This window comes from Nicotiana sylvestris, chromosome 6, assembly GCF_000393655.2.
Source record: "Nicotiana sylvestris chromosome 6, ASM39365v2, whole genome shotgun sequence".
Classification (NCBI taxonomy): Eukaryota; Viridiplantae; Streptophyta; class Magnoliopsida; order Solanales; family Solanaceae; genus Nicotiana; species Nicotiana sylvestris.
In genome coordinates this window covers 181,714,372-181,785,823 of record NC_091062.1, presented here as the reverse complement: position 1 = coordinate 181,785,823, position 71,452 = coordinate 181,714,372, and the positions used below count along the sequence as shown (strand labels likewise).

Here is a 71,452-nt window from a genome sequence, read left to right as displayed (position 1 = left end):
TAAGAGAAATAAAACGATAGAGTCTTATCGGTGAAAACCTTCACAGACACCATAAGGCGACGGGAGCTGAGATAAAGGAGAGAGTCTTATTAGTGAAACCCCTCGAAGGGCACTATAAGGCGACAAGATAGATTGGCAAAAAGGATCCGCATTTGCGAAGAGGTGGGCACCTATTTATCCCCAGCAAGTGAGGCCATCAGGAAGATTGATTGATACAAATAGACTGGGCCGATTAATCCGTAATGCACGACATTATCGTTGGGACCAGTCATACCGTCCAGATAAGTTCTTTCCTTTTCTTCTCCCCCAGCATTTGTTCAGAAAGATTTTTCTCTTTTCTATCTTTTTCATTTCCTTGGCTAAAAAGACTTTTTCCAGAAATTTGTTTTGAGAAGGATTTTTCGAAGTTTACTACCAGGGGCCAAAATGGTACAAAGAAAAATGCGAAGGGGACAGGCCAAAGCCGAGGCAATAAGACAAAAGGCGTTTGTTGCAAAACCAAATGACAAACTGGCCTACAAAGTTAAGGGGAACATGAAGAAAAGCGGAAAACGACGGTTGATGGACTTATGGACCAAGTTCCAAGAAGATCCCCAGCAGAACTTCGATAGATCACGGACCAAGGTCTAAGGTGGTCAGACACCACAGAAAGGAGGAAGAGAGAATTGATCCGCAGCAAGATAACCTCAACAGTCCTATCCTCAATAACATTATCCCAGGTGATAACATTTTATGCCCTGCAGTGCTGGGAGAAAATAAACTTTTAAGGGAGTAGTTTTGGAGTTGAAAAGGACTCCCGCAACATGTTTTGAAACAAAAGAGCGGGGAAGGGATAAATGGAAAACCATCCCTAGCAGAAATACCATCCCCAGCAGACATATCATCCCCAGCAAGCAACTTTACCCCCAACCAGTTTTGGGAGCACAGAGCAAGGGAAAGGGAAAAGGAAAGGAAAAAATCATTCCCCAGCAGGAGTGACACGATCACTCACCATGTTAAAACTAACAAAATTTTCTTTGATTTCTACAAGAAAATAAAGGTTGATGATGGCAGAAAGACACGCCACAAGGAAGGTCACCAAAACCGGGGCAGAAAATTTTCTGCCGTTGTCAAAAATTTTCTCGGAGGAACGAGGAAACAAATTCAAATATTTTTATGTCTTAGTTGAATAGGCGCCCACCTATATAACGAGAGGAATACTTTTCAGTCTTTATATTTCATGTCCTAGGCGCCTACCAGTATAACGAGGGAATACATTTTTATTTTTTATTTCATGTCCTAGGCGCCCACCAGTATAACGAGGGAATACAATTCAGTTTTTTCATTTCATGTCCTAGGCGCCCACCAGTATAACGAGGGAATACATTTCTGTTTTTTCATTTCATATCCTAGGTCGCCCACCAGTATAACGAGGGAATACATTTCTGTTTTTCATTTCATGTCTTAGGTCGCCCACCAGTATAACGAGGGAATACATTTCTGTTTTTCATTTCATGTCCTAGGTCGCCCACTAGTATAATGAGTCCTAGGTCGCCCACTAGTATAACGAGGGAATACATTTCTGTTTTTTCATTTCATGTCCTAGGCGCCCACCAGTATAATGAGAGAATACATTTCTGTTTTTTCATTTCATGTCCTAGGTCGCCCACCAGTATAACGAGGGAATACATTTCTATTTTTTCATTTCATGTCCTAGGCGCCCACCAGTATAACGAGGGAATACATTTCTATTTTTTTTCATTTCATGTCCTAGGTCGCCCACCAGTATAACGAGGGAATACATTTCATATTTTTGCATTCAGGCGCCCACCTGTATAACGAGAGGAATGTTTTTCAGTCTTATACTTCAGGTCTTGAAATCAGTAACCCACCGGAAGGCAGAAGGTTACAACAACAAAAAATCCCCGGCATAACAAATTTTGATGAAGAGAGTCGTATCCCCAGAGGAACCACTGAAAAGCTTAATGAAGGAAGCCATATCCCCAGCGGACCGAACTAGACAGTGAGAATTGGTATTCAGAGTAGCAAAAGGTTGGTGTCACCCCATCAGTGTTCTGAAGAAAGCAGCACCGGAATAAACGTAGGCCGACAAGAAAGCAAGGCGTCCAGAACAAATGGAAGATAGATGGGATCTTGTAATCCGTTATCTAGCCTAGCTTCTTAATTTTTCTTTTAAGCACTATGTAATAAGGAGATCGGTAGGCAGTAGTAACAACATGCAGCAGCAGTAACAGCAAATCACAGTCCCATGGTAGTCCCAGCTACCAAAACTTCCCGAACTACATTAACCTGATTCCCTTCTAGCCAAGGATATGTAGGAAACCTTTGAAGCAAGGTTCGGTTAAATCTTTTTAAAAAAAAATGCTTCACACGGAGTACTCGGATGGGCAAAAATCGCTCACTTTATCTTTGCACGAAAACCCTTCGATTTTCGGACAAAGAGGGGCAGCTGTAAGCACGTGATTTTTGCCCTATATAAGAATTACTCCTAAAATTCCAAAAAAATAAGACAATTTTAGTTTGTTTGCAATTGTTGTGAGTTTTGTGTTATTTTTCGTGTATTGTTCGCATTTTTGTCTGCGCATGTTTATTTTATAAATTAGTTAAAAATACAAAAAAATACATGTTGCAGGCATCTAGGAATTAATGGTACATTTAGGAATTAATTAACCAGAATTTGGTTTTTAAAAGCGAAAATCACAAAAATAGGCAGTTTATTCTATTTTGTTATCATGGTAATTTTATTAAATGTTTTAATTCGTGTGATAACTGTTGTTAAGTGTTAATTAATATTTGTGTAGTTTAATTTTGGTTTTTAGGAATTTTTGTTTAATTATAAGAAGGAAAATATCGGATTTTGGCCAAAAATTCAACTGAAATCAGGCCCAAACCAATACAATGACCCAGTCCAAAACCAGGCCTTCCAGGGACGCCCCCAAACGATGACACATAGGGCGTTTTATCTGAGCCGTTCATCCATACTTATCCAACGGTCCACGATCGCGCCCGTAACCCGACCTGCTTACCCGGGTCGACCCAGCCCCTTATTAAAATCAAACGACCCCGTTTCTACACCAAACGACCATGTCCTGTCCCTCACCAATTAATCCAAGCCGTTGAGATTATTTGATCTAACGGCTCAAGTTAATTGCCACGTCCCATATATAAACCCCTCATCACACCCCGCGCCCCCTATCCGAACACCCCCTTCCATCGTCTCTCTCAGACACTAACCTAACACCCCTTACCAAACCCTAGTGCTGCCCTTCCATCCCCTCACCATAAACCCGGCGACAACGATGCCGGTGACCACCAAATTAACACCCCTAGTGCACCTCGACCCCCTGGACACGGATCTGCAAACCGTTGGGTTCGAATCAACCTACACTGTCTCGAATCTTCTTCTGAAGATTCGAGCAAACCCTGATCTACACCAACCCACCCCAGATTCACACCAGTCATTACCCTGCCCTCACTCGTGACCAAACCAAGTTTGGTTTGGTCCGAATCTACCCACAAATCCTCAAGCCCAAATCGGACTGTTCGAACCCTAGAACACAAGAACTTTGGGAATCCAACCAGTTTAAACGGAGGGTTCGGGTCTAATAGACCTTAATCGAAGTGTTCTCGGTTGAGAACACCTCGATTAAAGTCTGTTCGACCTCAAATGGTCAAATCCAGTTCAGGCCTGGGTCGTTCGTTGTTGAGCTTCCACAGTGAGTTTTCCTTTTTCTTTTCTATTTTGTTTGAATGTTGTTTGAGTTTGTTAACATGTTTAGTTAGTTTGTTGGTATTTCTGATGTGTTCTTTCAATTTCCTCCGTCTTCGTAAGACCTTTTTTTTTGGTCGACTATTCTTCTGTTTATGGTTGAATACGTATGGTAATATACATACTCGATTTGATCAGTGTCGTCAAGTGTTCCATTCATGTTGTTCCTCTGTTTTGTGCAAAGTTGTCTGAAGACATTTGGGACCCTGTTCATATTATTTGTTTAATCGACTGATTGTTCTACATTATAATTAGTATAGTCGATTAGATAAACGCCGTCGATTAGTTTATAGGACTGAATGTTCAAATATCCTGATTCTGATAAGCTTCATATGATTGATCGAACCATTGTCGTTTAGCTGATTGTTTGAAACTATCTGTGAATGGTTTGTACCTGCAGTACAATAGCTGGAACTCAGTTTAGGATAGTTTGAGTTTGAACTTTCAGAAGTTCAAATTTTAGGCTGCTGAAGCTTAGGTTAAAACAGTAATAGCAGGGGTTAAAAGGGGTAGTTTGGGGTTTGAAAAGATCAGAAAATGGTTAGTTTAAGTTGGGCTGACAGTAGGGTACTGAAGTATGATTAAACTAATACAATAGTGGGGAACAAAACTTGATAGCATGGGATGTTAGTTGAGTATTATAATAGGCCCATAACATTTGAGTAATAATAAAATGAATTGATGGGGGATTAGTTGGTTGTTGTCAGCTGCCCATACCACTTTGGGCACAAAACACCTGATAATGGGAAATTAAGGGGTATGGGCAGAGTTGAGGTCTGAAGGGAACGAGGCAGCCTGGGGCTTGCCTATATTTTGCCTATAAATAGGCTCATTTAGAAGAGAGGAGGGGGTTGGACATCAGAAATTGAGAGAAATAGAGTGTTAAAGCTGAAACTCCACATTAAGGAGTTTGAGGCTGTTTTTCTGGGGTGTTTGACAAAATCAGAAATTACTGCTTTCGTGCACCAGTCTACTGTGTTGGGACACTGTTGGATTTTAGTTTAGCTTTCCTGGTTTCTTTACTTGTTGAACATTGTTTCAGTTGAGTGTCTTGGTTTTCTGTTGGTTTGAAAGTTCACTGGTTTTCTGTTTGGTTTAAACCTGTCGCTGGTTCCTCCTACTTGTTATTATTGGATTTTCCGGCTGGGTTTGTTTGGGTCTCAAAAATCTGACTGCTGGGTTGTTTGCTGCTGAGTGCTGCTTTTCTTGTTGCTGCTGTTGTTGTGTATGCTACTATTCCACTGATCATTCCTCTTCTTCTTTTGCTTTCCTATACCAGGTACACCGCTGATACATTATCAATGTAAGCTGAAAGTTGAAATATGAATACAAAAATGAAGAGTTGAAGCTGTTTTTTTGCTGAGTTTTTCGAATCTGTTTCAGTCTGTATATTGAACATTAAAGTTGTATATATAATAGTTCATATCTTCTATTTAGGATAATGAAGGCAGTCACCATGTATAATTAAACCTCGCGTATGGTTTCTTGGTATCACCTTATGCATGTATGTTGGTAGATAGAAAAGAAGTGAGAATGTAGTAAGCGATATCTGGAATTTTAGCTGTGTTTGTGATTAGCATATCTTCTAACGCACGTTAAGTGTTAAATGGTCCATTGCTAGTTAATCTTACTCCATTTAGCAGGCTGTCTCGCTATAACTTGCAACAGTACCATTAGAATAAAATAACAACAGTTTCCATTTCAACCTTATAAATGTTGGGCCTGAGTCGAATGAACTAACATGCCCTTATAGAAAAAAGAATGGCCCAGGTCCAGTCCATACACTGTGTGTTGGGCCTGGGCCCATGATATCTAAACGACTGCCCAGGCACGCGGTCATGTTTCGAATTTGGCAAATCATATTCGGAACCCGACTATAACTAACTTGTAAGCATGTAAATAAAGTTGGACCATTCTTCTTCTTTCATTATTAGAGACAAACTCAATAGAAAACATAGTCACTATAGGACGACCTTTTAAATAAAACGAGACGAGCCTCACCAAATAAAAATGCAAATTGTGGGGCCTTCAATAATTGGTCATAATAAATACTTAGAATTTGGGATGGGCTGTTTAGTGAATTTCACTGTCTTCCCCAAAGATAATAACGTGTTAGATTCTTTAGGCGCGATTTAATTACTCTTACCTTCTTAAACTCGGGTGTGCATTTCATGCAACCCAAATCCAAATCCCAAAACATTGAATAAAATATGTTCCGGATTGCAGGTGCATTTCATGTGACGCAATCCAAAGACATGTTTTTAAACGATGTTCACATTCCTTAAAAATATAATGAAAGCGATAAAGAGTTAAAATTTGCATATGAGCTCATAATTGTATAAAATCAGATAAACAAGCCGAATGTGACAGTTGAGCGACCGTGCTAGAACCACGGAACTCGGGAATGTCTAACACCTTCTCCCGGGTTAACAGAATTCCTTATCCGGATTTTTGGTTCGGGGACTGTAATACAGAGTCATTCTTTTCCTCGATACGGGATTAAATTAGTGACTTGGGACACCCTAAATCTCCCAAGTGGCGACTCTGAAATAAATAAACAAATTCTGTTTCGATTGTCCTTTAATTGAAAAAAAACTCCTTCACCCCTCGCGGAGGCGGAAAAAGAAGGTGTGACACATACGTGTTGTCACGTTCGCGAAGCACAACTGGGAAGCCTTCATTTTTCTTCTTCACGAACACGATACTTCCTCCGCGTTCGCGATGCTTTAAGACCTGGGCAGAATAAATAGTACTTTATTCTGAGGGTTTGCCATTTTCACTATTTTGGAGTTTTAAAGCTCGGTTTTGGGCGATTCTTTGTGGGTTTTTCAAGCAAAACGATTGGGTAAGTGTTCTTCACTTAGAATTGATTATATTCCATGAATTTGCCTTTGTTTTTATCATTTAATTTGTGATTTGGGTTGAGTAAAATGTTGATTTTTGAAGAAAATTCCTAAAATGAAAAATCGTAATTTGAGGGGCCAAATGGTATTGGAATTTAATAAATTTTGTATGGTTGAGCTCATATTGGAATGGGTATTCGTATTTTGTAAAATTTATCGGGTTTCGAGGCGTGGTCCCAGGGGTCAACCTTGGACCAATTTTTGGATTTTGTTAAAGATTGAGACTTTATGATCCGGGATAGTTTTTTATGTGTTTTATTTGTGCTTTGAAGTTAATTTGGTTAGATTTGAGTCGTCCGGATGTCTTTTCACCTGAGAAGTACATTTTAGAGTATCGGTTTGTCGTCTTTGAGGTAAGTATCTTGCCTAACCTTGTGTGGGGGACTTCCCCTTAGAAATTGAGTCGTCTATGCTAATTGTAGTCTGTGCATGCGAGGTGACGAGTGTGTGCTCGGGCTTATTTGTGTGAAATATGCTCTAGGGTTCTTAGGTCCTTATGTTCAATATGTGGAGAGTATTCCGTTATGATTGAGTTTAATAATTGCTTAAATTGTCTCTATGTGCTTCATATGATGTTGCTAGCTTTCCTCGAATTCCTACTTGTTGCATTGACCCTAAATTGCCTTAATTGAAGTGACCGCCTTCCTTATTGTTTTGATACTTCTGAATTATGAGTTCCTCTGTGACTTCGTACAAATATGTTACATGCCCAATTGTTGTGATTACCGGTATAGTTATCACGTGTTTGTTATGTCTTGTTGTTTAGTTGAGGTTTCATTGTAAAGTTAATTATCGATACAAGTTTGGTTATAGCTGATTCTCTTACCGGGACATATTTAATCCTTACTGTTGGTTCCCTTGCCGGGATGTGTTTACTCTTGTTGTTGACTCCCTTGCCGGGATATGGTTGTTCCCTTATTGTTCTTTTGCCGGGATTCTTTTGTGATTAGTGTTGATTTGTATATTAAATGGATCGGGTTGTACGTCGCAACAATATTATATGGATCGGGTTGCACGCCGCAACAATATTATATGAATCGGGTTACATGCCGCAACAATATTATATGGATCGGGTTGCACGTCACAACAATATTATGTGGATCGGGTTGCACACCGCAACAATATTAAATGGACCGGGTTGCACGCCACAACATATCATATGATTTGGATCGGGTTACGCGCCACAACAATATCATATGATTTGGATCGGGTTGTACGTCGCAACAGTACTATATGATTGGGGTCGGGTTGCACGCCGCAACAAGAAAGAATAAAAGTGAATATTGACTCTTATGGTAAGAACGAGAGTAAAAGCACGAAGGGTGGTGTCGTGCACTTTCTGCTACTGTGTTTATTTGTTGTTATTAATTCAAGTGTTTAAACTGTTTAAATTCCTTTATTGTTGTGATCCTTTGTGTTAGAACCTACAATGTTTTCAATACCCCGCCGTATTTATATATATATATATATATATATACTCCAATACTTCAAATTTCAATAATTGTTGCAACCGTAACTCAATTAGTTCCTCAATTATACCCCTTAAACAGTTTGAGGTCGTATTTTACTTAAGAAGGAATTTCTACTAAGTTTTAAGTTATTAAATCTTATGTTAAGGGTAATAATCCATTCAATGTTGTATTTTTAAATTAAAAGGGGTACTTTCTTTACTCAAATGATTTTAAAAGAAACAAATTTCACCTTTTCTCGCTGGCTTTCCCAATTAGTTTAGGAATTGTAATTTTACTGATATTAGGTAAATGGGACTTCTTGGACATATTGAGTGTATTGTACGGACATTATGTATTGTATAGCATGTGGATTCTGTTGTTAAAAGTGAAATGGAAAAGATGGGGGCACAAGGTGCCATGTGTGCGGAAGATTCAGAAGTTAAGATTATGGTATGAGAAATCAAGAATTGAGATGGTCGATATTATGTATTAGACATGATGTGATTGATTGAGTGGGATATTCCTTCTTTAATTGAATACACTCTTACTTGTCCCTGATCCTGTTACGTCAGTGTTGATTTACTTGGTTATGTGATTTACTTGGTTATCGTTTGTTACTACCTGCGTTCTCCTTTATTGTTCTTACTATTATATTTTGATTTCTTTCCGCTGTTGATATTATCTTGTTATCTTTATCGCGATATTTTATTATCATATCTTGTTCATTTCATTTGACTAGTGGGTGTCTTGACTATCCTCGTCACTACCCCACCGAGGTTAGTCTTGATACTTACTAGGCACCGCCGTGGTGTGCTCATACTACACTTTTGTACATTTTTGTGTATAGATCCATGTATTGATCGATAGTAGCTGTGCGGGTCATCGCGGTGGAGACTTACGGTAACCTGTTGCTGCGTTCGCAGGCCTCGGAGTCACCTTCATTTGTATTTACGTTCCATTAATTCCTTCTCGTTCTGGAATCGTGTTGTATTTATTTTGTATAATTACTCTTAGAAAGGCTTATGAATTTTACCACCGGTTTTGGGAATTGTAATTTATTGAGAGTTATTTAATTTGAAATTAGTAAATATAAATGTTATTTCTGTAAATGTTAGGCTTACCTAGTTTAGAGACTAGGTGTCATCACGACTCCTTCGGAGGAATTTTGAGTTGTGACATTATATTGCTTTGAATCCAACTACAGCTCATCCTATGAGATCTGGTAGGACCACTAAGCCCTCTATTTGGCTGACAGACTATGTCTATCCTCCCCTACCATCAACCATTGTTCCTACTACCTCTTATCCTTTTCAAAACTTTGTATCCTATTCCCATCTTCCCACTTAGTTTTAGTCTTTCCTTGATTCCTTTTCTTATGATATAGAACTATCCTCTTACTCTCAAGCCATTAGGGATGATAGATGGATCAATGCTATGAAGCTTGAGATTAAAGCTCTAAAAGATAACTATACTTGGGAAGTAGTTGACTTACCTAAAGGGAAGGTTCCTATAGGTTGCAAATGGGTGTATAAAATAAAGTACAATGCAAATGGATCTGTGGAAAGGTTCAAAGCTAGACTTGTTGCTAAGGGGTACACTCAACAAGAAGGTTTAGACTTTCATGATACCTTCTTCCCTGTAGCTAAGCTTACTACTGTTAAAACTATAGTTGCAACTGCTGCTCTTCAGAATTGGCCAGTTTTTCAAATGGATGTTCATAATGCCTTTTTAAATGGGAATCTTGATGAGGATGTATATATGAATCTACCCCAAGGATTTAGTAGCCAGGGGGGAGACTAAATTATGCAGACTACTTAAATCCCTATATGGGTTGAAACAAGCATTCAGACAATGGAATTTGAAATTGACCCAAGCTTTGTTGAAAACTGATTTTAAGCAAAACAAATATGATTATTCTCTCTTTACCAAAACCGTGAATGACAAATTTGTGTTGATACTTGTATGTGTAAATAACTTGGGAATGATTTGGAGCAAATTCAAAGAGCAAATCTGCAGTGCACCAGAATTTTAAGTTGAAAGATTTGGGAGACGTAAGATATTTCTTGGGGATAGAATTTTCTAGATCAACCGAGGGCATTCTTATGTCCCAAAGAAAATATGCTTTAGAAATGATTTCAGATGCATGATTGGTAAGTTCAAAGCCAAAAGAGACACTCGTGGAGCAAAACCTCAAACTGACAAGTACTAAGTTTGATGAATGTCTGAAGACTAATAACAATGATGAACCTTTAGAGGACAAGGGGAGCTTTCAAAGACTGATTGGCAAGCTATTGTACCTAACAATAACAAGGCCAGACCATATGCAGTTCAATGTCTAAGCCAATTTATGCATTCACCTAAGAAGTCACATTATGAGACAGTACTACATGTGGTTAGATACATAAAGAATCAGCCAGGACTTGGGTTGCTAATGTCAAGCAGAAGTGAGCAGAAAATAGAAGCATATTGTGACTCAGATTGGGCTTCTTGTCCCACGTCCAGAAAGTCAGTCACTGGCTACGACATTAAGCTTGGGAGTTCGATCATTTCTTGGAAAGCAAAGAGAAAGAATACCATCTATAGAAACTCAGCAGAGGCCGAGTATAGGAACATGGCACATACAGTTGCAGAGCTGGTTTGGTTAAGTGATTTGTTAAAGGAGTTGAAAGTAAGTGTAAAATTTCCTATGGAACTATTCTGTGGCAACAATGCTGCCTTTCAGATTGCTGTAAATTCAATTTACCATGAGAGAACAAAGCATATAGAAATAGACTGTCATTTCATAAGGGATAAGATTCAAAAAGGATTAATCAAAACCTCACACATTCCCAACCAAGAGCAACTTGCAAATATCTTGACTAAGACTTTGGGACACTAGCAACATGCTGTACTACTATCCAAGTTGGGAATGAAAAACATTTTCTCATTTTCAACTTGAGGGGAGTGTTGAGATGTATAGCTTGTAATGATTGTACATTGCGCTATTTAAGTAGCAGTGTTCTAGAATATTAGTTAAGTGAACTATGTGACAACTGTACTGTTAGTTAGTCGGTCATATTAGAGCTAGTGGAGGTGTTACAACCCATATCCACATGTGTTAGTTCATGCCATATATTAGTTAACATAAATCCAAGAAGGAATTATCTTTGAGATGATAAGAAGTCAATCCTATTGGTCTTAAGTGATACAAGAGTGTATAAGGGTGATTAACCAGTATTAGAAGTTAAACGAATCAAGGATGTTGTAACTCGTATTTTCAGGTAATCTAGCGGTGCTTAATACACTCAAGAGGTCATTTATTAAGGTATTTTAATCATATAATATCCGTATCATAATTCTTGAAGTCAAACGAGTTATGAAACAAAAGTCGACAAAAGTTGTCGCAACTTAGGTTCATAATTTTACTTAAACATTAGGTCAAATGTTTCTAATCTTTTCTCATAATTTACAAGGAATTACGGGGTGATGTACCAACAAAATTAAATATCTATGAGTCTAGTTTCTAACGCATTAAACCGTTCATCGATACGATCTCGGAGTAGAGAGATATTCGCATTTTCGCGAGACTGCGCCAAGCACCTCTCTATGGGGCCCACTAAGTCGGTTTAAGATATTTGGACCTATATAGGATGCCTCCAACCCGTTTTAAGTCATTTCTTTTCACTATTTTCAGACCTTAGAACCCTAGGAACATCCTCTCAAGGTTCTCTCAAGATTCAAGACCCAAAAAAAGGGCAAACAACACAAATCAAGTGTCGGGAATTCCGTGGCGCTAGTAAGTCTCTTGTTCTTCTTGTTGTTGCTCATTTTTGTGTCGTTTCAGCTCGTGTGGGAGGTTGTTTTAAAGGGTTTATGTTCTGTAAATACTCCCTCATGTTCTTAATATCAATCCTAGGTGATTTCAAGCCTTCTAAAGTGATTCTAGTGCCGAAAAACACTAATTGATCGCTAGTTTCGCTTTTTTGTTGTTGTGGCAGCATTGGAGGGATATTTCATGGAAATTTAAGGTCAAATTGGAGTTGTTCTTTCTGTATAAAGGTAAGGAACCTCTTACTCTATATGTATTTAAGATTATCCAAGTTGCGGCTAAGCCATTGAAGCTAGAACTTGTGAGATATATATCGAAAGGCTTGGTAGTAATGTTATTGTTTTGTGGACTGTTTTGCGTTGTTGTTGGGCTGCGTATTTTACTACTATCTTGTGGAGTTTTGGAGGAGGAAGGGTGTGGAGAAACACCATATATATGTAGGGTTATGGGCTGATAGTTATTCGTAACATTTCCAGGTTGTTTGACACGACTACGGTGGTCGTCGTATGTATGGAGTGATTAGGCTGTGTGTGGACTATATTGGGAGGCTCAATATGTTTATTATTGATGTTGTTTGGGCTGTTTGGTGACTATTTTGAATGGTGTGAGGTCATATATATAGGGGAGGTGCTGTCCGTTTCATCGTAAAATAGGTTGTGGTCGATACATAATAGTTATGACGCTTAAATGATAACGATAGTATCGTTTCTCTTATTGTAGACTAAGGAGTTTTGACAATTGCATAGCTTGAGATTGGGGCAGTATATACAAGGTATGTGAGACTATCCCTTTCCTTCTTTTGCACGACTCCGATTGTACATAATGTAATGAACGAGCTTCCAAGATACTCTACTCTTAGAAGCTAGCAGTACTTACATTGTTTTCCCTCTTATGGAACGATTGATGTTAATGTTACTTCTCTTATTCTTATGTTATCAATGTTGTTCGTACTTCCTAAATCTTATAAGGTTCATAGTGAAGAGTTAGTCCTAATAACGTGTATAGAGGATACCGACCTTACGTCACTCCGAAAGGTTTAGAATGTGATTCCATGAGTCGAGCATGCATTATATATATGTATCTATTTTACTCTACCGAGCCACGCTATAGTTGGCCGGGTACGACACCTATTGTGCAACCACTGATCAGTTGGGTTTTACCGAGCTCCACGTGGCCGGGTACGATTCTACCGAGCCTATTATGGCCGGGTACGATATGATGATGATGATGCCCACAGAGGCGAATGCTTTAAAGGTTTATGTATTTATACATATGTATCATGCATTTCATGTAAGTAGCCCTCAGAGGTACTAAGATGTTACAGGTTGTATATTCTCTATCCTTGCTTACATTACTGATCGCATTTATGGTTCCTTGCCTTACATACTCAGTACTTTATTCGTACTGACGTCCTTTTATTTGTGGACGCTGCATGTCGTGCTGCAGGTCCTGATAGACAGGCAGGTGCAGCTCCCCCACCACAGTAGACTGTCCAGTTCAGCGGTGATTGGCGAGATCCCTTCTCCGGACTTGCCTTGGTCTTGGTATGCAATTTTTGTTATAGACATTATGGGTATGTCGGGGCCCTGTTCCGGCTATGTTGCAACACTTATGTTCTTTTAGAGGCTCATAGACAGGTGTCGTCTCATGTATAGTTTGGTATGCCTTGTCGGCTAGTTTTTGTTGTATAGTCTTTCATAGTAGCGAGGTAGCTCATACCTTATACGTAGTTTCTTGATTGTCTGGTCATCCCCTGCTATGTATGTTCATGCCGTCATATTTTATTGCTGGTTGTCCATGATCTAGGTCTACCATTTATATTGATCTCGTCAGCCTTAAAAGATAATAATGAAGGTTAGATGAAATGTACGTTGGTGCTCGGCAAGTGTGGTCGGGTGCTAGTCATGGCCCTTCAGTTTGGGTCGTGACAAACTTGGTATCAGAGCAAGTCTGTCCTAGGGGTTGTCTATGAGCCGTGTCTAGTAGAGTCTTGATTATGGATGTGTAGCGCGCCACATTTATAATCAGGAGGCTACATGACATCTAGGGTTGTTACCTTCTTCCTGAATCTAGATCGTGCGTAGAGTTGAGTCGTAAGTGTTCGTCTCTAATATTCACCTTGTTTTTTCAGTGATGCCTTCGACTAGGAAGCAAACGATTAGTAGACGGCTTGATACAGCAGCGGGAGAGGGTACCAGTCAGGTGCCCCAAGTCAGAGCAGGACAAAGTGAGGCTCAAAGTGAGATGCCCTCTCATACCTCATCTACTCCATCTCCTCCAGAGGATATTAGAAGGCACCCAGCGCCTCCAGTTCCTCCGTCTGGCACTCCAGACCAGGATATGCGGAGTGCTTTGCAGTTATTGACTAGCTTGGTAGCTGCTCAGGCTCAGAGGCAGAATACAGGTGCTGCTGAGAAACCAGTTAGTACAAGAGTTCGTGATTTTATTAATTTAGACCCTCCAGTGTTTACCGGATCAGACCCCAAGGAGGACCCACAGACTTTTATTGACCAGGTTCATCGTACACTTCGGGTTATGCATGTTAGTGATACAGAGGCAGTAGAGTTGGCTTCTTATCGGCTACGGGATTTAGCGGTTCTCTGGTATGATAGTTGGGAGAGATCCAGGGGTCCGAACCCTCCTCCAGCTGTGTGGAAGGAATTTTCTGAGGCCTTTCTTCGTCACTACTTGCCAGTTGAGATATGACGAGCTAGAGCTGATAAGTTCTTGAACCTTAGACAAGGTAATATGAGTGTGCGAGAGTACAGTATGCAGTTTGATTCTTTGGCAAGGTATGCTCCCCATATGGTGGCCGAGATGAGTGATAGGGTGCATATGTTCGTGAATGGGTTGGGACCACATCTAATAAATGAGTGTACGACAGCCTCCTTGGTGGAGGGCATGGATATTTCCCGTATTCAAGCTTATGCCCAGACCCTAGAGGATCGTAAGCGCCAGCAGAGGGCAGTTAGGGAGCAGGATAGAGGCCAGCATAAGAGGGCGAGATTTGCAGGGTATTCTGATGACTTCAGAGGCCGCATCAGGCCACAGTTTTCGAGGAGTTCGGCGCCACCTGTAGCTAGTGCTCCTCCACAGTTTCAGAGGCCTCGATATGATCGATCCTATTCTGGTCCAGGTCAGAGTTCGCGGGCATCTGGCTCGCAACATCACAGGGATACTAGTCAGATGAGACCCCCAACACCACATTGTGATCAGTGCGGCAAGGCCCACTTTGGACTGTGTCGTCGAGGTTCTGATGCATGCTATTCGTGCGGGCAGCCTGGCCATATGATGCGGGATTGTCCTAATAGAGGAGGTGATGGTATGGCTCAGCCGACTGGATCTGTGTCTGGTTCTTCCTCATCAGTTCGACCTCCAGCACGGGGTTTTCAGCAGTCGACAGGTCGTGGTAGGGGTAGAGGTGCAGTGCCGAGTTCGAGTGGTGCTCAAAATCGAACCTATGCTCTAGTAGGTCGACAGGATCTCGAGTCGTCTCCAGATGTTGTTACAGGTATTATATCTGTGTTTTCTTATGATGTATATGCGCTGATTGATCCGGGATCTACATTATCATATGTTACACCCTTTGTGGCTAATAAGTTTGGCATTGAACCTGAATTGATAAGTAAACCCCTCGCGGTATCTACTCCGATAGGAGATTCTGTGATTGCTAGAAGGGTATATAGAGGTTGCACTGTGATGATTTGTAGTCGTCAAACCTCGGCAAATTTATTTGAGTTAGAAATGGTTGATTTTGATGTGATAATGGGAATGGACTGGTTGGCCTCATGCTATGCAAATGTTGACTGTCGTACGAAGATGGTTAGGTTCCAATTTCCGGGTGAACCCGTCATTGAATGGAAAGGGAACATTGCTACACCGAAAGGTAGGTTTATTTCCTATCTTAAGGCAAGGAAAATGATCTCAAAAGGTTACATTTATCATCTCGTTCGCGTTAGGGATGCGGAGGCGAAACCGCCTACTTTACAATCAATCCCTGTGGTCAACGAATTCCCAGATGTTTTCCCAGATGAACTCCCAGGCCTTCCTCCTGAAAGGGAGATTGAGTTTAGCATTGATGTGTTGCCTGACACTCAACCGATCTCTATTCCTCCATACAGAATGGCCCCGGCAGAGTTGCGAGAGTTGAAGGTGCAGTTGAAGGACTTGCTGGATAAGGGCTTTATTAGGCCTAGCACTTCACCTTGGGGTGCACCAGTCCTATTCGTGCGGAAGAAAGACGGGTCGTTACGGATGTGTATCGACTATCGATAGTTGAATAAGTCTACTATAAAGAACAAGTATCCACTTCCAAGAATTGATGACCTGTTTGACCAACTCCAGGGTGCCAAGTATTTCTCTAAGATTGATTTACGTTCAGGGTATCATCAGGTGAGGGTTAGGGAGAAGGATATTCCAAAGACGGCCTTCCGGACAAGATATGGGCACTTTGAGTTCTTGGTGATGTCGTTCGGGCTAACAAATGCCCCAGCAGCTTTTATGGATCTCATGAATACTATATTCAGGCCCTATCTTGATGTGTTCGTGATTGTATTCATTGATGACATTCTAGTATATTCTCGTTCGGAGGCGGAACATGCGGGCCACTTGCGGATAGTATTACAGACGCTTCAGGATCGTAAGTTATATGCTAAGCTCTCCAAATGTGAATTCTGGCTGAACTCAGTAGCATTCCTTGGCCATGTGATATCTGATGAGGGTATTAGTGTCGACACTCAGAAGATCGATGCAGTAAAGAATTGGCCGAGACCTACAACACCATCAGAAGTCCGCAGCTTCCTAGGGCTAGCAGGATATTATAGGCGGTTTGTAGAAGGATTTTCCTCTATATCATCACCATTGACTAAGTTAACACAAAAAGCTACCAAATTCCAGTGGTCTGACACTTGTGAACGTAGTTTTCAGGAGTTGAAGAATCGATTGACATCTGCACCAGTGCTCACTCTTCCTGAAGGAACAGAAGGTTATGTGGTATATTGTGATGCCTCAGGTATAGGTTTGGGGTGCGTATTGATGCAGCGTGGGAATGTGATTGCTTATGCATCAAGACAATTGAAGAAGCATGAAAAGAATTATCCAACCCATGATTTGGAATTGGCTGCAGTAATATATGCTTTGAAGATATGGCGGCACTACTTATACGGCGTCCATGTTGACATCTACACAGATCACAAGAGTTTACAATACATCTTCAAGCAGAAAGAGTTGAATTTGAGGCAGCGTAGGTGGCTTGAATTATTGAAAGACTACGACGTCGAGATATTGTATCATCCCGGTAAAGCCAATGTTGTGGCAGACGCTCTCAGCCGTAAATCAATGGGAAGCTTAGTACATATTGAGGCAGGTAGATGGGGGTTGATTAAAGAGCTTCATCAGCTAGCCAATATGAGAATCAGATTGTTAGACTCTGATGACGGAGGTGTTACTGTACAGAATACATCAGAATCATCTTTGGTAGCCGAGGTAAAAGCACGACAATATGAAGATCCTATCTTAGTACGATTAAGAGAAAGCATTCAACAGTGTAAAAGTATGGCTTTTGGGATCGGAAAAGATGGGGCACTGAGATACCAGAGCCGATTGTGTGTGCCTAATGTGGCAGGGTTGCGAGAGAAGATTATGAATGAGATTCATCAATCCCGATATTCCATCCATCCCGGCTCGACAAAGATGTATCATGATGTCAAGGAGCAATATTGGTGGGATAATATGAAGAAGTCTATTGCAGAATTTGTAGCCCAGTGTCCCAATTGTCAACAAGTAAAGATAGAACATCAGAAACCCGGTGGATTGCTTCAAAATATAGAGATTCCGACCTGGAAGTGGGAGGTGATTAATATGGACTTCATTATTGGATTACCTCGCTCTTATCATAAGTTTGACTCCATCTGGGTGATAATTGATCGACTTACAAAATGTGCCCATTTTCTGCCAGTGAAGACAACTTACACGGCTGAAGATTATGCAAAGTTGTATATCAAGGAGATTGTTAGGCTTCATGGTGTGCCCATATCTATTATATCAGACCGAGGAGCTCAATTTACGGCTAACTTTTGGAGGTCTTTCCAGAAGGGTTTAGGCACACAGGTAAATCTCAGCACTGCATTTCATCCGCAGACTGATGGACAGGCTGAACGTACCATTCAGACACTGGAAGATATGCTACGAGCATGTGTTCTAGATTTTAAGGGGAATTGGGATGATCATCTTCCACTCATAGAATTCGCCTATAACAATAGCTACCATTCCAGTATTAAAATGGCCCCATATGAGGCACTATACGGGAGGAGATGTAGATCACCAGTTGGATGGTTCGAAGTCGGTGAAACAGAATTATATGGGCCAGATTTGATTCACCAAGCTATTGAGAAGGTGAAAGTGATACAAGAGCGATTGAGGACGGCACAAAGCAGGCAAAAATCTTATTCTGATGTCCGACGTCGTGATCTAGAGTTTGAGGTTGGTGATTGGGTTTTCCTGAGGATCTCACCAATGAAGGGTATTATGCGTTTTGGGAAGAAAGGTAAGCTGAGTCCAAGGTATATCGGGCCGTATAAAATTCTTCGACGGATTGGACAGGTTGCTTATGAGTTAGAATTGCCATCCGAATTGGAATTTGTCCACCCGGTATTCCATGTATCTATGTTGAGAAAATGTATTGGAGACCCTTCTCGAGTCATCCCTATCAAAGATGTACAAGTTACAGAGGACCTATCATATGAAGAAGTGCCAGTGGCGATATTAGATCGGCAAGTCCGCAAGCTGAGAACAAAAGATGTAGCTTCCGTCAAAGTATTGTGGAGGAACAAAAATATGGAAGAAATGACATGGGAAGCAGAAGAGGAGATGAAGTCTAAATACCCTTACTTATTCCAGAATGAAGATAACAAGGATGCTGGTGGAAGACAGGATACATTGGAAGAAGAAACGGCTCTATGAGGTAAGCAATAATTTGAGAATACTCCTCCTTAATACAAAATGGTGATATGTAGATAATGTAAATACGCATAATGCTTTGTGTAGCCTTGTGAAGCCATATGTTGGGCTTAATTACTTGCAAGTTTTGCTAGTGACCATTTTATAGGGGAAAATTGATCGGAAATTTCCATTGGAATCCACGATGATTTAAACTCCCCATAAACCCTTACATTCGAGGACGAATGTTCCTAAGGGGGGGAGGGTGTTACAACCCATATCCACATGTGTTAGTTCATGCCATATATTAGTTAACATAAATCCAAGAAGGAATTATCTTTGAGATGATAAGAAGTCAATCCTATTGGTCTTAAGTGATACAAGAGTGTATAAGGGCGATTAACCAGTATTAGAAGTTAAACGAATCAAGGATGTTGTAACTCGTATTTTCAGGTAATCTAGCGGTGCTTAATACACTCAAGAGGTCATTTATTAAGGTATTTTAATCATATAATATCCGTATCATAATTCTTGAAGTCAAACGAGTTATGAAACAAAAGTCGACAAAAGTTGTCGCAACTTAGGTTCATAATTTTACTTAAACATTAGGTCAAATGTTTCTAATCTTTTCTCATAATTTACAAGGAATTACGGGGTGATCTACCCACCAAATTAAATATCTATGAGTCTAGTTTCCAACGCATTAAACCGTTCATCGATACGATCTCGGAGTAGAGAGATATTCGCGTTTTCGCGAGACTGCGCCAAGCACCTCTCTATGGGGCCCACTAAGTCGGTTTAAGATATTTGGACCTATATAGGATGCCTCCAACCCGTTTTAAGTCATTTATTTTCACTATTTTCAGACCTTAGAACCCTAGGAACATCCTCTCAAGGTTCTCTCAAGATTCAAGACCCAAAAAAGGGCAAACAACACAAATCAAGTGTCGGGAATTCCGTGGCGCTAGTAAGTCTCTTGTTCTTCTTGTTGTTGCTCATTTTTGTGTCGTTTCAGCTCGTGTGGGAGGTTGTTTTAAAGGGTTTATGTTCTGTAAATACTCCCTCATGTTCTTAATATCAATCCTAGGTGATTTCAAGCCTTCTAAAGTGATTCTAGTGCCGAAAAACACTAATTGATCGCTAGTTTCGCTTTTTTGTTGTTGTGGCAGCATTGGAGGGATATTTCATGGAAATTTAAGGTCAAATTGGAGTTGTTCTTTCTGTATAAAGGTAAGGAACCTCTTACTCTATATGTATTTAAGATTATCCAAGTTGCGGCTAAGCCATTGAAGCTAGAACTTGTGAGATATATATCGAAAGGCTTGGTAGTAATGTTATTGTTTTGTGGACTGTTTTGCGTTGTTGTTGGGCTGCGTATTTTACTACTATCTTGTGGAGTTTTGGAGGAGGAAGGGTGTGGAGAAACACCATATATATGTAGGGTTATGGGCTGATAGTTATTCGTAACATTTCCAGGTTGTTTGACACGACTACGGTGGTCGTCGTATGTATGGAGTGATTAGGCTATGTGTGGACTATTTTGGGAGGCTCAATATGTTTATTATTGATGTTGTTTGGGCTGTTTGGTGACTGTTTTGAATGGTGTGAGGTCATATATATAGGGGAGGTGCTGTCCGTTTCATCGTAAAATAGGTTGTGGTCGATACATAATAGTTATGACGCTTAAATGATAACGATAGTATCGTTTCTCTTATTGTAGACTAAGGAGTTTTGACAATTGCATAGCTTGAGATTGGGGCAGTATATACAAGGTATGTGAGACTATCCCTTTCCTTCTTTTGCACGACTCCGATTGTACATAATGTAATGAACGAGCTTCCAAGATACTCTACTCTTAGAAGCTAGCAGTACTTACATTGTTTTCCCTCTTATGGAACGATTGATGTTAATGTTACTTCTCTTATTCTTATGTTATCAATGTTGTTCGTACTTCCTAAATCTTATAAGGTTCATAGTGAAGAGTTAGTCCTAATAACGTGTATAGAGGATACCGACCTTACGTCACTCCGAAAGGTTTAGAATGTGATTCCATGAGTCGAGCATGCATTATATATATGTATCTATTTTACTCTACCGAGCCACGCTATAGTTGGCCGGGTACGACACCTATTGTGCAACCACTGATCAGTTGGGTTTTACCGAGCTCCACGTGGCCGGGTACGATTCTACCGAGCCTATTATGGCCGGGTACGATATGATGATGATGATGCCCACAGAGGCGAATGCTTTAAAGGTTTATGTATTTATACATATGTATCATGCATTTCATGTAAGTAGCCCTCAGAGGTACTAAGATGTTACAGGTTGTATATTCTCTATCCTTGCTTACATTACTGATCGCATTTATGGTTCCTTGCCTTACATACTCAGTACTTTATTCGTACTGACGTCCTTTTATTTGTGGACGCTGCATGTCGTGCTGCAGGTCCTGATAGACAGGCAGGTGCAGCTCCCCCACCACAGTAGACTGTCCAGTTCAGCGGTGATTGGCGAGATCCCTTCTCCGGACTTGCCTTGGTCTTGGTATGCAATTTTTGTTATAGACATTATGGGTATGTCGGGGCCCTGTTCCGGCTATGTTGCAACACTTATGTTCTTTTAGAGGCTCATAGACAGGTGTCGTCTCATGTATAGTTTGGTATGCCTTGTCGGCTAGTTTTTGTTGTATAGTCTTTCATAGTAGCGAGGTAGCTCATACCTTATACGTAGTTTCTTGATTGTCTGGTCATCCCCTGCTATGTATGTTCATGCCGTCATATTTTATTGCTGGTTGTCCATGATCTAGGTCTACCATTTATATTGATCTCGTCAGCCTTAAAAGATAATAATGAAGGTTAGATGAAATGTACGTTGGTGCTCGGCAAGTGTGGTCGGGTGCTAGTCATGGCCCTTCAGTTTGGGTCGTGACAGGAGGTTAGAATTAACAAGTTTATAAACAGGCTTGTCCAAGCCATTTCTGTAGAGTTTTTCGTTAATAAGAAGAAGAAAAAATTCCTCTCAGTTCTTTTTCTCTCTATCTAGAAGGTTCTTTTTAGTGAGTTTCGATCACTCATAAATGACAGAGGCACATTAATCTTATCATCAAATATAGAATGTAAACTTACTATAACACATGGGTAGCCAAACGATGCAAAGTTAGTTGGAAATGATAAGCACTCTGCTATTGCAGGGTGATCAAAGGGAAATATGGATTAATTCAGTTAAAAAATTTTACTCCCCATTTTAGTTTATGTAAGCTAAATCTTTCTTTTTTTATTCGTCCAAAAAGGATGATTTTCGTTTAAAATAATTTAATTTAATTTTTTATATTATTTTTGATGAGCAAGACACACAAATATTATACTAGTATATTTAACATATCAAATTTCAAAAATTATTCCTTTTTTAAACTTTTGTCAAGTCAAATACTTTATTTTAGTTTAAATGATACATTTTTCTTATTAGTTCGTTTAAAAAAGAATGACACATTTTTATATTTCGAACTCATTTAACTTTAAACCTTTTATTTTATCCACTTTACGTTTAATGAGAAACTTTTATAACCACAAAAATATTATGATCCCACAAAACTTTTTGCCCCTTAAACCTTTAGGACCATATATTTCAAAAATTTTCTTTTTACCCTTAAAATTTGTGCGAAATCAAACAACATCATCTAATTGAAACGGAGGAAATAATATTTATTTAAAATTAAAATTTAGTTTTAAACTTGTGAGAATTTCCCAGACAACTATATCCACAATAACACGTGACAGTTCCGGGACATGACAGTACTTGTCTCCCTACCGACAACTCAACTTAACCCTGATTAATGTTTGACTCAGATCTGAAAGCTCCTAACCCTGGTTAACTTTATTCGCCACACATCCTGACGTAATAAAATGCCCCTATCTTTCACTGCAGTACAAAACAACACTCCTTACAATTCTCCACACACAAAAAAGATTTGTTGCAAGCTACTCAGGCAGGGAAGAAAAAACCCATTTTTTGACCTCCGTTTCCGTACAGCAATGGCGTCCTCATCATTTCCAGAACAAGTGTTAAAGCACCTGTTCTCGTTCTTAACCTCCGACAAGGACCGGAACAGTATATCCTTAGTGTGCAAATCATGGTATGAGATTGAGAGGCGGTGCAGGAGGAAAGTATTCATAGGAAACTGCTACGCCGTTAGCCCTGAGATTATGATCAGACGGTTCCCTACTGAAGTTAGATCCGTGAAGCTGAAAGGAAAGCCACATTTTGCGGACTTTAACCTAGTACCTGAAGGTTGGGGCGCGCATGTACAACCTTGGATTGCTGCAATGTCGGGGACTTATACTATGCTTGAGGAGATTAGACTGAAGCGAATGGTTGTCAGTGATGAGTCTTTGGAGTTGATTTCTACTTCGTTTGAGCATTTTAAGGTATTGGTGTTGTTATCTTGTGAAGGGTTTACTACTGATGGACTTGCTGCTATTGCTGCTAACTGCAGGTTAGATTTCTGTGACGTGTCATTTTTTTGGTTTAGTACACGTCAGGTTACCTTTTTTGTTTAGTTACTGTTGAGTAAGTTAGTTCTTACCTGGAGAATAAAGTTTTAAACTTTGTGCTTCTGGTAGCTCTTTTGTGGTTGCATTGGCTTCAAATCTGAACCTTTTTTTTCTGGTCAATGCTGACTCTGGTGTGAGTCCAGGATTTGAACTTATTAGAGTTCAGGATTTGAACTTATAGGTTGGATACCATTTAGTGATTAAGGATAATTTCGGGCCAAAATTGTAACGAGGATATGGATGAACCAAAGTTAGACCTTTTGGCGAAGCACGAGGGCAAACTTGGACCTTTTCCCTTTTGTGATAGTTAACCTTTATCAATCAAGAAAATAACAAAGCTTAGTTTTTGTCTTTACTTTTTCATTTTACTGAGACTACACTGTAGATGAATTGATCTTTTTTTTTTAATAGGACAAGAACTTGTATTATACACTTTTCCCAAATTTATTATTTTGCTACAGAATGAATCATGTTTAAATGTTGCTTGCTCCGTGGCTAATATGGATCTGATTATCTTACCACGAAGTTCAAAATCTTTTGTTTGTTTGTTAGTATTAATTAGGTTCTATGTTTGTGCTGTTATGTGCCTGTGTTTAGTTGAGCAGAGAATCAAAAGGTTTTTCATTTGTTCTAGTCAAATTTTCCCTTTTGCATCCCAGTAGTCAGTGAAGCTTTATTATGAAAATGCCAGCTAGTTGATTTCGTAAAAGCATGTAATGATGTAATGCTGGACTTGCGACTTTGTATTTGTTGTTGCACACACCATGATTATGTATGCAGTTCATATTTAAAGAAAAATATCCTCCTTTAGTTAGTTTCTGTTACTTTATTTATGGTGCTTTGGTTGGAGCCACTGTGTTATATCTGGTTGGGGCTTGTAATGGAGTTCATCCGCGGTGCTTATGATACTACAAAAAGGGAAAAAATGGATGCCACTGTGGTTCAATGTAACATGCTTAATTGGAGAATTCAGGAAATGGGTTTCGATTAAATTCCATTACTGGAAATATACTTGTTCTGAAAGTTCAATTCGCCTGTGTCTTTTGACTTTTAGATTTTATTGTAGTCCCCTTTCTTGAAATCGGTATTCGGATTCTTTGGACGATAGTGCCTCTTTTTCCCTTCAGGGTAGGGGTAAGATCTGCGTACACTCTACCCTCCCCAGACCCCACTTATGGGATTCTACTGGGTGGTTGTTGTATTCTTTGGACGATAATCTCATGCTACTCACAATGTGCTGCAGGAAACTGAGAGAACTGGACTTGGGAGAAAGTGAAGTGGAGGACCTAAGTAGCGATTGGCTCAGTTATTTTTCTGATAGCTGTACTTCACTGGTTTCACTTAACATTTCTTGTTTGGGTTCTGAGGTCAGCTTCTCAGATCTGGAGCGTCTGATTGCTCGCTCTCCTAATTTGAGGACTCTTCGGCTCAATCATTCTGTTCCCCTTGAGAAGCTTCCTAACCTACTTCTTGGCGCTTCCCAGTTGGTTGAATTTGGTACAGGTGCCTTCTCTTCTGAGGTACAGTCTGATATTTTCTCAAACCTGGAAGAAGCTTTTTCAGGCTGCAAGAGACTTAAAGGCTTGTCTGGATTTTGGGATGTCGTGCCAGCTTACCTTCCAGCTATATATCCAGTTTGCTCCGGACTCACCTCTTTGAATTTAAGCTATGCTACTATTCAAAACCCTGATCTTAGCAAGCTCATAAGTCAGTGTCACAATTTGCAGAGATTGTGGGTATGTTCTAGCTTGCTTTTACTATTGTACTTGTCTTGCATTCTCGATATTGAAACCATAAACAACTTTTAATCCCGATAAAAGAGAGCACATTCTAATAACTCATGTCAATTCTGGTGACGGCAAGGGACAAACAGTTATATGAAAGGCATCTATCAATCTGAATTAGATGCTTAAATGCTAAAGATTTTTGTATCGGTTCTTTTCATGTGGTTTTGAAGTCTTTCCCGTCAAAGTGGTTCTTTAATTTTTCTTGCTACTAGTTTGGTATATCATTAACACTTCAATTTGAATGAATGTGATCGCAGGTACTAGACTACATTGAAGATACTGGTCTCCAGATGCTTGCCGCTTCCTGTAAGGACCTTCAAGAACTTAGGGTGTTTCCTTCTGATCCCTTTGCTCCAGAACCAGATGTTTTACTTACAGAGCAAGGCCTTGTGGCTGTCTCAGATGGCTGCCCTAAGCTCCAGTCGGTTTTATACTTCTGCCGCCAAATGACAAATGCCGCTTTGGTTACTATTGCAAGAAACCGTACTAACATGACTCGTTTCCGCTTGTGTATTATTGAACCTCGAACTCCTGATTACTTGACTCTTGAACCGCTTGATGTTGGTTTTGGGGCAATTGTGGAAGAATGCAAAGAGTTGCGGCGACTTTCTCTTTCTGGGCTCCTTACTGACCGTGTGTTTGAGTGCATTGGAACCCATGCTAAAAAGTTAGAGATGCTTTCCATTGCTTTTGCTGGGGATAGTGATCTGGGCCTCCACCAAGTTCTATCTGGTTGCGAGAGCCTCAGAAAACTAGAGATCAGAGACTGCCCATTTGGCGATGAGGCTCTTTTGGCTAATGCTGCAAAGCTGGAGAAGATGCGTTCCCTTTGGATGTCTTCTTGTTCAGTAAGTTTTGGAGCCTGTAAGCTGCTAGGCCAGAAGCTGCCTAAGCTTAATGTTGAAGTTATAGATGAGAGGGGTCCCTCAGATACGCGGCCAGATAGCTGCCCTGTTGATAAACTTTACATATACCGAACAGTGGCTGGACCAAGGCTTGACAGGCCTGATTATGTTTGGACAATGAATGATGATGCTGCACTGAGGAGTACTGAGCCATAAAGCAATGGAAACTTCACATTAGCTCCTTCAGGGGGAGATTGCAGGTATTACATTTATGTTGTTTAACCTCCCTTATTTGTTTAATCGGGAGTTATGTAGTTGCGCTGCTGGTTGAATTGTGAAACAGCAGCCAAAAAGTGTTAGGTTCAGGAGCTCACATGCCATCCACTTTTGCCTCTTGGCTGAGCTAATTTATAGCATCTACTTATAAGGAGTTTTAAACTCTTTACATGTTGCTGTGTATCATTGCGAGTAGGAATTATAGTATTCTTTTGAGGGGAAGGGAGCATGTTCACTGTGTACATTGTTATTCAGCAATCAGCTATTTTCATTCTCTTTCCTGGTAACTTGTTCTTCTAATGAGATGGTGCCATCATGTACTAGTTAAACTAGCCAACAGACTATTTAGTTTCCATATGTAAAATGTCCTTTAGAGAATAAACTTTTTTGAGCCATAAATTCGAGAACATTTCAAGCCTCCCATCCTATTTCAATGCAACATGATGCGGATTGAAATTCCAACTGGCTGGTTGTGTTCTTTTAGGTAGTTTTTTCATCTATAGCTCTGTTTTGTTCATGTTCCAGTAGTTTGTATTACATAGAACTTTTGATGTATAGCTCTGAAATTTGCAACTGGTTTGTTTTGTTCACAGGAGCATTAGCTTTTATGGATATGGAACAAAACATACAATGTTATGCTCAGAGTGTAGCATCTGAAAGATTCCAACTTGGGGGGATAGATAAGGAGATTATTGTGGGTATGTTCACTTTTTCAGCATCAAGCTCGGCTTCTTACAAACGCTTGATGACTGGTGAAAACGATGTATGGGGGGGGGGGGGGTTGGAGATGGAGTTCAATTGCCTAGGCCTCCTCTCGATAGTTGTACCGCTGGTGATAGGTACAACGTCGATTCCAACATTAAGTCAGCCAATACAGGGTAGTATTGTGGTCACTAATTTCTGTTTTGTAATAATGATTGTACCATTGGTGAGCATTTTATGGGATAGTTGTCACGTTCTTAGTTGTTAACTAAGTACACGTGCGACACTTGACAACTCGCTCACAATCTTGCACAACTTGCTTACGTTCTTGCTATGTCAAGTCAGTCTTACTACACTCAAGATCAGAACATAAGAGAATTGTTAAAGGAAGCTTTGTATTAGAGAGAACATGAATTGTTTGTTTGATAATTACAAATGAATGGCCCCCTTTATATACTAGTCTCCTAGGGGCTATTGGGTAAATATTAATTATTACACAAGTCCTTGATATTTACAAGATAAGGGTTTTTTCTAGAATTCTTTACAAGCCTAGAAGATTCCAAGGACTTTCCTAGCAAATTCATAATGATCTAGGTTTTTCCTAAGGAAATGTCTATATCTCTCTAGAATCTTTTCATAAATGAATGGTGCCTATGTGGCATGATGACATGATGGGTCATCACACTCTCCCCCACCCAATACTGCGACGACCGCGGCACAATGTTGTTGCATAAACTCTCGGATCTTATTTTTGAATTGCCACAAGTCTTCATATCGTTCCCACGTGGCCTCCTCCGGTGATTGCCCTTTCCAATGGATGAGGAACATAGCCGTGGCTTAAAGAATAGCTGGGTGGCCTCCTTGGCTGTGCAACATGGTAAGGCGGGCATGAAGGTGACATATTTGGAAAATCTATCCACGACCACCACAATAGTACCATAACCGTCGGACCTTGGTAGGCAAGTGATAAAGTCCATAGTCACGCTCTGCAATTGGTAGTGGCTCCAAAAGTCCTTCGGGCTGTTGTTGCTCAACCTTGTCCTGCGGACATACAAGACAAGTTTGCACATAACATTCTATATCATCTCGCATGTGTGGCCAATAGTAGACTGACTCAACCAAGGCCCTGGTGCGACGTTGGCCTGGATGACCAACCCACATTGTATCATGACTCTCCCTTATGATTCGCCGTCTAATGTCTCCAAACTTAGGCACGTAGACCCGCCGACCAGTGGTAAGCAATATGCCGTCTTCTACCCAAAAACGTCTTGTCTTGCCCTGGTTGGCTAACTTGATAAGTTGTTTGGCTGCTGGATCATGTTGCATGCCTTCTTTTATAGCCTCTCGAATATCCCATCTCGCTGAAGTGATTGCAGCAAGCTCGGCTTTTCGGCTTAAGGCATCGGCTATAACGTTACCTTTGTCCAGCTTATACTCCAGCGCATAATCAAACTCGACCAAGAAATCCTGCCACCTAGCCTGCTTTGGTGTGAAATTCTTCTGTGTCTAAAAGTAGCTAGTAGCCACATTATCAGTCTTGACCACGAACCTCGACCCAAGAAGATAATGTCTCTATGTATGAAGGCAATGCACAATGACAGTCATTTCTTTCTCTTGTACCGTGTAACGCCGCTCCGTCTCATTTAACTTGCGGCTCTCAAATGCTATGAGATGTGTCACACCTCCTTTTTCCGCACCCGAGGGGGCGCAAGGGAGTTTTTTCCAATTAAAGGACAATCGAAACGGGATTTGTTTATTTATTTCAGAGTCGCCACTTGGGAGATTTAGGGTGTCCCAAGTCACCGATTTTGATCCCGAATCGAGGAAACGAATGACTCTATATTATAGTCTGCGTACCAGAAATCCGGATAACGAATTCTGTTAACCCGGGAGAAGGTGTTAGGCATTCCCGAGTTCCGTGGTTCTAGCACGGTCGCTCAACTGTTATATTTGGCTTGATTATCTAATTTTAAATACAATTATGAACCAATGTGCCAATTTTAACTTTTAACCGCTTTATTATTATTGTTTTACTAGAATGTGAACATCGCTTAAAATATGTCTTTGGACTGCGTCACATGAAATGCACCCACAATCCAGAACACATTTTATTTGATGTTTTGGGATTTGGATTTGGGTCGCATGAAATGAACACCCATGTTCAAGAAAGTAAATTATTAAACACGCGCCTAAAGAGACTATCGTGTTATTATTCTGGGAAGACCGTGAAATTCGCTAAACGGCCCTCTTAAATTCTAAGTAATTTTAAAACAAGTATTTACTGAGGGCCCCGCAATTTGTATTTTTATTCGGCGAGGCTCGTCTCATTTATTTTAAAAGGGTAAGCTTAAAGTAACTACACTTTACTTTGTTTATTTAAAGAGTTAATTCAAGGTTATTAAAATATATTGTAAACCACGCTACATGAAATGCACCCGTGAGTCACGACAAGTTCTATTTAACCTTGTTCCGAATCGGAGCCGGGTCGCATGAGATGCACCCCAGGTTCCTTTAACCTAATTACATATAAACGACAATATTACCACAAATCGCTAACTTGATGCTATTTATAAACTATCACTCTCTTCTTCTTAATCTAGTTTAATGAAGTATAAGCTAATAACCTCCTAACCCTACAATAAATGGCAAGGCAACTAACAATCAGTGATAAACAGAAATATAAAAATCAACAACAGAACATCACATTAACAATCAGTAATAGACTAACATGACAATATAAATTTTAAGATACGACAAATACATTACTACTACTCAAATTTACCTAGACAAAACGCAAAAGCAAAGAACAATCGGGCCAACAACAGTAACACGAATACTCATGTTTAATAGCAGCGTCGAGCTTCAAATATCTCGAACTCGCCGGAAACTGGACAGCAACAACTTCGACGGAACTCATAACCCGAACGACAACCTCAAGAGTGGTTTCATGGCTGCTCTGGTGGTCGTTTATGGAGGTCTGGAAAGGAAGAGAGGTTGGTTTAGGTGGTCGTTGGAGATGCGACGCAGCAACGCAGCCACAACTGCTGCTCGAAAGGAGACGATGAAGCTACTATTTTTTCCGGGCAACGGCAGTCGAAGGGCAGCGACAACGGGGCTGGTGCGTTGGGGGGGGGCTTGCTGGAAGGGTCGCTTGGTGGTGGTCGCAGCGGACTGCTTGGGCAGTGACGACGTGAGGGAGTCGGTTGAAGCTGCGAGGAAGATGAAGCAGGAGGTCGTCGGAACAGGCGGTCGATGGGGGAGTTCCGCTGGTTCGGGTGGTGGTTATGGCGTGGAGGTGACGGGGTGGTTTGATGGTGGTGTTTTGGACTGGTGGTTTTCGGCGTTGGTGAAGGGAGGTCCGACTGGTTTGGGTGAGGGTTTTCGTTGGTTTGGGTGGTGGTTATGGCGGTTTCGGATGTGAGAGAGTTGGTGTCGTCGGAGCAGGTGGTCGACGAGCAGGTGCCGGACTGGTGGAGTAGGTTTTTGCTAGGGTTGTTTCCTAGGTTTTCTTGAGGAGGAAGGAGATGGGGTGGTCGTTGATGGTGGTTTGGGCCGTGGTTGACGATGGCTGCTGGGTTCTGACGTGAGGGGAGTGGAGGTTATGGCGTTGTGGGTGTTCGTCAAGCTGGTGGAGGGGGATTTCGTTTGTTTTCCGGCGTTCGTTCGGACAGTAGGGTATTTCTCGTTCTTCTCCTCTTGGAGAAGATGATGAATAGTCCCTCTTTCCAAAAATTTCCAAAAGTCCTCCTTCCCAAATGTTTCATCCGTGTATTTGACATGGCTTTGCCCAGAAAAATGAGCCCACGCGTGGTGGGGTTCAAGGTTTGTGTCCCCCACGCGTGGTGGGGTTCCCCATGTGTCCTGGACACGGTTTATTATGGGTTAGGTCCGAAATTAGGCCTAAAACCGGGTAGTTTGAACCCGAATATTATTCTTTTGCCCGGACCCGAGAAATAGGAACACATTGCTTAATTAGTCCTATGTAAGCAAAATAGCTACCAAAAATAAGACTAGTATTTAAACAAAACTATATCCTTTTAAATATTTTTCAAGATTTAAAATAGCTACAAAATATTAATAAAACTATTTTTTGTAATTTTCGTTTTTAAATATTAAGATAAAATGTGAGGTAATATTTTTGTATTTTTCAAAGTTAAAAATGACTATAAAACCTTAATAGAACTATATTTTTTGTAATTTTCGAAATTATATAAAGTACAAAAAATAAAGTGCAATTTTTGTATTTTTCAAGTTTATGAGAGATACATAAACTAAAATTTATATATATATTTTTTTGAAATTTTCTTTTTGCAATGAAATAAAGTAAAAATAGTTAAAATAGCTATACTAGACCCAATTTCACATATTCACGCTAAAAATGTGAAAATTCTCGGGGAGGGTCAAAAATCACGTGCTTACAGCTGCCCCTCTTTGACTGGAAACACGAAGAGTTTTCCGACAAAGAACGACTAGACGTGTTTTTGACCCGACCATTACTTGGACGGACTACACTTAAGGAAAGGGAGGGAATGTGACCGAGCCCTGGTATCTGAGCTGCCTACATATCCTTGGTTATACAGGAATCAGGCCACGTGTAGTTCGGGATGAGAGAGATAGTGAAGTGTACCGAGGTGAAGAGCCGATCGAGGTGCCGTTCCGTTGAGGTTCCGGTCCGCGGTCCTGTCATTACAACAAAAATGAAAACTGAAAAAGACTAACTAAGCCTATCAGCTACTAGTTACAAGGATTCCTATCTCCTAAGTCTTCTGAAACTTGGTCTTGAGTCTTGAATGGTGCTTCATACAGACTTTGGATCTGAACCTTGATACTTGCTAGTTGTAGGTGCTAGTTCTTGAGCAGACCACATTTGTTCTCCACTTCCGTAATTTGGGTTCTTTTTCTTTTTTCTTTTTTCTCTTTTTTTTCTTCTTGTTTTTTTTTTGTTTTTTGGTGACCAGCTTCTGTTGATCATCCCAGACTATTGATTCGCGTTCTTGAGGCGAGCTTCTAACTTGGATTGAATGCTGGGGATTTCTTTTGTAATCCTTCTGCTTTTCAGTGGGTCACTGCTTGATCTTTGACAGGCGGACTCGTGACTTCTTCGATCTTTGACATACCACAAACTCCGTTCTACAGGCGGGTCCCTGACAATCAAAACAAACAAAACAAACAAAATTTCCTAACCCAGTTTGCACTGGGGAGGTTTGTGAGTCGTTAGCAAAATCGTAGCCCACTGATACTACTGATGCAGTGCTGAGAGTGAACTAAACACTAGATTAGGATGTATTCCCTTGTTATACAGGTGGGCGCCTAACTTCAATACTTGAAAAGTAAAGACTGAAATGTATGCCTCTGTTATCTGGGCGGGCTCCCAACTTCAACACTTGAAAGTAAAAACTGAATGTATGCCTCTGTTATTATGGGCGGGCTCCCAATTTCAACACTTGAAAAGTAAAGACTGAAATGTATGCCTCTGTTATCTGGGCGGGCTCCCAACTTCAACACTTGAAAGTAAAAACTGAATGTATGCCTCTGTTATTTGGGCGGGCTCCCAACTTCAACACTTGAAAGTAAAAACTGAATGTATGCCTCTGTTATTACGGGCGGACTCCCAATTTCAACACTTGAAAGTAAAACTGAAATGTATTCCTCTCGTTATGCAGGTGGGTGCCTGGTTTTAGGAATGCAAATACTGAAATGTATTTCTCTCGTTATACAGGTGGGCGCCTGGTTTAGGAAAATGACTCTTTTATTTTTCAACCGTTTTTTTTTTTTTTTTTAATTTTTATTTTTATTGTTGTTTTTTTTTAGCATCTTAGGAGAAAGATTCATCAGACTAAGATTTTGATCTTTTTTTTTTTTTGGTATCTTAGGAGAAAGATTCATCAGACTAAGATTTTGATCATAGGAGAAGGTTCGTCAGACTAGGTCTCTATCTTAGGAGAAAAATTCGTCAGACTAAGATTTGGATCCTAGGAGAAGGTTCATCAAACTAGGTCTTTTCTTTTTGGTATCTTAGGAGAAAGATTCATCAGACTAAGATTTTGATCCTAGGAGAAGGTTCGTCAGACTAGGTCTCTATCTTAAGAGAAAAATTCGTCAGACTAAGATTTGGATCCTAGGAGAAGGTTCATCAGACTAGGTCTTTTCTTTTGGGTATCTTAGGAGAAAGATTCATCAGACTAAGATTTTGATCCTAGGAGAAGGTTCGTCAGACTAGGTCTCTATCTTAGGAGAAAAATTCGTCAGACTCAGATTTTGATCCTAGGAGAAGGTTCATCAGACTAGGTCTTTTCTTTTTGGTATCTTAGGAGAAAGATTCATCAGACTAAGATTTTGATCCTAGGAGAAGGTTCGTCAGACTAGGTCTCTATCTTAGGAGAAAAATTCGTCAGACTAAGATTTTGATCCTAGGAGAAGGTTCATCAGACTAGGTCTTATTTTTTTTTTCTTCAAAAACAACTTAGGAGGAAATGCATCTCCTATGGGTAAAACTTAACTTTGAGGAAGTGCATTTCCTGTGGGTACAATAAACTTAGGAAGTGCGTCTCCTATGGGTACAATAAACTTAGGAAGTGCGTCTCCTATTGGGGATAACTGTTCTTAGGAAGTGCGTCTCCTACTGGGTGAACTATTCTTAGGAAGTGCGTCTCCTATTGGTACAATGGATCTAGGAAGTGCGTCTCCTATTGGTAAAACTTAACTTAGGAAGTGCGTCTCCTATCGGTGAAACTTTTTAGGAAGTGCGTCTCCTATCGGTGAACTTAACTTAGGATGTGCGTCTCCTATCGGTGAAACTTTTTAGGAAGTGCGTCTCCTATCGGTGAACTTAACTTAGGAAGTGCGTCTCCTATTGGTGAAATCAACTTAGGAAGTGCGTCTCCTACTGGTGAAACTTGTCTTAGGAAGTGCGTCTCCTACTGGTAAAACTTGCTTAGGAAGTGCGTCTCCTCAGGAAGTGCGTCTCCTATGGTAAAACTGAACTTAGGAAGTGCGTCTCCTATGGTAAAACTTTTTAGGAAGTGCGTCTCCTACTGGTACAATGGATTTAGGAAGTGCGTCTCCTGTGGGTACAATAAACTTAGGAAGTGCGTCTCCTACTGGTGAAACTTGTCTTAGGAAGTGCGTCTCCTACTGGTAAAACTTATCTTAGGAAGTGCGTCTCCTATTGGTAAAATTTTTCTTAGGAAGTGCGTCTCCTATTGGTAAAATAAACTTAGGAAGGAAATGTATGCCTCTGTTATCTGGGCGGGCTCCCAATTTCAACACTTGAAATAAAAAGACTGAATGTAGCCTCTGTTATCTGGGCGGGCTCCCAACTTCAACACTTAAAAGTAAAGACTGGATGTATTCCTCTGTTATTATGGGCGGGCTCCCAATTTCAACACCTAAAAGTAAAAAGACTAAATGTATGCCTCTGTTATTATGGGCGGGCTCCCAACTCCAACACTTAAAAGTAAAGACTAAATGTATGCCTCTGTTATCTGGGCGGGCTCCCAACTTCAACTCTGGAAATATAAAGACTGAAACCAACATATCCTATTTGAGGGCGGATGAACCCAACATATCCTATTTGAGGGCGGATGAACCCGACATATCCTATTTGAGGGCGGATGAACCCGACATATCCTATTTGAGGGCGGATGAACCCAACATATCCTATTTGAGGGCGGATGAACCCGACATATCCTATTTGAGGGCGGATGAACCCGACATATCCTATTTGAGGGCGGATGAACCCAACATATCCTATTTGAGGGCGGATGAACCCAACATATCCTATTTGAGGGCGGATGAACCCAACATATCCTATTTGAGGGCGGATGAACCCAACATATCCTATTTGAGGGCGGATGAACCCAACAGATCCTATTTGAGGGCGGATGAACCCGACATATCCTATTTGAGGGCGGATGAACCCGACATATCCTATTTGAGGGCGGATGAACCCAACAGATCCTATTTGAGGGCGGATGAACCCGACAGATCCTATTTGAGGGCGGATGAACCCAACATATCCTATTTGAGGGCGGATGAACCCGACATATCCTATTTGAGGGCGGATGAACCCAACATATCCTATTTGAGGGCGGATGAACCCAACATATCCTATTTGAGGGCGGATGAACCCGACATATCCTATTTGAGGGCGGATGAACCCGACAGATCCTATTTGAGGGCGGATGAACCCAACAGATCCTATTTGAGGGCGGATGAACCCGACATATCCTATTTGAGGGCGGATGAACCCGACAGATCCTATTTGAGGGCGGATGAACCCGACATATCCTATTTGAGGGCGGATGAACCCGACATATCCTATTTGAGGGCGGATGAACCCAACATATCCTATTTGAGGGCGGATGAACCCGACATATCCTATTTGAGGGCGGATGAACCCGACATATCCTATTTGAGGGCGGATGAACCCGACATATCCTATTTGAGGGCGGATGAACCCGACATATCCTATTTGAGGGCGGATGAACCCAAAATATCCTTAAGACTTGAAAATGTCTTACCTGGAAAACTTGGTGGGGATTATTTACTTACCTGTTGGGGGGTAAAATGTTATCAGCTGGGGGTACCTGACTTCCAGAAAATTTTCTAAATGGAAGGAAAATTTTCTGCCCCAGTTTGATAATATCCCTTGTGGCATGCGTTTCTGCATCAATGCCATTTCCTTTACCTGTTTCAAATCAAACAAAATTTGTTAGTTTAAAACATGGTGGTTGGCTGTGATACTCCTATTGGGATTGCTTTCCCTTTCTCCTTCATTGCGCTGTGCTCCACGACTTGTTGGGGATGATATTATGTGCTGGGGATAATCCCTTCCTGCTGGGGATATCCCTCTTCTTTTGTGGCATAGCTTGGAAACTGGCATTTCCCCGACCTTTTAGTCTAGTATGGATTTCGCCGAATCATGCTCACTGCTCTCCTTGCTTTGTTCACGGGCCTTGTCTTTGAGGTTTATAACCTTGGTTTTGGCAAGGATATCCCTCTTGACGCTCGTCAATCCTTTTGTCAATTCCCTTTTGCTGGGGATATCTTTATTGACACTGGCCTCGCGCTTGTTCCTTGCTGACTATACCATTTGGATGTACTAGTCAGATCTCATCTTGAAAAGCTGATGGCATATTTGAAGTCATTTCATACTTGTTCTGACCAAACAGACTCTATTGAGGAATTTTTCTATGAAAGGAGAAAGACAAAAGAAACAAAATAAAAGACAAAGGAAACGATGACTCTTTTACAAAAGAAACTATAAATAAGAATCTATCAAACGCAGATACCGACTCTAATGGCCATGACATGCGTGTGTGGCCTATCCTCTACCGTCAATCATCTTTCAAGATCTTCAATTGGCGATTCCCCATCTGATTCTCAATCTTATTCGACTTGTAGTGCCCGAAGGGTTTTCACTATCAAGCCTCTCTCATTTTGGTTTTCTCTCAGCTTTCATCGCCTTACGGTGCCTGTGAAGGTTTTCACCAATAAGACTCTCTCGTTTTGTATCTCTCTCCAGCTGGGGGATTTGGAGTGTCGCCGGTATGACTCTTTCTGCCGGGGATTAGAGTCTTTTCTGCTGTGGATCAGAGTGTTATGTACACCGGTAAGACTCTCATTTGTCTGACTTGACATCTTTTGAAGACTGATCAGAAGGTCTTTCTTTGGACCGTAATGTGGGTTTTGGATAGGGCTAGAAAAAAAGGGTATTAAAGGCTCAAAAATGCATGAATTTTGGGTTATTAATTACAACCTTCGGAATTAGATTTATTTATAACAAACGCAACTTTTGCCCCAGTTTCTTGCTTGGGGATATTTTAATTGATTTTTTTTTTCATTTTTTTTTTAAACTATGACCGAGCCGTGAAGCGCCTACGTATCCTCTTTGAGGAATCAGGTCAAACGTAGTTCCCCATTCCTCTTTTTTTTTTCTTGTGACTTTCTTTTCACTCATTTCTTATCTTTCTTTTCTTTTTCTTTTGCTTTTTTTCTCTCTTTTTTTGTTTTGTTGTTTTCTTTCTTTCTCTTTTTCTTTTTTTTTCTTTTTTTTCGTTGCAACTGATTCCGAACGAGGGGTATGAAAGAAAATAAATAAGGCTCAAAAGGGGTTAACGAAGGATAAAATGTTTAGGTAGCAGAACAAAATGCCTTCGTCATTTCAGCCTTCAAAACATGCCAAGTGCAAATAACACACTTTAAATTTGTAGTCTCTTCTGATGGTGCTGGACTTGACAATTATGTTAAACATTTTATTTTCCTTTGTCATTTCTAAGCACCGTTGGGCGACACTCTCATTATCATGACCGACCCTCATGTCAATTTGGCGAATCTTGCTTTTAATGGTTTTCTTTGTGCTTAACTTGCCCCAGTTCCACATGACTCGAGCTCTGAATAATCTCAAACCGTCCTTATTTTCTTTAAATGGTCTGATCGCCTTTCCAGGGTTTTATGATTAACTTTAAAGACTAGGCCCAAAGTGTGTGCGCATGTCATGTCCCTAGAATCGGCATTGAACGAAATGATAAAAGGACTAAACAAAAGACGACTGGAACTAACAAAAGACCGACTTTGTATTAGACTACCGGCGAAATGGTTTGAATAATAAAACAAACAAAACAACCAGAATAAAATCCTAACACAAACTGGACAAAATTTAAACAAACTGCTATGACAAAATGGAAAGATAAGAAGGTTTGACACAGGACAAAATCCCAATTACAACCTTAATAATCCGAACAACAGAAATGACCACAAAATAAGCCACCACAAGCTTCTCTCTTGCTGACCAAGGAACGAAGCGTCCTCCAAAAAAATTGGCATCTTAGCCACTGAGCTTTGCATCAATACTGCCAAGACTATTGCCAGCTTCAACATCATCAACCTCCGTCAACAAGTTCTCGATAGGGTTCGAGTGCTCCATGTCCCTGTTATTGATCATAATCCGCCCTTCTTGGATCATTTTTTCTATTTCTCTTTTCAAATCCCGACAACTTTCAACATTGTGCCCCTGGGCATTGGAATGGTATTCACACCTTTTAGAAGGGTCAAAGCTTCTTGCACGTGGGTCCACACGATTTGGAGGAATAGGTGCAATCATGTCATGATTCTTTAATTTCTCAAATAAGCTTTCATAGGACTCTCCTATTGGTGTAAAATTATCTTTCAACCTTTGTTCCCCTTTATACCACTGGCTTGGCTGTGGGTTATAGGGCATCTGAAAATTTTGTGGAGACTTCTGGAGATTTTGTGATGCTCGTGCTCGCCTCCTGGGGTGTTTTGGTGGCTGGACAACATACTGAGGTGGAGCGACAGAGTATTGAGCGTCCTGAGGTGGATAATACTGCTCAGGGGAGCCATAGAAAATCTGAGGAGGCTGCTCATACCTTCGAGATGTTCTCCTGGGACCTCTTCTAGACCCTGATGTCATCATGATTTCTTCAATCTCCTCATTTGTGTCGCTAAGATTATCTGACTCAACCCGGATAGCCTGAGTTGCGGCTTTAAGAACAGCTTGACTTATAATTTTGCCTGTCTTAAGACCATTCTCTACCATTTCTCCAATTTTGATTGCTTCCGAGAAGGTTTTGCCAACTGCGGACACCATGTTTTGAAAGTAATCTGGCTCTTGCGCTTGAAGGAAGACAGTAATTAGCTCGTGGTCATCCATGGGTGGCTTAACTCGAGCTGCTTGCTCTCTCCATTTTATGGCATATTCCCTGAAACTTTCACTTGGTTTCTTCTTCAGGTTTGAAAGGGACATGCGGTCTGGGGGAATGTCGATGTTGTATTGGAACTGTCTGACAAAGGCCTGTGCCATGTCATCCCAGACATACCAGCGAGACGTGTCTTGATCCATAAACCATTCAGAGGCTACTCCCGTAAGGCTTTCCACAAAATAAGCCATCAACAATTTTTCATTTCTTCCTGCCCCTCTCAGTTGATTGCAATACCTTTTCAGGTGGGCTATGGGATCTCCATGTCCATCGTACTTTTCAAATTTTGGAGTCTTGAAACCAGGCGGCAAGTGGACATCGGGGAACATACATAGATCTTTGAAGGCAACACTCTTTTGGCCTGCCAACCCTTGCATGTTTTCCAACCATTGTTCTAAGCTTTTCACTCTTCGGGTCATTTCTTCCTGTACCATCTTTCGGGCAGGCTTCTCAGTTTTTGCAGCAAGATCAAACGAGTACGAGTGGTACTCAGGAGAGTGGTACTGCTCTTGTTGTGTCGCAAATTGTGACTCATGACGAGGAACCCTCCGACTCTGAGTCTCTGGAGCACTTGTAACAGCTTCGACGTTAGTTGTCATTTTTCTTTGAGGCACAAACCGACCACCTCAACTTTCTTCACAATTCAACACCAAATATGTTAGAATGGACTCAGTCGGTCCTTATTATTATCAACATATGTATATATATATATATATTTATTTATTTATTATTATTTTTTTACCTTTGTTTTTTTTTTCTCTTTTTCATTTTTTTTTGTTGTGGTCGAATCTTATGGAGATTGCCTACGTATCATGACCCCGCATGAATCAGACCTTGCGTAGTTCGTGCCAATAAAAGATAAACAATACTAAACACTTTTCAATTTTCATATTAGAACAAACTGAGTTTCAAAGGTTTGAAGATGACCTACAAACTTGAAACTCAGGCAACCCACATTATTCTAATCAGGAGATTTATAAACTCAAAAACAAAAGGCTAGCTCCCTTTCTCTGTTCGACAAATGCAACCAGATGGTTATTTTTGCAAATGTGGCCCCTTCCGAATTTCACATGAATTTTGATGCCGGGGAGGATTATTTTATGACACTTTACCAACTTGTCCATTCTTTTACGAAAATAACCTTTCGACAACATGAAAGATACTCTAAGGCTATTTCGGCAAGAACGGTTTAAGACGCGGCCGAAGCTGACTCGGCTTATTATGACAAAATTCAAACGGTATTCACCTGACCGCCGACTCTTTGTTTTTTTTCTTTTCAAATTATAATAAAAACTTGGTGTTGCAAACACGGCCCTTCAGCGCCTCGGGGACGAAGATTTTTTAAGGCTGAGTGGGTCAACTGGATCAAAATAAAAAATGACCCGAAGGTGGCTGTTTATGCAAAGTCAGCCTTCCGGCGTCCCTTTCGAGAACATTCGGCTATGTCTTGACAAAACAGCGTCACCCGACTTCTTTATGACAAAATTAAAATTTGACATATTTTTTTTTTATTATTATTTATTTGTTTTTGACTTTTTAGCAAAAGGTGGGGTTGGACCCGATGAAGGTTGCCTACGTATCTCACATCCGGTGAGAACCAAACCCGCGTAGTTCGGGCAAAAGAACAACTTTAAAAGAAGAAAGGAAGCATTTTTTGATTGATTTTCTTTTTACAAGAAACACTTATAAGATATATTTTGAATTTTCATTTGCTCTTTTTTTTTTCTTTATTCTAAAGAAGAAGAAGAAAATATTTTTTCGAAATTTTGCTTTTAATAAAAGAAATGCTTCTCAAAATATATTTTTTTTGGATTTTGAATTTTCTTTTCAATTTTGAAAAAGAATCAAAATATTTTCGGATTTGTTTTTTTTTATTTTATATTATATTATTTTTTTTGAAAACAATTAGAAAGACTTCCTAGAGAAGCCAATAATGGAGAAAATATTTTTGGATTATTTTAATTTTGTCATTTTCATAAACAAATAAATAACACATATTTTAAAAACAAGACTCTTTTTTTTTCATTTTTATGGCAAGACAAACAATTTTCTTTTCTATTAATGCTTTTTTTTAATAAAACAAACTAATAAGACATATATTTTTTATTTTATATTCTCAAAATTTCGGCAGAGTTTCGACACTACTTGGACATTTGTTTTTTTTTCTTTCTAAAAATAAGTAGTTATATCTCTACACTGCCATTTCCTCATCTTTTCACGATTTTCTAATTTGTGGAAAATGATGACAACATACAAAATCTTTTGAATTTTCATGCCTTGTTTTTATATGTATTTTTATTTTTTTATATTTATTGTTATTTTCAAAATGTGGCATGGGAAACATAAGGATTTCCAAGACATCTTGGATTTCGCAAATGTTCCCCATGCGCTTTTTCCAACATATGAAGCGTGGGGGACATATGGGAATTCCAAGACTTCTTGGATTCCACAAATGTTCCCCATGTGTTTTCCCAAAAAGCAAGCGTGGGGGACATAGGGAATTCCAAGGCTTCTTGGATTCCACAAATGTTCCCCATGCTTTGATTAAAATAACATCATGCTGGAAATGACCAAATGACCCATTCGCCCTTGACTGAATACAACATGTAGCACATAGGATGCCATAAGATGGTCTATTATTTTCAGGTTGCTTGTCCTAGACGGACCCAACCCCTGTGTTGAGTCCCCTAAGTCAAATGCACATGATGCAAATAAACGTTCCTACTAGGGATCCGGCATGTGGCTTTGTTATACTAGGTTCAGAACCTGGGTGTTTGTTCTAGACCTGGCTTACCCGAGCGGACAGCTCGAGCCGAGGGGGGGCAGCGTACCGGGAATACAGAAGCTTCACCGGCTTAGCAACTTATCCGAACCTCGTTCTAAATTGGGATTTGACGCTATACAGAAAAGAAGTCATACGAAGTACGCCCTCCTTCATGATTTAGAAGACTCAGAGAGAAGATGGGTTTCGGCACAATTTATATACAGTTCACATAATATCAAAGCGGTAAAAGCAACATTTAGCACATTAGGCTCAAAACATGTAAAAAATCAGATAAAGCCAAATATAACAATTTATCTAAGCTCGAATTTCTAACCCTGAACCAGTGGTTCTGGGTTTATCTTCCCCAGCAGAGTCGCCAGAGCTGTCACACCTCCTTTTTCCGCACCCGAGGGGGCGCAGGGGAGTTTTTTCCAATTAAAGGACAATCGAAACGGGATTGGTTTATTTATTTCAGAGTCGCCACTTGGGAGATTTAGGGTGTCCCAAGTCACCAATTTTAATCCCGAATCGAGGAAAAGAATGACTCTATATTATAGTCTGCGTACCAGAAATCCGGATAAGGAATTCTGTTAACCCGGGAGAAGGTGTTAGGCATTCCCGAGTTCCGTGGTTCTAGCACGGTCGCTCAACTGTTATATTTGGCTTGATTATCTGATTTTATACAAATATGGACTCATGTGCAAGTTTTATCTTTTTACCGCTTTCATTATTATATTTTTTAAAGAATGTGAACATCGTTTAAAAACATGTCTTTGGATTGGGTCACATAAAATGCATCCACGATCCGGAACGTATTTTTATTCAATGTTTTGGGATTTGGATTTGGGTCGCATAAATGCATACCCGTGTTTAAGAATGTATTATTATTATATCGCGCCTAAAGCAATTAGCGATTTATTACTTTGGGGTAGAGCCGTGAAATTTGCTAAAACGACTCCTCCTTAATTCTAAGCAATTAAATGTACATTTATTGAGGGCCCCGCAATCTATACATTTTATTAAGCGAGGCTCATCTCATTTATTTTCCTAAATGGATAAATCTTAAAGCGACTACATTTTGCTATTTAAAATTAGTCTCTAAAATGAATAAAGAAAATCCTAATTAATTACGTTTTTTTTATTATTATTATTTAAGAAAACATGACACGCTAATTGCTTGATTCATACAAATATTGATGAAAAAGGGATTTTATTCTTAATTTCGAAAATTATAAATTAAATAAAAATTCAACAACTAATATTCAAAATAAACAAATATAGCTAGATTAAAACTTAGCATTGTTATTTTTTTAAAAAAATATTATTGAGATTAATTATTCACAATCATTTGAAACTAAATTTAACCATAATTACTAAAGCTTATTAGAAAGTTTATTAGACTTAAACGTTCTTCTAATCTTGCTTAAGCTCAAGTCATGCCTTAATGCCTAATTTACGATGTTTAATTTAAATTCGTGTCTTAGCTAAATTTAGCTACTTGTTCATGATCAACCTATAATCTTGAAGCCTTCATAACTAGTGAATTAACCTGTTTTGCCGAACTGGTGGTCGTTTATGGAGGTCTGGAGAGGAATAGAGGTTGGTTTAGGTGGTCGTTGGCGATGCGGCGCAGCAACGCAGCCACAACTGCTGCTCGAAAGGAGACGATGAAGCTACTATTTTTTCCGGGCAACGACAGTCGAAGGGCAGCGACAACGGGGCTGGTGCGTTGGGGGGAGGGGGGGCTTGCTGGAAGGGTCGCTTGGTGGTGGTCGCAGCGGACTGCTTGGGCAGTGACGACGTGAGGGAGTCGGTTGAAGCTGCGAGGAAGATGAAGCAGGAGGTCGTCGGAACAGGCGGTCGATGGGGGAGTTCCGCTGGTTCGGGTGGTGGTTATGGCGTGGAGGTGACGAGGTGGTTTGATGGTGGTGTTTTGGACTGGTGGTTTTCGGCGTTGGTGAAGGGAGGTCCGACTGGTTTGGGTGAGGGTTTTCGTTGGTTTGGGTGGTGGTTATGGCGGTTTCGGACGTGAGAGAGTTGGTGTCGTCGGAGCAGGTGGTCGACGAGCAGGTGCCGGACTGGTGGAGTAGGTTTTTGCTAGGGTTGTTTCCTAGGTTTTCTCTAGGAGGAAGGAGATGGGGTGGTCGTTGATGGTGGTTTGGGCCGTGGTTGACGATGGCTGCTGGGTTCCGACGTGAGGGGAGTGGAGGTTATGGCGTTGTGGGTGTTCGTCAAGCTGGTGGAGGGGGAGTTCGTTTGTTTTCCGGCGTTCGTTCGGACAGTAGGGTATTTCTCGTTCTTCTCCTCTTGGAGAAGATGATGAATAGTCCCTCTTTCCAAAAATTTCCAAAAGTCCTCCTTCCCAAATGTTTCATCCGTGTATTTGACATGGCTTTGCCCAGAAAAATGAGCCCACGCGTGGTGGGGTTCAAGGTTTGTGTCCCCCACGCGTGGTGGGGTTCCCCATGTGTTCTGGACACGGTTTATTATGGGTTAGGTCCGAAATTAGGCCTAAAACCGGGTAGTTTGAACCCGAATATTATTCTTTTGCCCGGACCCGGGAAATAGGAACACGTTGCTTAATTAGTCCTATGTAAGCAAAATAGCTACCAAAAATAAGACTAGTATTTAAACAAAACTATATCCTTTTAAATATTTTTCAAGATTTAAAATAGCTACAAAATATTAATAAAACTATTTTTTGTAATTTTCGTTTTTAAATATTAAGATAAAATGTGAGGTAATATTTTTGTATTTTTCAAAGTTAAAAATGACTATAAAACCTTAATAGAACTATATTTTTTGTAATTTTCGAAATTATATAAAGTACAAAAAATAAAGTGCAATTTTTGTATTTTTCAAGTTTATGAGAGATACATAAACTAAAATTTATATATATTTTTTTGAAATTTTCTTTTTGCAACGAAATAAAGTAAAAATAGTTAAAATAGCTATACTAGACCCAATTTCACATATTCACGCTAAAAATGTGAAAATTCTCGGGGAGGGTCAAAAATCACGTGCTTACAAGATGCTTATCCTGCATCAGGTCACCCCCAATGGCAAAGTCTGAGGTATCTGTGTGCACCTCAAAAGTCTTGGCAAAGTCAGGTAATGCCAAGACTGGCTCCTCTATTACAGCTGCCTTAAGGCCTTCAAACGCCTTTTGACAATGCTCCGTCCAAACTCATGGCTTGTTCTTCTTTAGCAACTCAGTCAATGGTGCGGCCTTTGCTGAGTATCCACTGATGAACCGACGATAGTAGTTAACAAGGCCAAGGAAGGATCTCAACTCAGTTACCTTTATAGGTACCTCCCACTCCTGGATAGCACGTACCTTAGCCTCGTCCATGCGTAGCTCGTCATTGCTAATGACATGGCCCAAGAAGTGCACCTTTGATTGTGCAAACTCGCACTTTTCTCTCTTGATGTATAGCTCGTTCTCCCGCAAGACTTGGAAAACCTTCCTTAAGTGCTCCATGTGTTCCTCCAAGGTGTTGTTGTAGATGACTATGTAGACTACCACAAACTGATCAAGGTAGGGATGAAAAATCTTGTTCAGAAGGGTGCAAAATGTGGTCGGTGCATTGGTTAAGCCGAAGGGCATCACCAACCACTCAAAGGCTCCATATCTCGTCACACATGCTGTCTTTGGCTCATCCCCTTCCGCAATGCGAACCTGGTAGTAGCCCTTTCGAAGATCCACCTTGGTAAAGTACTTGGCTTGCCCAAGTCTATCAAACAAGTCAGCAATGAGCGGGATTGGGTACTTATTCTTCACGGTGACCTTATTAAGTGCTCGGTAGTCTATGCACAAACGCAACGATCCATCCTTCTTCTTATGGAACAATACTGGTGTGCCAAAAGGTGCTTTTGATGGGCGAATGTGACCAGCAACTAGCAGCTCCTTCAATTGTTTTCTGAGCTCCTCTAGTTCGGGAGGTGCCATACGATATGGGGCAAATGCGAGTGGCTTAGCCCCTGGCTCCAACTCAATCTTGTGATCCACCTTTCGCCTGGGCAGCAAGTGCTTAGGCAACTCCTCGGGCATGATATCTTTGTTTTCCTTAAGCAACTTCTCTATGCAAGGCGGCACTATCTCTTGAAAATTTTTGTCTTCCTCTAGACTTGCAATGGTTGCCACGAACATCGGCTCCCCCTTCTTGATCCCCTTGAAAACCTGCATAGCTGAGAGTTGTGCTTAGATCTGTCCGCGTGGCATAGTCACTGTAAGTACCATGCAAGCTCCTTCTCGCTCCATAACCAAGAGACATTGGAGATAGGGGTCAATTAAAGTATGACAATGTCTAAAAAACTCTTGCCCCAGTATGATGTCAAAGATATACATAACCGTTACGGTAAAGTTTGTCATACCTTTCCAAGTTCCCAATTTGACACCAACTCTATTAGCTACCCCACGAGCATTCTGTATCTCAGCATTCACGGTCTTGGCACAAGAGTTGGTTGGAGCAAGCTTCAATTCTAGTCTCTTTGCGGCAGCCTCAGTCACGAAATTATGAGTTGCTCCAGTATCCACCATTGCACGAGCGGGCTTGTTGTTGATGGTGAGATCCACGTACTGATTGCCATTCTCGGTGGGTTGTATAGCTTGCTTCGTGACAGCACCACATAATCCGATCATACCCAATTGTGCGGTTCCCGGACTCTCTCCTTATGGCTGCTCCTTCCGCTCATGTACCATGGCACTGAGTCTCTTGAGGTCATGACAATTCCTGAAGCCATGTGGCCCTCCGCATATATAGCATCCCTTCTTCTCGACCTGCGCCTTCTTTTCCGCGTAACCCTGACGACCACTCGACTTTTTGAAATTTTGAGTCTTGGAGTATTGTTGTTGTATCTCCTTGACTTTGCCACGGTCTCCCCCACCTTTAGCATTGTCAACCTTTGACTCCTTGACATTGCCTTTGTTGTGTTTGTCATGCCTGAAATCCATTAATGATTCGGCCTCCATTATGACTTGGTTTATATTAGTGACTTGTCGGCGTTGCAACTCATGCTTAGCCCAATTTTGCAATCCGTCCATGAAGTGGAACATCAAGTAATCATTGGTCAGGTTGGGGATTTGAAGCATAAGGGTAGTGAACTCCTTGACATAGTTACGTATGCTCCCTGTTTGCTTCAATTCCCTAAGCTTGCGCCTTGCCTCATACAAGACATTGTTTGGAAAGAACTGTCGCTTGAACTCCGCTTTGAACTGATCCCATGTGCTAATAGTACATAGACCTTTATCCACGTCAACCATCTTCCTTCTCCACCATAGCATGACAGTCTCTGAGAGGTACAATACCGTAGTGTTGATCTTGGCCTCGTCGTCCCTCACTTTGTCGTTCCTGAAGTAGTTCTCCAAGTGCCAAAGGAAGTTTTCCACTTCTTGTGCATCACGAACACCTTTGAACACCGGGGGTTTGGGAGCCTCGATCTTGGCCTCCCTCGTCACCACAACATTGCTGGCTATCTCGGTCACGCCAGCATTGACATGCTTCTCGAGTGACTCTATCTTTGCCTTCATAGCATCGATAGTACTCAAAGCCTCTATGAGTTTGCATTCTAAGGCAGTGATGGTTAGCCTTAGTTCCATCTCAGTATGTGTACATCCCTCCAAGTCATTTCGGATACTCTCAATCTCTTCAAGAGTGTGCCCCTCAAGAACGTTAAGGATGCCTTCCACCTTCCCCAAGCGTTGGCCAAATATCTCCACGGTGTCCATCCCCACGTTCATCTTCATCACCCACTCTTTACCGAGCGAGACGTCCTCTGGAAGGGCCTCCATTTCATCCTCGCTCGCCTCAGTGGCAGATGGTTCTTGGGATGTAAGCCCTTCGTTTGACATAAGCCTCAGGTGGTACCTCTTGGCTCTTGTTGGTGGCATTCCTCTTTTTGCTACGGCCGCTCTTGCCAGCAGCATCCTGGATGACGTTGGCTTGGGTGTTGGCAGTGTTAATTTCTCCATCGTTTGTCATTCCCTTAGTTGAAACCTTCGCTCTGATACCACGTTGTCACGTTCTTAGTTGTTAACTAAGTACACGTGTGGCACTTGACAACTCGCTCACGATCTTGCACAACTTGCTCACGTTCTTGCTATGTCAAGTCAGCCTTACTACACTCAAGATCGCTAAGAGAATGGAAGAAAGAACATAAGAGAATTGTTAAAGGAAGCTTTGTATTAGAGAGAACTTGAATTGTTTGCTTGATGAATTAAAAATGAATGGACCCCTTTATATACTAGTCTCCTAGAGGCTATTGTGTAAATATTAATTATTACACAAGTCCTTGATATTTACAAGATAAGTTTTTTTTTAGAATTCTCTACAAGCGTAGAAGATTCCAAAGAGTTTCCTAGCAAATCCATAAGGATCTAGGTTCTTCCTAAGGAAATGTCCATACCCCTCTAGAATCTTCTCACAAATGCTAGCCTTCTTCTTATGTAAGCTTTCACATGGCATTAATATATGCTAAATGGTGTCTATGTGGCATGATGACATGGCGGGTCATCACATAGTGCTATGTTTATTGTTACTTTTTGACAATAAATATAATGTGAATATAAAATTATATATATATATATGTGTGTGTGTGTGTGTGTGTGTGTGATGTGAACGGTAGGAAAGTAGTGAGTAACATTACACTTACTAATAGAGATGTACATCCAATCTTGCCGTAGCCACATCCCCATTAAAAATAATGGGAATATTTGCATTTTCTCATGTGATATAAACGAGAAAAATGGACCAAATAAAGACAAGGACAAATAGATAGAAAAACAACATAACTAAGTGGGTTGAGTAGGTGCACTGTAGACACTTTTTATTACTCGTATCACTTACCAGTCAATACTACCTATGCATCTGATTTTAATCCACACATCAAATTATACTGCAGACAGTGCTTGCATCTCTCAGACATTACTTGGTACTAGTAAGGGTGTAATGTGGGCCGGATCCGGGCCTAAACGGGCTTTGTGGGCCGGTCCTAAATGGTTCCGGGCTTCGTGGGTTTTTGGTCGGAACCTGCTTGGGACCAGGACCACGAACTGATGGTCCCGGGCTAAGTGGGCCCAACGGTTAATTTTATTTTTTTTAAATTGTTATCTAAGGCAATTTCTTGTAAAATTTATATTATAGAATTGTGAATTCAAATTTAAACATAAAAATATTGTAAAAAGATATTCAAAGCAATGCGTTATAATTTTATTATAGCATTAGCAAAACATGACAATATCTTTCTTAGTCTTCCTCCCCCATGGAATGAACACAACAAGGTGCTAATACCACCATTGAGAAGAAAAAGAAACTAATCAAGATGTGCAAAAATACAAGTTACATATTAGTTTTACATGGTATCTCTTACAAATTTCATAAATCTTTCAACGTTCGGAGGAATTTTCGTTATTGGTGGTGGAAAAGAAGCTTGTTCATCACCGCTTCCGGGCGAAGCTGCATCCTCCACAAGTTCAGTTAGCATTTCTTCGTAAGTTTCGTCTACCTCTGGTTGTGATTCAACAATTCCAAAATTTCTTCGTTTCGAACGGATCCAATCTCTCTAAAGTACTGATTTTTCCAAGATCTCCCTCATACACGCTCTATAATCACCGAGTTGAAGTCTTGCTTGACTAAAAGCGCTCTCCGATGCCACTGTTGAAACTTGAATGGTTAAAATGTCTCGGGCTATCCTCGAAAGAATCAGAAAGTATTTCTTTGTCCTTCCGCCATTCCAAAATATTAAAAGAGCCGCCGGGATTCACTTGCTCAATTCCCTGTGACAAATAAACTTTCAAGGTCGTTTAGTTGTAAACAATCACTAGTACTAGAACCTCGAGAACCCGACCCAAGCAGTAAGTGCTCTTACTCCCGCAGTTCTTTTAGATGATTGAGAACTAGAAGAAGAAGTTGGAACATTTGGTATAGCATGATCTATTGCAATTTGATAAACACTATAAATAGTTTGAGCATTTATTTTAATTGAGGCTTGTGCTTCCGAAAGTGTAGATAACTCCTCATCTTTAAGTGTGAAACCATTATAAACAGTTTTATACCAAAATTGAGGACCTCTTAATTTCATAGTAGGATTTAACAAGGCAGCAACACCATAAATATGGGTAATAGGGAAAAAATATTTTTTAAACTTTTTTCTCATAGAATCTTATTACGGGGTTGCACCAAGGGTCTGCGCTCAGCCCATTCCTATTTGCCCTGGTGATGGATGCACTGACTCATCATATTCAAGGGGGGGTGCCATGGTGCATGCTATTTGCTGATGACATTATTCTAATTGACGAGACACGAGGCGGCGTCAACGAGAGGCTAGAGATTTGGAGACATGCTCTTGAGTCTAAAGGTTTCAAGTTGAGCAGGACGAAGACGGAATACCTCGAGTGCAAATTTGGAGTTGAGCCGACGGAAGCGGGAGTTGAAGTGAGGCTTGACTCTCAAGTCATTCCCAAGAGGGGTAGTTTCAAGTACCTTGGATCGGTTATTCAGGGGATCGGGGAGATTGACGAGGATGTCACACACCGTATAGGGGTGGGGTGGATGAAGTGGAGGTTAGCGTCGGGAGTCTTGTGTGACAAGAAAGTGCCACCGTTACTAAAAGGTAAGTTTTATAGAGCAGTGGTTAGGCCTGCCATGTTATATGGAACTGAATGTTGGCCGGTAAAGAACTCACACATCCAGAAGATGAAAGTAGCAGAGATGAGGATGTTGAGGTGGATGTGCGGGCATACAAGGATGGATAAGATTAGGAATGAAGATATTCGAGAGAAGGTGGGCGTGGCCCCCATGGAGGACAAGATGCGGGAAGTAAGACTCAGATGGTTCGGGCACATTCAGAGGAGGAGCACTGATGCACCGGTGAGGAGGTGTGAGCGACTGGCTGTAGTGGGCACGCGGAGAGGTAGAGGGCGACCTAAGAAGTATTGGGGAGAGGTGATCAGACAGGACATGGCGCGACTTAGGATTACTGAGGACATGGCCCTTGACAGGGAATTATGGAGGTCGAGCATTAAGATTGTAGGTTAGGGGAAAATTGTGAATATTTCTACAACACAATAGAGTGAGACTTGCCAGTTAGGAGTTAAACTAAGAATGTCATTGCTCGTCTATTGACGCAGGGCTTTACCTGCTAGTTTTTACTATACCGGTCATCTATTTCGTATTCTGTATTTCATATCTCCTATATTGCTGTTATTTTATTATGCATTTTTATGGTACTAATATATCGTCTCCTGTTACTTTTTTGAGCCGAGGGTCTCCTGGAAACAGCCTCTCTACCCTTCGGGGTAGGGGTAAGGTTTGCGTACATATTACCCTCCCCAGACCCCACTTGTGGGATTATACTGGGTTGTTGTTGTTGTTTTCTTTCTCATAGAATCAATAGCTTGTTTATAAATTTCCCCACCCTCTGAAAAATAAGCAAAAAAATTTGCAAGTTCTGCAATATAAACTAAACAGTTAGAATAGTAGGATAATATTATCCAGAAAATTCATTTGTAGCAATATGAAATTTTTCTAAAAAATCTACAAGCATTTTAACATTAGCCCCATCTGCATTTGTAAGGTGCTCATCATCATCACTTACATGAGCATTAAGCGTTGAGTTTATGGGGTTTCTATATTCATATGCAACAACTAAATTTTTATACATGTAATTACATCTAGTTGGACAAGGTTTAGAAACCTTTCTTTCTCTTAGGCCAAATTCATCGCATCTTTTAAAATATTCTCTAAATCTACTTCTACGGTTTGAATAAAAAGCCAGTGAAGAGCCATTTTAACATTTTCAATTTCAACATTTAAAATTCTCATACCATCACCCACAATTAAGTGGTAAATATGACAAATACATCTAACATGAAAAATATTACTAAATTCAGGATTTAGTGTAGTGGTAAGCAAGACTACAACATTAATGTTACTAGTAGCATTATCCATTGAAATTGACATTATTTTATCACTAATGCAAAAATATCTACAAATATCCGTAACCGTGCTAGAAATAAACTAACCTGTGTGATGTAAATTAATTATTCTATAAGCGATAATGCACTTTTGCATTATCCAATCCTCATCAATCCAATGACTGGTAACAGTAAGATAATCACAGTCATTACCATTTCTACCAATATCAGTAGCAATAGCAACACGACAATTACTATAAGTAAATAAACAACGCAAATATTGTTCATATTCATGCTTATATTTATAAATATCGCTCTTTACGGTTGTGCGAGACCATCCTTTATAAGCAGGATTTCAAACTCTTCTAATATAATGCACAAAGTGAGGGTTAGAAGGAAAACTATAGGGTAAGCACATAACAGTAATTATTTTTGCCAATTCTTTCCTATCTTTCTTGGATCATAATATAAAATATCACCGGTAACAGTGTTAATTCCTGGTTGAAATTGATTTGACCCAGTACTAGGGTCAGGCTGACTAGGTACACTTGTCCCCTCGGCCGAAGCTTTCATATGAAGATATTTAACTTTATCTTGAGGGTGTAGCATTATGTGTCTCCTCAAACTTCCTATCCCCCGTCGACCTCCAACATATTTAAAAGCTAACTCTTTGCCATAAGTTCTACACTTAGCCCTATTTTTTTCTCGTATTTGAATAAAAAATGGCCAAACAAGAGATGTTTCGACCCGTTTAGAAGGTTGTCTAGAAAAAGTAGGGGCAGTAACAGGGGGGTCAGACGGGACATCATTTGGATTATTATTAGTTGGGTTAACTTCAACAACACGACTAGTGGATGTATCGTTATCCGGTTGCGTTTCATCAAAATCTATTTCCTCTTCATTATCTTCATCAATAGTTGGATTACCATAAAGAGCATTCATATATTCATGATCTAAGTGTTCACCACCTCCAACATTATGCAAATATTGACTATCAGTAAATTGTAATAAAGTATTATCACTATCAAGAATAGGAGCAGTTGAAGGGCGGGTATGGGGTTTGGGTAGGGGAGCCCGGGGAATTGGAGGAGGAATAGATTGGCCACTAGATTCATCACTCTTGGATTTTCCCTTATTTTCACTAAACATTTTTTTAACGAAAAATCCATCTTAATTAATCAAACAATACAAAAGAGTAAATAAAACAAACAAAACTATAATATTAAAACTTATGAGTTGGAACGAATTTACTGAATTGACGAACAACTTGTTGAAAATTATATATCATTGAAGACTTGAATACTTCAATTCACCAACTTCACAATTTTTCACAAATTGCAATAATAAAGTAAGCAAATTATAGAAGAAAATTAGAGAGAGACTAAGATATTGATGATTTTATGAGAAAAATGAAAGAATGAGAGGGTATTTATAGTTGATAATAGGGAAAAAGTGTGATTATAAAAAAGTTTGGGGTTAAAACAAAGTTGGGAGGAGTTAAATGGCTATTTTAGAAATATCAAACGGCTATTTTTGCAGGCCAACGACCATTTTTTAAACTTTTGTAACGGCTAAACAAAATTTTGGAATTAAATTTTTTTAAAAAAAATTGTCGTTGGGCCCGTTTAGGACCGGTTGAACCGGCCTACTTAGCAACCGGTCCCGGACCTAAATGGTCCCGGTGTCACGGGCTTTTTTCAGTGGACTGGCCCACTTAGCAGCCCACTCCCACCTGATCTCGAGCTTAAACGGTTAGGCCCATTTAGGCTCAGTACCCATTTAACCGGCCTACATGCCAGCCTTACTCGTTAGTCGTTGGGGGACGATATCGTTAGTAGGAAAAACTATTGAAAAAAGAATCTATCAACACTTGTGTTTGTGTCAAATCACATTAATATACTACTCTTATAATAAAGTAATACATTGCGGTGAAAATACACATTTATTAACCATGATTGGTAGTAATGCAAAAAGTAATCATATTTTCGTGATTTGATGTGAGCATTGGCGAATAACACTTTCCAATCGTATGTAAAGAATTGAATGCAAGCAGCGAGTTTGAATTTACTTTATTGACCAAGTGAATGTACGAGTAAAATTATGCTACAATTGAGCTCGGATTACACCCAATCTTCCAGGCAACGTTGGATAACTATGAGCTTGTAATGGTAATATCGTTGTCGCAAGTTGTTGCGATAGGCTGCAGTTAATTTACAGTCCATCCACATGCTGTTAGTATTTGTTTTTACATCCCAGGACAACATTTTCCAGCTGAAGACTATGTTGACGGCGATCGTGTTTAGTGACATTAATTGAAGAGGGCCATAGACGCGTAATATTTTCCTTTTCTTTGATACCAAAACTTAAACAAAAACTTTTACAATTCATAACCAGCTACCCTGCTGATACCAATGCGGAAACAAAGTAACAAGAACACAAATAAAATGATAGAATGATAAAGATTTAATAGAGAACCAACTAAGGAAATTGAAAGAACATTTGAAATAAACCAACACCCAATCAATTTAGGGAAAACTTCCCTGTATAGCCCTTCAAAATTTTAATAGCCCAAAGTTTTCCCCTTGGACCCGAAATGTCCCTCCGACCCAATCTTATTACATCTACTAGCCCATAATCCATAAACCACCCATACTTTTGAATTCGCTCGTTTAACTCGCTCTCTCAAACCACCTTTCTCCTCAAACACAGCTTCTGCATTTTTACTCTTGGTTTCAATGTAAGTCAAAATTTCAGTAGGTTTTCCGATTTTTCTTCATAGTCGACTCTAAGTTTTCCGATTTTTGTTCATAGTCATCTCTATAATGGGGAAAAAGAAGTCTTTGAAGAAAAAAATGAAGATGATGGCATCTCCAAATTCTCTGAAATTAGCCGGTAAATTAGTAAAATATAACCCTAATTTCATTAGCAATGACGATGACGATTTTGAAGATTTACCAGAATTTGGGTGCGATTTGGGGTATGCAACCCATAAATCTGTTGAAGCAATGCAAAATACCCCTAGTGAAGGAAAGCAAAATACTCATGTTGATAGAAGGACTCGTTCTCATAGCGGGACTCTCAGCGATAGAGTAACGAGGTCACACACTGCTCAACATGTAGTTGTTGAAAAAGGTACAAGTTCCAAAAGAAAGATTAAAATAGCGAAAAAGGATGTTGTGAAGGATAAGGGTAAAGGTTCTAAAAGGAAGGCTAAAAATGATGGGGATGATGTTCCATCAAAAAAGAGAAAAGTTCATGTTAATCAAAAATGTTCTAGCTCATCTGATTTGAAGGTATTTTCTAATGATATAACTTTGACTTGTATGCGCCTAGTTTATTTTAATATGTAGAAATTTAACCAATATGGCAGTTATGTTCCAGATTTGTATATAAAATGTATCATTCTTTTTCATATTGTATATAATGTGTATCAAGTCAATAAGTAATGTGCAACTTTTGTATATAAAGTGTATCATCTATCCACATATTGTATAAGTAATGTTTAAAGTGTGTATTTGTGATTGTTATGAAGCTTATATATATTTATATTTTTGTGTTGTTTGCAGCTTTGGGATTACTATGTTCCTTTGGATGATCATTATAGTACCCGTATCAGTGTGCATACAAACTGCAGTATAGTGGAACATTTGAAAAATAATCTGGATGATCAGCAGATTGAGATGTTTAGAAGAACATGTTTTGGTTATTTTGTGGACTTGCCCAATTTTTTTATACAGAACCAACTTATCCATTCACTATTTCTTAGGGAAGTAGTGTCACCTAAAGATAATGAGTTATGGATTAAAGTGAATAGCACCAAGTTGCGCTTTGGACTTGCAGAGTTTTGTATTATTATAGGTTTAAAGTGTAATGGTGATCCCAATAAGGATTATGAATCTGTCCAGTCGAGTCGGTTGATGGAATTGTACTTTCCAAGCATGTCAAAAGTGTCTAAGAAATCGTTAACTGACTGTTTCTTAAACAAGATGTGGAAATCTGATGAGGATGCATTAAAGATTGCAGTATTGTATGTCATTCACAGTTTTCTGTTTTCTACTACGAATGATGATTTGATAACAAAGAATGATTTTATGTTGGTTGAATCTGGTGATTTTGAGACTTTCCCTTGGGGAAAAGTGGTTTTTAATGCTATGTTGTGTTCAATGAAGGATAAGGTTCATAGTAGGAGAGAGATGTACCGATATGGTGGTTTTCCTTTGGCATTCCAGTGTTGGTTTTATGAATGCTGCCCCTATACTCGCAAAAACCTCGCTTGCCGGATTGGAAATCTTATGCCACGCATACTTAACTGGAAAGTAAAGAAGAAGGTGACGTTTAAGAGGTTGAGGAAAGAGTTTTTTCTTTTAAGTCAGGAGCAGGTAAAAGATATATATTTCTGATACATAAATTATATATTTCTGATACATACATTATACATTTCTGATACATTTCTGATACATTTCTGATACATGAATTATGCATTTCTGATACATTTGGTGATTGCTAACTTTTATTTACTTATTTGTAGTTGGTGTTTGGTAACATTTTCCCAACAAATGATGAACAAACAAGGCTTCAATTGGATGACTTTGTCCCGGTTTGTGAAGATAAAAATGAGATTCATATTGAATCTGGAGTCGTGGCTGAAGTTAAAACAAATGCTAAGAAGCACTCCAAAAATAAGCCAGAATCACAATCTATCAACAATGAGAATCCGAATCCACAGTCCAGTAACTTGAATTCAAGCGAGAAAGAGCTGAAACTTATGAGAAGTGAAATCAAGAAGGTACAATTCTATTTTGTCTTTGAGCAGTTCTGACAACTTAATTGATATTCGGTTTCACTTTTCTTTTTATAGGTAAACGACAAGGTTTCATCTTTAAAGAACTTAATGATTTCCTCATTTAAAAAGGTTTTTAAAGCTCTAGGTGTACGCAATGCTTCAAAGGTATTCTCATGACTACGCTTATTTGTTATTTTTACCTTTTACTACAATTTTACAACTTGTTGTATATTTTTTCTGAACAGGGTAATCAAAAAAATGACAACCATCATGATAAGGAATTTTCAGAGAATAATTTTGGTAGTGAGGAAGTTATGGAGAAAAATATTGGCATTGAAAAAGTTGTAAAGAAAAATGTTGACAATGAGGTAAGTCTAGAGCAAACTGTTGATGTTATGGAGGGTGTGGTGAAGGATTCTATACAACATGGTAAAAGTAGTGAAGGAGTTGGTGATGACGAAGCCTGGATTGAGGATGCCGAGCCTGAAATCACTGCAATCACCAACAGCTTTGTGACAAAAATACTTCTAATATGGGGAGTTTGGTGGATGATTCTGTACAACTTGGTAAAAATAGTTGTGAGGAAGGTGGTGAGGAAAATAGTTGGAGTAATGATGCTGAGGCTCAAATAACTGCAATCACCCAAAAGTATTTCAATCAAAATATTGTACATGGTGATTGTTTAGGAGTGGAGAAAAATATTGCTACTATGCAGGAAGATCATATAGTTGTTGTTGATCATGACACACCTGAAATGAACCCTAGAGAAAGAAAACCAGTAGGGGTCATGAAGTCACCATTCATAAACACATTTGACTCTGGTGGCACCATCCAAGTTGTTGAAAACAAGCTAACTAAGTCAAAGAAGCTCATCTTGACTATAAAGTATCCTTTTGAGGGAAACGTTGACAATCTTGTTGATTTCAAAGTATTGTGTAAGTGGAACACTTTCATCAATAGAGGCTTAAGGACTAATGCGTCATAAGTTTTATGTTTCAGTTTTTTCTTATTTCTTTTTTTGTTCTTGTTTATTCCATGTTATGAACCATATCTTTTTATCATGATTCATTAGGGACGGTGTTTATACAGAGGCTGGCAATAAGCTAAATAAAATCTTTGAATTTGGAGTTGATGATATTGGAGAAAAAAAATGGTTCTTCACATTTGCATATCCCGGCCTACCCTTGTGTGATTCAGTACGTCAACACTTCAACTGTAAAATATAAACTGGTGATATACATTTTTAGTTTTCTCATACTGTAATTTTCTGACTGTGTATATTCTTCACATTTCAGCATATTGATGTAATTTTTTTACTATTTGAGAAAGAAAGGGAAGTACGGTATTGATGTTCCAATAAGATTCACAACGACTGACTGTTGGTTTAACTACTTGATTTCTAATTTGTACAAGGAGTTTTTGGAGAAAAATAGAGACATGAATTTGATTACTGAAACAGATCCAATTGTTGAGTACATACTTGGGTATTTTTTACGATGTAATGTTCCTTGGTCTACTGTTGATGAAATCATTTTCCCTATAAATCTATCTGATAAGTGGCACTGGATATTGGCGAGATTGTCATTCATAGATCTGCACATTTATGTATATGATTCCATGAGTGGCGCACGACAGAATAGTGCAGTTCGGAGATCAGTTGAGTCATACTCAGTGTTGCTCCCATATTTCCTTCATCGTATTGGTTTTTGGGACACAAAGGAGAATCCTATGGGAATCCCCGCCAATGATCCTTTTGAGATTCATGTCGTTGATGGGTTGCCAACGCAAGATAACACGTAAATTATTATTGAATATTTCTGATTCTTATTCATTTTTTGTATATGAATTCGTATTTGGATATTATCCTAACTTTTATTCAATGTTTAGGTGCTACCTTGTATGTAGTGATTGCGGTGTTTATGTTGCTGCATTTGCTGAGTACATCATTCAAGGCAGCAATATTCCTAAAGCTATTGATATTGACGGGATACGGAATCGATATGGTATATTGCTATGGGATTATGGAGTGAAGAAACAAAGAGGATATGCAACTAGTGATGATGAGTCTACTGGTAGATTGAAGGATTAGATAAAAAAGGATAACAAGAAAAAGAGCAAGTCGCATTCCATTGTTGATGACAAGTCTTTGAAGGATAACAAGAAAAAGGGCAAAACGCATGTTGGTGATGACGAGACTTTGAAGGATATCAAGAAAAAGGGCAAGTTGAAGGGCAAGATGAAGTAGTTTGAGATCGTTTAACAGAAATTTCGCATGTAGTTTTAAGATGGAAGTAGTTTGGTTCTTATATTGTCTATGATAGGATACAGTTGCATACCTATATCACATTTTATGCTTTTTGTTTGGGATGTCTTTGAACAATATGTTTGAAATGCTAATGTTGAAACAGCTATTGCATTTTCAACAACAAATTGGAAAGGCATGCAAGAAATATATGTTGCTTGTAATGTTACTGTTTTGCTGTTTTCATATTATGCCAGTGAATAGGTGATAAGAAAGCGTTTAAAACCTGTCATGTTGCATTGGGCCAGTTAACTTTACAATCTTAAGCACTGTGGCATCATTAACTGTAGCGTAAGTGTAAGATACTGTTAACTGTAGTTTTGTATATCTATCTGTATATTTTTTGGATAGTCAGAGTCTATTATGTAATTGTATATATATACAATTTCTATTTTGTATATTTAATTGGTAATCCCTCTTTTTTGTATAGTTTTTATATAGTGACGTCTATTTTGTATATTTTTTGTATAGCTATAGTTTATTTTCTATTTTTTTGTATAGGAACAAAATATTTCATATAAATTGTATAGTGACAGTCTATTTTGTATATTTTTGTATAGTAACAGTCTTTTTTGTATATTATTTTGTATAGTGATATCCATAATAGTATTTGAAATAAAACTTCTACCAATACTTTCATTATAACAAAAAGTAGCATCTTAATTCATACATCAGAGAGAATCTGATTGCAAATCTCATTATTTTTCCAATATTCTAATTGCAATATTCAGAAGGATTTTTTTTACAAAATACTAAATCACTGTAGCAACATCTACTAGTTGTCTTGAGCATTCATGCATGTTCTTCTGTTATGTCCTTGTTTTCCATACAGTCCACATGTAACAGTTTCAGTATACAGATATTCATAAAGTCTCTTGCGTCTCGACTTCGTCGGTCTTCCTGGTTTGCCCTTCACTATCGGTGGTAGGACCACATTATCTAACACCTATGTTGGAAGGTCCCATGTAGTTTCATCAGGAAGTGGATTAATTGGCACTTCATATGTCTTCTTGAAGTATTCCTTGGTGTAATAGGAAGAACAATATTTGGGTGCTTCCATGTGTGTGTAGTCCAATACTGCCATAGCATGTGGACAAGGAATCTCATCTACTTGAAATCGTTTGCACCAACATTCTCTTTTTTGTATGCAGACTATGTTCCGCCTTTGTTCAGCATCCATTACTACATATACATAATCGGTTGAAGGCTTCACCTAAATTTAAATAGATATTATTAGTAAAACTAAAACAGGGATATGACAAGTATTACTGCATTTTTGTCAAAGTATGTTACTCCGGCGTATGAAGTAAGACATGATAAAAGAATATTTACCGTCATCTTCTGCGACAAATAGTTATTTTCCTTCAGTACCTCATGATATTTTTGTCCTATGTCAATAAATGTACTCATTGCAGTCATTCTATTCGTATTATTCCATTCCATAACCAAATTCATCATGTAATCTAGCAAACTCATGATTGGTAGCTCTCTTGCCTCTCTGTTCCTTGCATTGAGTGACTCGGCAATATTTGAAGTCATCACCATGGATCTATTAACAGTGGAATGCACTATAGACCACTTTTCATAACCAACTTGGAATAGGTAACCCCTTACCCTCTTATCAATGATGTCCATATCTTCCATGAGGCGATTAAAATCTTCAATTTTGTATGCTCTGGCCATTGCAAAAAATACTTCCCTCAGCCGGTCATGGTTCTTCTTGAACTGCTTCTTTATGTTATTCCAAAGATGAAAGATGCATACACAGTGAGATACCTCTGGATACACAATCGAAGCACCCCTCAATATGCTTGCATGACGATCCGATACGATGCACATCCTTTCCCTTTCCCCAAAAGCTTGTCTAAACATTTCACAAAACCATTCCCATGAAGCATCATTTTCAGAATCTACAACAGCGTATGCTAGTGGAAAAATTTTACCTGCTTAAGCAAATAAGAAAGTATCCACATGTTATTTTTTTATACACAAATAAGAACTATCTATACCATATATAATTATTATACAAGTCTGCAACATATTCACCTGTTGCATCTTGTGCGCTAGCTGTTAACATTGTTCCTCTGTGTGATGATTTGAGGAATGTCCCATCAACCACTACGATAGGGTAACAGTATTTTCATCCTATGATTGATGCATTTAGCGCAATAAAAACATACATGAAGCGCATGTCCTCTGATTTATGTAACCTTGTGACAGAACCAGGATTTGTCATATTTATCATATACAAGTGACCCGGCAGCTTTCTATAAGATTCACGTGGTATCCCTCTTAGTAGTTCAAGCGCCTTTTCTTTTGTTCTATAAGCTTTTATGTAACTCATATTAATCGCATATTGTTGTTTCATGTCGCTCATGATGTCTGTCGGAGTGTATATTGTTTTTGGATTGGTATATTTGTTGCAAATCATTTTTGCAATGGTTGACGAAGTAGCATGACGTTGTAAAAACAATCTACTCATCTCTAGGCAAGTGTGAACATCATTGAACCGTCTAACCTTGAAGACATTTGATTTGTGTAGACTTGAAGATCTAAGACTCCATTTGCAACTTTCATCCATGCATGTAAGACAATACCTATTTAAAATATAGTGTTATGATAATGCATTTATTCAGATTTTTACACGTGTCTCAAATAAACAAGCAGTATACATATGCAATCTCACTATACAATAACTATATATTTTTATACAGATCTGTATACAAATTACAGAGAAGTGCAATCTTATTATACAATAATTATACATTTTTTATACAGATCTATATACAAAAAATTACAGAGAAGTGCAATCTTGTTATACAATAATTATATATTTTTTATACAGATTTGTATACAAAAAATTACAGAGAAGTGTAATCTTATTATACAATAAATATACATTTTTATACAGATCTGTATACAAAAAATTACAGAGAAGTGTAATCTTATTATACAATAATTATACATTTTTATACAGATCTATATACAAAAAAATTACAAAGAAGTGCAATCTCACTATACAATAATTATACATTTTTTATACAGATCTGTATATAAAAAATTACAGAGAAGTATAATCTTATTATACAATAATTATACATTTTTTATACAGATCTGTATACAAAAAAATACAGAGAAGTGCAATCTCACTATACAATAATTATACATTTTTTATACAGATCTGTATACGAAAAATTACAGAGAAGTGCAATCTCATAAGTAGAAATCATACCTTGTTGTAGATGATCTATCCACTATAAATTGATATTTTTTCCGTATTGCGTAGTGCTTCATTACACTAATGAGTGTATTTTTGTCCCAATACAACTGACCTTCTGCAATTTCTTCATGTTGTGGATTGTCTATTATACAATTTCCCTTCAATATCTCAATTTTGTCTTCCTTTACATGATTATCCATCATTTCAACAATATTAGTTCCATGTACTTCTTCTATGTTCTGACATTGTAAACCAACTGAAGTTGTTGCAAGTAAGTTTCCAGCTGAAGTTGTTGCAAGTAAGTTGTCACTCAAGTATGAACTTGAATATGAGCATTCAACACTTGAATATAGAGTTTTCAATGTTATGCATAATGGATATTCAGTGATATCCAGGTTTTTCTTTTTCATCTCCATATACAAGCGCACACTCATATCATTGTATATTGGAATTGCTACATAGTCATCCTTCACTGTATATTTTATCTCCATTGCACTCGTAATTGAATCTCTACCCAATTGCTTGTATGTCTCATCAACAAAATAATCATAGCTACAGTCCTAATTGATCAACACGCCATTAACAAGGAAATTAACAAATTTACTCTCACTTACCCATTCACCACTGTGTTGAAGTAAAATCGGAATCAAAGTTGGAACTGTAGTTCCAACATTCACAATCTCCATAGACATTTGTTGATTTTGTCGATTTTGTATTAATTTCACAATTTAAGAACGAAATCTCAACTCTATTAAGCTGATTGTAGGCAGCAATTATGCAAAAAAATTGAATTTCAGCGTGAATTTTTGGGAACTCTTCTCTGGGTTTAATCTTCAGAAACCCTAGAATTTCTTTCACAATGTGAATAATTGGGCGACTTTTATAGTGTTTGGAGGTTGAAGATTCCATATTGAATGTGTGAATTTAGGATACAAAATCGATTAGAACTGCTTTCCTTTTCGTTTGCGTTGAACGTATGATTTCAGCTTTTTCAGTTGCTAGCCTTTGTTATTGTTTTGAGGCTATTACTTGTAAGGGGTATTTTGTGGCTATCAGGTGATATAAGTTTGGCCCTAGTGACTATAAATGAAGTTTGCTCATCAATTTAAGACTTAATTGACCCAAAACTAAAGGAATAACCCCCCTTGCAAGTTCACCATAATAAGTAATCAACCAACATAGGAATTCATCCTAAACACTCTCAATAAGTTTTCATTCACAATATCAAAATAAGCTAACCCTAAAATAAAGAGCCTTAAGGGCTATTTACACTAGGGAGCTAAATATTACAAATATAGCCACCAAATGTAATATGGTCTTTAATTGTTGGCGAAATTATACATGTAGCCGCCCCGTTATGAAAGTAGCCTTCAATGCTCGATGGCTATCTAGATTGTATCACATTCTCACAGAACTACTGAATTTTGCTACGTTGCGTACTTCCATAGCACTGCTTACATAATAATTCATCACAGTTACTTTTACATCCTCCAGTGTGTCATATGTATATAAAATATCCAGAAAGCCCAATATACATAAGAATAATGCTACAACCTAACCTCTGTTTTCTCCATTTTGGGGGCTTGGGTTGGGGGGAGGGTTGAGGGGTAGCCTAACCTTTTGATCCTTGAAGTGTTTCCAGAATATGTTCTATTCTGTACTTCATGACAGGTTGGCCAGACTTAGTTTTCTTGAACATTTTCTCCCTTAGCATTTTCCTTCGACATTCAGCTCTCTGTCTTTCTTCTTTCTTTGCTAGAATAGTGGCTTCTCTCTCCATCCTTGCCTTCTCTTCCTCCTCCCGTTTTCTCTCATATACTTCTCTCAAGCTTCGAGCACTATACTTCTGGTTCTTCTTATTTCTGTTATCCACCTTATCAGTTTTTTCAATCTTTTCTTCATCCTGATATAGCAATTGGAATTAGAATAAACATCAACCTCCCTTTCCTAGTTCCAATTTTACTCAATAATGTAGCATGAAAGTAGAGAACAATAACACAACCCAGAGATGTCATAGATCAAAGCATGTTCATACTATAAATCAGCTAAGTTGAGCATTTCCCAAATGATTAAATTCCATAATTACACTACATTCTAAGCCATTTTGAAATGAACTTTAGGTTGTCCACATAAAGCGCATGTCTTCATGCTTTAACCAAATTTAATTAGACTTTGCACAACGTAGAAGGAAACAAAAGGAACAAACAAGAGATGGCTAATAACAAACCTCTAGTTGTCTAGCACCCTCAGAAGGCTCTCCTTGTTGCTTAACTATCCTCTTATATTTATTCACATATTTGGCATTCTTATAGAACTCCCTTTGCTTCTCTGCGCAAAAATAACAGCGTATAATACATAAGGTATAGTTACGCGACAATGGCAGACACATGAACTTTAATAAGGGAACTTCAGAATGATGAACATACTGATCAAAATTGTGGGCAAACATCCATATATAAGAGTAAAATCTGAGATTTATCTCATCTAAAGTAAGAAACTCAGTAACTCCCCCAGCATGATAAAAACAAAAACAATCGGGAAATCAGTTAAAAATTCCTCTTGTGCTTTCTATTGTCTACTGTCTATTGAAATTGCATGACACAACACCTCATTAAGCACAATCAGGAGTATCTATAATCATACTGCTTCAAGTAAAATATTAGAATGAGTTATATTACATTCAAACCTAATAATTAGTATAAAAAATAGGTTAAATTGAAATAAAGCAAAAAAGAATGTTCTTTTTTTGCAGAGAGATTTACTTATGATGGCAGGGTTGTAATTGTTGCTCTTGGTTTTGGCGTTGGCAAATGCTTCCAGTGATAAGCCTCCTCTTCCTCCTAATCTTTGCATATTCTTCTTCATCTTCTTCTTCGAATTTGAGCCTTTGATTTTCTGATTTGTGTCCATCTCACGCGCATTTTTTGAGTCTGCAATTTTCTTCATAATGCTGCGGAGAAAAAGCACCCCTACTTAAATTTGGGGCTGATAAACTTCAATCTGAAACCCTAGATTGCAGAGAATGAAGACGAGGGTGATGAATCTAGGTTTAAGATGGGCTCATCAATTGACCTGCTAATCCAATACGAACCCCTCTAAAATGGAGGCCCAATAGGCTACCCAAAATATTTTGTAGGAATTAGCCTATGTGTCCTGAATTTTAGTTTTCTAGTTTAGTTTCAGGACATTTGTGTTATGAATTGTCTTGAAATTAAGATTTTTAGTTTAAATTTTGAGGACAAAATAAGTACTGATTAATCTCTTAATAGCAACCCTAAGAATAGTTGTTTGTGTTCTTTCCCCAAATACTTTCCCCAAATACAAAAAGACTCGAGGATTTGCACAAATAGGATACTTTTGTGCTGATATTTAAGTTCTGTCCATACTAGTGCGAAATTGACATTTTTAAGTTTAATGAAAAATATTTAAAGTAAAATATCCTCAACTTCATGATCTGCAGCTCCAACCTTCAGTTCCAGTAGCTTCAAATAGCACTATGTGCTAGATATAGTTATTTTACCAATTTAAAGAGGTTGGGTAATAAGTGAATTATCTTATTTTTTTTAACATAGGAGCAAGAAAAGTCTAACTAGACGAGTTCAAACTCATGATGTTGTGGATCAAATTAGAATTTTAGCCAAGTTTAGCAAACTTCTTTTAGGTTGCATACTATCATAAATAGTCCCAAAAGTTTGAGATTTCCAATTATACGTAATTGACGTAACAATTAAACGGGCATCCTATTTGGTGGCCCTCATTTAACCTATACCCATTTTTTTAAAAGTTTTGACTTGTACCCACTTTTTAAACAATTTCAGCCCCTTTTCTCCTTCTCCTTCTCCTCCTCAAAGTTATATCCGCCCTCAATCCGATGGCCCACTCCTTTCTGAAGCCGCTGATTGTGAAAATGTTCCAGTAATTGACATGGGCTGTGGAGATAAAAACCTTTTAGCTCATCAATTTGGTATTTAAGAAGTATACCAAATTGGAGGAATCTGACCAAGAGGATTACATAAATTGGTAAGCACTTGTATTTCCATCTAATACTTTCAACGTTCGAATCATATAAAAAGTCAGTTAAAACTTCAACTCTAAGAAGGCTGGAGCTGAAATTCGCCAGTTACAAACAAAACCATTACAAAAACAAAAACTTCAGCTCTAGAGCTGAAGTTCGCCAGTTACAAAAACAAAAACTACAACAATTACAAACAAAAACTTCAGCAAATAAAGAACAAAACTTCAGCTACTATGCTTAAGTTCAACAATTACAAGCAAAAACTTCAACAAATAGAGAACAAAACTTCAGCTACTATGCTTAAATTCAGCAATTACAAACAAAAACTTCAGCACACTTGGTTCAGCACACTTGCTACTTCAGTCTCGTCTACTAGAATGCTGAAGTTTTGCGTGATTGTCTTTGCTACTTCAGCCCCGTATGCTGAAGTTACGCGAAAAAGTGGGTACGCTTGCAATTTTTTTTGTAAAGCGGGCACAAGTTAAACGTGACCCAAAAGGCAGATATAGATTCAAATGCCCCATAATTGACGAATTTACAAACACAGAATCTTCATTGCAAGTTTAATGCAAGTATTAATAAGTAAATTAGTTGTCAATGGTAAAAAATTACTCACTCAAATTTCTAACCAAGCAATGAATGCAAGACATGCATCATCCACACATATATCACTTAATTAACCATAATTATGTAATATATATTCCCGCCTTAATTTTTGATTGCTATGGTTCAATTGTTTGGTCCCCTTACGCAATTGCAATACTAATTTTAAATTCAGTTAATGTAGTTCAGACAAACGCAAGCAAGAGCCATACATTCACCAATTAGTCCCTTTGTAGTGTGTCACCAAACTTACAAGCAAGAGCTCAGAGGTAAACATTTGTGTATAGAGTTGGACCCAAAGTTTCATTTCAGTGGATGTAACAATTACATTCATTGTTCTTTTTGTGGTAATCGATGCAAACTCAGCATATATATATATATATATATATATATATATATATATATATATATATATATATATATATATGTTATTTAACTATACTTGTTCTGCTTTGTGATACTTTCTGAAGATTTTCACTAAGCAACAGGATAAGCTTTATCGGATGATTATTGCCCATATTCTTTACAGTTAAACGGCCGATCACTAGAAGAAATGAATCAAAATGAAAAAAGGAAAAAACAAGTAGAGGCAGTTGCCTGTTCCATGTAAAAATACACCACTTAGATCAAGCTGAGCATATAATGTCCATTGCCCATGTCATTGGGGATCTTCGCCAGTACCAATCATGCGGGTGTTATATGAATTACAATGCTTGCATTTGTGGCCAAGAATGTGAAAAAATGCTCTACCAGTACAATTGCAGTCATTGCAGAGAATTGGAACCTGCAAAGTAAAAGCTCAACCTCTATCATCCATGTTTTTTTTTTCCGATTCAAAACAGCATCACAACAAAACATTTCCTTCTGGAAAAGAAATTTTTTACCTACAAAACATCTCAATCTTCTAAAAAACAAAAATCGAGATAAAACAGTTAATAACGTGACCAGATCTGTAAGATAAGCATGCATTGCCTTCAGCGACAAATATCTAAGTTCACTCTCAAACTAACCCCACACCTTACCCATTTCTTTCCAATATTCACCAGCAAAGCTCCAGGCCAAAATCATCATAACCCCTCCATTTCTGCTAGGTAGTCTGTTCCCTTAATCACCACCCCAACCCCCAACCCCAACCCGCTCCTACCACCTGCAGTTATAAAGGAGAAAAAAATAAAGCAGAAGAGAAGAAATTTTGCTAAAAGAGGTTCCTATGACTCCAACTCAAGAGCCTGCTGCAATTAAGTTTCTTGTGACTTATCCCCAAAAAAAATCCTTACGCTCAATTTTCTTTTACAACAACACGAACAACATACCCAGTATAATCCCACATGTGGGGTCTGGGGAGGGTAATGTGTACGCAGACTTACCTGGAGAGATAGAGAGGCAGTTTCCGATAGACCCTCGGCTCAAGAAAGTGTGGAGAGGAAGAGAAGGGAGAAGAAGAAGAAATAGGGGGAGGAAAGAAACAAGAAGGAGACAAAGGACGATAAGACAAAGGGGGGAAGTAGTAGCTCAATTTTCTTTTAAATCCATATAAAAGGAAACACATGAATCCAAAATGACCAGCAACATTTAAAATTTAAAAGTAAAGAGAGTACCAAAACAACATTTTCCGACAAGAAAGAGCCGCTTACCTCATACCGATATTCTTCAGGCATGGCTGTTGCCTCAATCTATACAAAAAAACTTGATCATCAGTAAACAGTCATAATGTGCTATGGTTCATATCATGCTCTAAAACTCTGTAATACTTAAACGACAAACATAAGAAGAATATATTGACTAGAAATATTTGTATATGAATAAAATATGTGAAATCTCTGCTGTCTGCCCTAACAAAATAAAAAAACTTAAAATCAACTAATCATCCAGCTCCAGGAAATGCACTCCTATAACGAGCTAACCATGCATGTCAAATGGTGGTAACCGCAATTAAGCTGGAGAGAGGAATTACAAAGAATTAATCCTCTGAAACACAGGAACCCCAAGAAAGCATGATGGACCGCCGGGGAACTGTTTGCCTCGATCATTGTTAAGTGACAACTTTCACAAAGTCTAATCTTCCTCAGTGGCCTAGTGGTTAATGAAGTGGGAGAACCATGAGATCTTAGGTACAAATCCCAACAGAGGCAAGAAATACTAGGAGATGCTTCCCAAATCCTAATAGCCATAGCCTTGGTGGGTAGAGTTACCCGGTATCTATGTTCATTGTAGTACATCAGGTACACGGTAGAATAAAAATTTTAATATTTTTGACGGAGAAACAAAGGAGGGATGCAACACAAGGACTTCCCAAGGGGTAACTAGGTACCCGGTGGAATAGTTAATGTGGTCACAAGCTAACCTGGACACCACCGTCACAATCACACACATACATATAATGTATAGGTGCACTAGATAATTTGATCCAAAGTATTTATCACAAATACCCCACTTGATTTCACCTCCCTTAATATACTTTCTTCTGCGTTGAAATATCTGAGGAGTACTTATAGGCTTTAATCATAGGGAATCAAAATATTTATCACGACTACCATGCTCGGGTACACCTCCCTTCCTATTTGTGCTTCCTTATTGAAATATCTAAGGTACTTCTAGACTTTAATCACTGGGAACCATAGCATCAAGCTAGAAATCACATCTCCCACTACTCCTATAATAAGAAAACTAAAACCTACGGAAGCGACCTGGGAGTCCGAGAAGGACGTGCGGAGCAGATATTCACATTTATTAAGCACCTCAGGTACTTTTCTATGTCCGTTCGAGGACGAACGTTTGTTTAAGAGGTGGAGAATGTAACGACCCGACTGGTCGTTTTGCTTTTTAGAACCCCGTTCCCTTAAATAAAACTTCACGTGCTTGTTTTAACTAATTTACGACCTGCGGGGATGATTGGTTCGGGATTTGGAAGAGTTTGGGTTGAAATATGCTCATTTGATTCCTTAAAATTTTCTTAAAAGGCTAAGTTTGACTTTGGTCAACATTTTTAGCAAACGGACCCGTATTCGTGTTTTAACGGTCCCGGAAGGTCCGTAGGAAAATATGGGACCTGGGCGTATGTCCGGGATCGAATTCCGAGGGCATCTGTCGAAAGCCCTATTCTCAATTTGACATGGCCAAGAGTTTTATGTCCAATTACTGGAGGGTTTAGAAACCCTGCAAGTTGCAAAGAGCTTTCTTGAATAACGATTTAGCACATATCCAACAGTAAGATAATTTTGGTGATTGCTGCACCAGGCTTACATTCCAACCAATTTTCAACAGCCATCGACAGATTGGCACAATTTCCCAAACCAACATGAAATCTTCCAAGTAATTTCCAGAATTTAATCCCTAATATCAATGCACCAAGACCATTTACCCTCTAGTATATCCTATCTATATAACTATACTTTCTTGTTCTCATATCATGCCATTTCACATTATGATAACTTCTAATATATATCTAACTCGAGCCAAACATGAAGCCAAGGTCTTCTACTCCATTTTCCCCACTTTCTTCTTAATAGTTCTTCTGCAATTCTGCAATTGCACCTCAGAGTATTTCGTTTGGCATCAGTTACATCTATCCCTAGTCACATCTCATCTAAGCTTAGTCCTACGAACTTCCAAGTTACTATCTTATTTTAACATCAAATCTAACTAATTACTAACATAAGATCTCCAGACCAATACCTAATGCTTGATCACTAGTTGCACATTTGTTAGCATACTTACTGTGCTATGTCAACAGGTTTCTAGGGTGATCTCAAAAGTCTTACAACAAAACGTACGTTATTGCCAAATGAAATTTGGAATCCACAAACTATAACTCAATATCATATATACCATCAAAGATCCATTGTAAAATAGACAACCATAAGAAATAACTTCTAAAATATAAACCTGACACAACTTAATTTTCTACAGAGGAAGAATCAAAAGTCAAACCAAGTTTTAAATGATTTGTCTTCCACTGTCGCAGGATATGAATTGGCTATCAAAAGGTTTTGGTGGACTTAAATTTTAAAAAAGTAATGCACCTCTTTCAGAAGCAAAAGCACAAAACAAAGTTATAATGTGACCGGACAATAGATTTTTCCTTGGATATACTTATGTCACTTTCGCCACTTCCCAATCAGTTCAGAAGAAAAACGAGAGAAAAATCTCATAATTGATGCTCATCTGGTGGCTTTCCCTGAGATGTAATGTAATGTACAAAGGAATTGTCAAATAAAGGGAAGCAAAAAAAAGTTTCATTTCATTTACAAGGAAGAAAGAGGAAAGTAAGAACCAAATGAAGAAAAGGAAGTGTAACTATGTTTCTCTAATCTTATTTCCTTAAACAAAAGGTTTGAGCTTCAACTTAATTTTGAGGCAAAACCGAATAAGCCAAAACACAGTTAGACCAAATCAACTTCAGTCCAGAAAAATGTTAAGGAGAAAAAGGATTGACTTAGATTTCTCTCTGCCTTTCAACCTTTTATCAGTTTAAGCTATATCAGCACTTGTGTTTCTTCTGTTGGGTGGGGAGGGGATGGTGAGGAGCCTGTGCATATATACCCATTGCTTTTCGTGGATGTATGAATAGTAGCTATTCCTTGTAACAATTTACAAAATAAGATTTATGGATGAACTTTGCACAGACGATAACTGAAAATTAAACAGCATTATACCTCCAGATCTAATCTTTCCCAAGTTCTGGACATGTTGAGCACTGACTTAGAGCATATAGGGCAGCGATACCTGTACAGAAAGGAAAGATGATTACACTATGCATTTTATCCCAAAACCAGGGCAGGCTGACTGGTTTGCAGAAACAGAAGCAAAATAATCGTGTTATGCATAGACTTACTGGTTCTGCTGGATCATATCAGTGTAGCATTCCATATGCATTGTATGTCCACACTTCATAATTGCGGTGCCTTTGACTGAGTCAAAAAGAAACTGGACCAGCCCAAAAGTTCAGTATTAGGGTATAGTTCCAAACAAACCCATATAGCAAGTTAAGGCAGTGGAAGCCAAATGCAGTGTGGACTCGAACCTCATAACAGATGGGACAATGGTTCTTCATTGAATTCTCCACGCATAAGTGATTATCACGCAGATCCACTGAATAGCATGAT

At 39.0% G+C, this 71,452-nt stretch overlaps 5 protein-coding genes across 5 annotated transcripts in view; 2 read left to right on the top strand and 3 right to left on the bottom strand.

Annotated features, from left to right (window-relative positions):
* The first annotated feature begins 22,805 nt into the window (after positions 1 to 22,805).
* On the top strand, positions 22,806 to 27,321 carry LOC104233027 (protein TRANSPORT INHIBITOR RESPONSE 1). The gene is made up of 4 exons (XM_009786334.2): positions 22,806 to 23,359; positions 24,661 to 25,153; positions 25,462 to 26,309; positions 26,919 to 27,321. Exons 1-3 carry the CDS (start codon positions 22,899 to 22,901, stop codon positions 26,263 to 26,265), a joined length of 1,758 nt encoding a protein of 585 aa, XP_009784636.1. The 5' UTR covers positions 22,806 to 22,898; the 3' UTR covers positions 26,266 to 26,309; positions 26,919 to 27,321.
* A 26,925-nt stretch (positions 27,322 to 54,246) lies between these two features.
* Positions 54,247 to 58,296, top strand: LOC138871763 (uncharacterized). The gene is made up of 9 exons (XM_070149663.1): positions 54,247 to 54,717; positions 54,991 to 55,803; positions 55,953 to 56,210; positions 56,283 to 56,372; positions 56,453 to 56,773; positions 56,923 to 57,135; positions 57,503 to 57,511; positions 57,621 to 58,003; positions 58,095 to 58,296. The coding sequence occupies exons 1-9, from the start codon at positions 54,247 to 54,249 to the stop codon at positions 58,294 to 58,296; spliced, it is 2,760 nt and encodes a 919-aa protein (XP_070005764.1).
* Positions 58,297 to 59,455: 1,159 nt separating this feature from the next.
* LOC138871762 (uncharacterized) lies at positions 59,456 to 60,586 on the bottom strand. The gene is made up of 3 exons (XM_070149662.1): positions 60,556 to 60,586; positions 59,842 to 60,452; positions 59,456 to 59,722 (listed from the first exon to the last, which is right to left on the bottom strand). Exons 1-3 carry the CDS (start codon positions 60,584 to 60,586, stop codon positions 59,456 to 59,458), a joined length of 909 nt encoding a protein of 302 aa, XP_070005763.1.
* A 2,328-nt stretch (positions 60,587 to 62,914) lies between these two features.
* LOC104220322 (rRNA-processing protein FYV7) lies at positions 62,915 to 64,817 on the bottom strand. Its single transcript, XM_009771167.2, has 3 exons — positions 64,492 to 64,817; positions 63,957 to 64,057; positions 62,915 to 63,632 (listed from the first exon to the last, which is right to left on the bottom strand). The coding sequence occupies exons 1-3, from the start codon at positions 64,673 to 64,675 to the stop codon at positions 63,342 to 63,344; spliced, it is 576 nt and encodes a 191-aa protein (XP_009769469.1). The 5' UTR covers positions 64,676 to 64,817; the 3' UTR covers positions 62,915 to 63,341.
* Positions 64,818 to 66,805: 1,988 nt separating this feature from the next.
* The window catches only part of LOC104220321 (E3 ubiquitin-protein ligase MIEL1-like), a 7,404-nt gene continuing 2,757 nt past the window's right edge, over positions 66,806 to 71,452 (bottom strand). The window contains exons 8-12 of the mRNA XM_009771165.2: positions 71,371 to 71,452; positions 71,182 to 71,273; positions 71,003 to 71,072; positions 67,982 to 68,020; positions 66,806 to 67,131 (exon numbers count right to left, since the gene is read on the bottom strand). The exon at positions 71,371 to 71,452 is cut by the window's right edge and continues 1 nt beyond it. Coding sequence (XP_009769467.1) covers positions 67,006 to 67,131; positions 67,982 to 68,020; positions 71,003 to 71,072; positions 71,182 to 71,273; positions 71,371 to 71,452 — 409 coding nt within the window. The 3' untranslated portion in view covers positions 66,806 to 67,005. The remainder of the gene's footprint in view (positions 67,132 to 67,981; positions 68,021 to 71,002; positions 71,073 to 71,181; positions 71,274 to 71,370) is intronic.

What these genes read in the sequence shown, in the direction of transcription:
- LOC104233027 (XM_009786334.2), top strand. Translation starts at nt 22,899, where the DNA reads ATGGCGTCCTCATCATTTCCAGAACAAGTGTTAAAGCACCTGTTCTCG. An exon ending in GCTATTGCTGCTAACTGCAG is followed by an intron (nt 23,360 to 24,660) that starts GTTAGATTTCTG and finishes AATGTGCTGCAG; the next exon opens with GAAACTGAGAGAACTGGACT. An exon ending in ACAATTTGCAGAGATTGTGG is followed by an intron (nt 25,154 to 25,461) that starts GTATGTTCTAGC and finishes ATGTGATCGCAG; the next exon opens with GTACTAGACTACATTGAAGA.
- LOC138871763 (XM_070149663.1), top strand. Translation starts at nt 54,247, where the DNA reads ATGGGGAAAAAGAAGTCTTTGAAGAAAAAAATGAAGATGATGGCATCT. An exon ending in GTGTACGCAATGCTTCAAAG is followed by an intron (nt 56,373 to 56,452) that starts GTATTCTCATGA and finishes TTTTCTGAACAG; the next exon opens with GGTAATCAAAAAAATGACAA. An exon ending in GGATGATTCTGTACAACTTG is followed by an intron (nt 56,774 to 56,922) that starts GTAAAAATAGTT and finishes GCTACTATGCAG; the next exon opens with GAAGATCATATAGTTGTTGT.
- LOC138871762 (XM_070149662.1), bottom strand. Translation starts at nt 60,586, where the DNA reads ATGTTAACAGCTAGCGCACAAGATGCAACAG. An exon ending in TAGCGCACAAGATGCAACAG is followed by an intron (nt 60,453 to 60,555) that starts GTGAATATGTTG and finishes TTGCTTAAGCAG; the next exon opens with GTAAAATTTTTCCACTAGCA. An exon ending in ATTTGTCGCAGAAGATGACG is followed by an intron (nt 59,723 to 59,841) that starts GTAAATATTCTT and finishes ATTTAAATTTAG; the next exon opens with GTGAAGCCTTCAACCGATTA.
- LOC104220322 (XM_009771167.2), bottom strand. Translation starts at nt 64,675, where the DNA reads ATGAAGAAAATTGCAGACTCAAAAAATGCGCGTGAGATGGACACAAAT. An exon ending in TTACAACCCTGCCATCATAA is followed by an intron (nt 64,058 to 64,491) that starts GTAAATCTCTCT and finishes ATTTTTGCGCAG; the next exon opens with AGAAGCAAAGGGAGTTCTAT. An exon ending in AGGGTGCTAGACAACTAGAG is followed by an intron (nt 63,633 to 63,956) that starts GTTTGTTATTAG and finishes TTGCTATATCAG; the next exon opens with GATGAAGAAAAGATTGAAAA.